At 44.4% G+C, this 72,089-nt stretch overlaps 1 protein-coding gene and 1 non-coding gene across 2 annotated transcripts; one reads left to right on the top strand and one right to left on the bottom strand.

Moving 5' to 3' along the window:
• Window positions 1-33,085: 33,085 nt before the first annotated feature.
• On the top strand, window positions 33,086-60,284 carry RND3 (Rho family GTPase 3). Its single transcript, XM_060256887.1, has 5 exons — window positions 33,086-33,550; window positions 34,374-34,461; window positions 47,927-48,036; window positions 52,509-52,643; window positions 58,374-60,284. The coding sequence occupies exons 1-5, from the start codon at window positions 33,401-33,403 to the stop codon at window positions 58,623-58,625; spliced, it is 735 nt and encodes a 244-aa protein (XP_060112870.1). The 5' UTR covers window positions 33,086-33,400; the 3' UTR covers window positions 58,626-60,284.
• On the bottom strand, window positions 41,686-41,757 carry TRNAL-GAG (transfer RNA leucine (anticodon GAG)). The gene has a single exon. It is a non-coding gene; the product is annotated as a tRNA-Leu (tRNA).
• Window positions 60,285-72,089: the final 11,805 nt, after the last annotated feature.

The raw sequence follows: 72,089 nt of genomic DNA, 5'->3' as shown, positions 1-72,089 counted from the left end.
TTAGTTATGTTTTGCTTGTTGTATGTGTTTGCACAAAAAAAATTAATAAATTTAATTTTTAAAAAAGGAAATAATGGAAGCAGAACAAACTACTAGAGGCACCTACAGAGGAAAAACCCTTTAAAGCACATTCTTGTTGTTTTGGGATGGTGTCAAAGATCCCAGATGGGTCCCTCTGCTTGCAACCCCTGAACAACTCCTGGACCTTCTGAAAGTTGGATGCATACATGAAAACCGGACCTTGTAAAAATGTATAAAGGTTTATTACATTAATAAAAGACTTGACTACGCAGTATAGTCTATTTAGCTCAGCTATAAGAAAACAAAGAAGCTAACTTTTCTATGTAATACACTGAATACCTTGGTATTAGATGGCAACTCTCTTGCAGCATAAAATTCAAACAGAAGCATCAAACTCATTCTAGATGTTGCAGTCTGTCTAGCGCAACATATTTAAGCACACTAGCATGGCATTAGCATAACTCTCTCTGGCCCTATACCCTTATTATAACTTTCTGTTTTATGGCATCAGGTGGTCTCTCAGGTCCTATCAAGGATCTCCTCAGGAACTTTCCAGAGAACAGATACAGATGGTGTTGCAGGAACATTTAAATCACAAATACCTGCGAGCAAAACTAGACCTTCTATTATTCATGTTAACCCTTGAGGGGAAATTAGGGTGCTGAGCCTCACACATGAGTACACAACAAACCTTATGCAACATTCCACCATGGGCAGGCACTGAAGTCTTATCTTCTGAATTTGTAAACATGTTGACAGAAAGTTGTTGTGTTGTGTGTCATGTTCACACAAAAATTCAAATCATCCCTTAGAAGAAAATCCAGGTTTACACTTCCTCACAGTTATTTACATGGGGCTTATGGTCCCCATGGTTACCTAAAGGAAGACACACAATCTTCTTCGCTTGTTGAACGGAGATAAAAGCACACTTGAAACTAAATCTTAAAATCTCTACCAGTTCTATGGTATGTCAGTTTGTTATTTGACGCATCACAAAACAGCAGATAAACATAGAAAGGGTTTTTTTTTTAAAAAAAAAAAATTCTTGTGTCATTAGCCTTGTGCTTGAAAGGATTACAAAACCAGGTTAAAGTTTTGAAAATTACTGATGATCTATAATCACCACAGAGATCACTAAAATTACTTTTCAAAATATAACTATACAAGACAGGGAAACAGCTCTGGCAAAGTTATATATCGGGTTCGTTACAAAGTGCTGGTTATTACCTTTAAAGCCCTATATGGCCGAGGACCTGTCTACCTAAGGGACCGTCTCTCCCCATATGAACCCCAGAGAGCACTGAGGTCAGCGGGGAAGAACCAGCTGACTATCCCCGGGCCAAAGGAGGCAAGACTTCAAAACACTCACACACGGGCCTTTTCTATTGCAGCGCCACACCTTTGGAACCAGCTCCCGGAAGAAGTGTGGGCCCTGCGGAGCCTTGAACAGTTCCGCAGGGCCTGCAAGACCATCCTTTTTAAGATGGCCTTTGCCAACTGAATGATCGAAGGATTTGCTTAAAATCACTTGCCCTCATATTCGCTGATAGAATAGCACCAGAAATGTTGATTTTAACTTATAATTAGAATGTTTTTAAGATTAATGTTGTTTTAATATCCATTGTATAATTTATTGTATGAAATGCTGTTATCCGCCCTGAGCCTGCTTCGGCGGGGAGGGCGGGATATAAATAAAATATTATTATTATTATTATTATTATTATTATTATTATTATATAAAATAATCAAAATACACCTTTCAAGGTACAACAACAACAGATGTTCATATTGTAAAGCAGCTTATGAAGTCTGGGGTCTCCCCCCCCACACACACACACACCAGCAAAGGTCATTAATTATTTGTAGAGAAAGTATATTCGGTAGTGCTTCTAGCAGTGGGTTTTTTGGTTTTTTGCATGTACATGTTTTTCCCCTCCAAGTAAAATTTGATTCTGACAAAGTTTTGTTCCACTGCATCTGTGAAGAAAGAGCAGAGCTGCAGGCCCTGGAGGGCTAAAATTGCCAATATTTGGTGAAGTGGCAAGGGAGGTTGCAGCTTCTCCAAAACAAGGCTCCTGATTATATTAAACACATCAGCTCCCGATTATACTAAAAGCTCCCATGACTCAGTAGGAAACCAGAGTGGGAAGAAGGGATGGATGGAGACAGTGAACAGTCCTCGTCCCCCCAAGTCCAACTCGACAAATATATGGGAACTTTGGGAGTGGAGCCAGGAAACTTTGGGGGTGGAGCCAGGAGCAAGGGTGTGGCAAGCACAATTGAACTCCAAAGGGTGTTCTGGCCATCACATTAAAAAGGACCACACCGTGCTCTTTTTAAATGCCTTTCCTCCATTTGGAATAATGAAGGACGGGGCACCTTTTGGGGCGCTTAGAATCGGACCTCTTGGTCCAGCCTTTTTGAAACTTGGAGGGTGTTTTGAGGCGAGGCATCGGATGCTATGCTGAGAATTTGGTAATTCTAACTCAAAAAACAGGCCCCCAGAGCCCCAGATACCCACAGATCAATTCTTCATTATACCTTATGGGAATCAATGTCCATAGGGAATAATGGAATGCCCAGAAGACATTTCCCTCCCCCCCCCCTGCTTTCTGGTGACCCTGAAGTGGGGGGAGGGCCTCCAAACTGGGGGATCCCCTGCCCCCACCCGGGGATTGGCAACCCTACCACAGACTCTGCTGGAACAAGCAGCCTCTGATTGGGTGGTGAGAGTGATGTAATCACAAGGCAGGCGATGCCAGAGCAGCAGAGGGCCGACAGGACAGGATGAAGGGGAAGACTGTCTCCAAAGGAACCATCTTGTGAAGAAACATGGGAGAACTGGGACACGTGTCACCCCCCACTCACCCTGCATAGGTGATAGGGTTGCCAAGTCTTTCTGGCCACTGGTAGTTTTGCCGGCTCCAAGTTGAGAAACTTCTGGAGATTTGGGAGTGGAGCTTGAGGAGGAGAGGGACCTCTGTGGGGTCAGCACCAGCCCATGGGCACATGGCGCCCTAGGCAGACTGATGACCTGCCGCCTCCCTACACAGCGCCCTCTGCCTCCTCCCCGCACCTCCCCCCTGCTGCGCCACACCCTCCCCCCGCGCCTCCTCCCCCTCTCTTTCCCACCCCAGGTCTATTTCAATGTCTGGAACAGCGACTGAGCGCTGCTCCGGGCTGTGTAAAGGTGCCCCCCGCTGATCAGCCAACCAGGAAATGGGGAGGAGGGAGCAGCGGCAGTGCCCTTTCGCAGTGTGGTTTGTTCCTGCTGTTGCTGGCTTGCCCAGGCACTGAGTGAGCCCACCGCACGGTTTTACCCGCTGATCAGCGTTTGCCTAGGGGGGAGGGAGGAAGGTTGAATTTGGCACCCCTACCATGCCAGTGCCCTACACAACCACCCTGGGCAAATGTCATAATGGGTGGGGTAAAATGTCATAGTGTCTGCCCTCCAAAGCATTTGTTTTTTTCTAGGGGCACAGGTCTCTTTAGTCTGCAGATTGCTGTCATTCTGGAGCATCCTTGAGTCCCACCTGGAGGCAGGCATCCCTAATAGATAAGGACATACAAAGGCTTTCTGTGCCTATTGATGGGAATCAATTTGATAACAGTCATTACAGGAGCTGGTTGCTCTTATTGATAAAAGTGGGAAAATTGGGTTTCCCTGTTTTTTTTTTTTTTAAGTAGTCTTTTGTATTGATTTTTAAATGTTCAGATAGGGACAGATAAATAAAACAGCTGAGAAAGTTAAGTGCACCTCAAACACGCTTAAATCTATGGAATTTGAACATATCAAACCTTACGTCAAGTCAGAATGCCGGCCTGTCAAACTCAGTATCATCTCCTCTGATGAGGGTCCCTGGAGGTTTTGGGGAGCAAAGCATGGGGATGGGGGAGTCCTAGATGCTGTGACATCATTTCAGGATGATTTGGAAGTGACTTGCAGCCCCTTCCTCCGTGACGTTCCAGGAATTCCTGCAACAGATGCTATAATGTTACTTCTGGATGATCGCTGCTCCATTGATCTGGTGATTGAATATATCCTCACTCCAGGCATGATCCAGGAATACAGCGTCCTTCAAAGGGTTCCTGCTTCAGGTCAAGGAAGGCACCAAGGCACCAGGCTTCAGGTCTGAAGATTACCTCTTCACCCTCCCCAATGGCTCCTCATGATGCTCACCTAAGCTGTCCTGTGTGCCACCAAAAGCAGTGCTTCCCATGCTGCTGCCACCGTATTGGGATGCATCTATCTTGGCATCGGAACATGCTGCCTAGACCACTTTAACAGCAGGGCAGACAGAAAATAAAACCAAGTTGGTGTCCATCATGTTTTTTCACCTTAGGCGGGCAAGGCAGTTGGCCCCCTTCCTGGAGCGCGACGACCTAGCAACAGTGATCCATGCTACGGTCACCTCGAGGTTGGACTACTGTAACGCCCTCTACATGGGGCTGCCCCTGTCCCGAACTCGGAAATTACAGCTGGTGCAGAATGCCGCGGCCCGGCTGTTACTGGGTCTCCCAAAGTGGGGACACATTCAGCCAGGCCTTCGGACCCTGCACTGGCTTCTAGTGATGTACCGGTACAAGGTGCTGGTTATCACCTTTAAAGCCCTATATGGCTTGGGACCTGTCTACCTGAAGGACCGTCTTTCCCCGCATGTTCCCCAGAGAGTACTGAGGTCGGGAACACAAAATCTCCTTACTGTCCCTGGGCCGAAAGAAGCCCGCTTGAAATCCACCAGAGAAAGGGCTTTCTCTGTTATGGCCCCTACATGGTGGAATCAGCTGCCGGAAGAGGTGAGGGCCCTGCGGGACCTTGTCCAGTTCCGCAGGGCCTGTAAGACGACCCTCTTCCGGCTAGCCTATACCTAGCTTGAGAACTTAACGTACTTGCCAGATCTCTTTTATATACACATGGATTATTTATTAATTTTAAGGTTTTATCTGTTTTAAATGTTTAACCCTTTACATGCCTAAATATTGTTTAATTTTTATGTTGGATTCATTATTGGAAGCCGCCCTGAGCCATTCGTGGGAAGGGCGGGATATAAATTCTAAATAAATAAATAAAATGTGGAGAGGCAAAAAATTCCTCTGTGGGTGTCCAGCTTTCACCTAATCTGAAAAGGCAGGTTAGGAAGGTAGTACCTTTCTCTGCTTGCTGGGTCAAGTTGTTGGTGGAGCAGAGACTGGACCCTATCTGCCCTTCCTCCACACTACCCTAATGCTGTGCATAAGACAAATTGTGTTCGCTCAACTGGCTCTCTCTTCCCACCAGCTACACTCAAATCTCCTCCCCCCTCAACTTGGCTGGGGGGTAGGATTGTCAGGTCCTTCTTCTTCTCCAGTGGGGGACTATGGGGGTATTCCTGGAGGCGGCAGGACATCTCCAATGTGATGGCGTCACACAGAAGTAATGCCATCATGTGGGAGACTGGCATCCCACGTGCCTGAACTCCAAACTTGACACCCCCTCCCCACTTTTTGATAACAGCATTTGAAGGGGCCCTTTAAATGCTATTTACAAAGAGCAGGGGCCGGGCATACCTGAACGCCAAATGGCAAATTCACCACTGGAGTTCAGGTACAACTCTTTTTGCAAACAGTATTTAAAGGATCCCTTTAAATGATGTCTACGAGAAGCGGGGGCCACATGTGCCTGAGCTGCAGGGGCAAATTTGCTACCAGCGGCCACTCCTCTCCCTGACCTCCTGAAAGATTGAAAGAGCCTTCTGCCTGATCTACAAGAGTGCATGAATCAGCTGGAGGGGCCCTTTAAATCTTGTAGAAGGAAGGGAGAGGGGTGGCCACCCGCCACATGCCTGAACTCCAAGCAATGAATTCACCGCTGGAGTTCAGGTGCCCCCCCCCCCACTTCTTGCAAACAGCATGCATGCTTCTTGCAAAAGGGGGAGGGGAGGCATGCATGAATTCCAGCAGCTCCTGTGGATCAGCTAGAAGGCCCTTTCAATCATGCAAGAGCGGAGGGAGAGGGGTGGATACTGGGGGGGTGCTCATGGGGATGGGGCTATCCCATCAGCCAGCTGGCATCCCTAGCTGGTGAGGGGAGGATGCCAGAATGGCCTGGTGTTGTGTCTCCCACTTCATTCTGCCCTATAACTATACCAACACAATTCCCTGAAAAAGGGGGATTTTGCTACCACGGTTAAAAATCAGCCCAAATGTGGGAGTCACTTGACACAATTTTATCTTTACATAACTGCACAACCAGCACCCATATTGTCAGAGGAATATACTGTATGAAACAGGCTGAGCAGCACAATCCAATGGGCTAGACTAGAGTGTCTTTGCTTTAAAACAGGGTATAGCTGCATAGGTAAGATGTTTTCCCATCCAGGCAGTATAACTGTATGCTGTCAGTGACTGACTTGCAAACACTACAATTTGAAAAGGACATTTTTAACCTCCAAAAGTATTCCTTTTCACTGAGACCCACACGTAGTTTTTGCGCTATCTCAAGCCAGATATGAATTCATTTTATACGCCAGTGCATTTATGAATGTGTACTAAATCTGAAAGGAGGGAAAGTGAGCCTTGAAAATGGTTTTGACACACTTTCACTTGCAATCAGCTCCAAATTATATGTAGAATATACTTTCCTTGGACCAAGAGAGAAAGACACATAATTGAAGATATGAGTATATGGCCAGGGCAGAAGGTATTTGAAAAGGAAGCCTCTGCATTTTAAACTTGCCTTGAGTCACTGAGATTTCTTATAAAACCATTTTTAATTGGTCATATTTTCAGTATTTATTGTACTACCTGGAGCTAATGTGCAATATGTATGTTTGACCAGTGACCACTGAGGAAAGCTGAATTGGCTGAAATATGCATAGTCTTGGTCACATATGTTTTCTCTTGATACCTATAAGAACATAAGAGAAGCCATGTTAGATCAGGCCAATGGCCCATCCAGTCCAACACTCTGTGTCACACAGTGGCAAAAATTTTATATATATATATATATATATATATATATATATATATATATATATATATATATATATATATATATATATATATATATATATAAAATACACACACACACACACACTGTGGCTAATAGCCACTGATGGACCTCTGCTCCATATTTTTATCTAAACCCCGCTTGAAGGTGGCTATGCTTGTGGCCGCCACCACCTCCTGTGGCAGTGAATTCCACATGTTAATCACCCTTTGGGTGAAGAAGTACTTCCTTTTATCCGTTTTAACCTGTCTGCTCAGCAATTTCATTGAATGCCCACGAGTTCTTGTATTGTGAGAAAGGGAGAAAAGTACTTCTTTCTCTACTTTCTCCACCCCATGCATTATCTTGCAAACCTCTATCATGTCACCCCGCAGTCGACGTTTCTCCAAGCTAAAGAGTCCCAAGCGTTTCAACCTTTCTTCATAGGGAAGGTGTTCCAGCCCTTTAATCATTCTAGTTGCCCTTTTCTGGACTTTCTCCAATGCTATAATATCCTTTTTGAGGTGCGGTGACCAGAACTGCACACAGTACTCCAAATGAGACCGCACCATCGATTTATACAGGGGCATTATGTATGCTTTTGAGGCTACTATTGGGTCCCTATCTGTTTTTACCTAATTTGTAATAAATCCATGTCTTTTGGTATACTTGATAAATATGTATGTTGTACGTTTTTAATTGATATTATTTGTGGTAATGAAACTTTTGATTTCTTAATTCAACTCGTTTGGGTTAAGTCTTTCTTCCCCTCTTGGTTCCCACCTGAAGATACAGTGAACAGGAAGTTTTGGATTCAAATAGATTTTTCACCTGTGAAAAAGGGAGGAAGGGGTCCTCATTATGAGACCTGCATGGAGAAAAGTCTCTTGGATTAGGCCTTGCAATAAGAAAGGGCATGAGTAAGACAGAGTGAAAAAGAAAAAAAAATGCCTGAATCCAACCCAGTCAGTTTAATGGCTTTATTAGCTGGGAGGGGAGTGTGTGTGTATGTGTGTTTAACAAATGGTCATATCCTAGTCAAGGTGGGGATGAAGGGCAAGACTAACCAGAACAAAAAAGAGTTGCAAAACAACTATGTTAACAATAAGGGACATTTTGGGAAGATCAGTATCAGTTTTATGAGACATAAATAGATAAGCTTCAAAGGCTTTGGTAAAACAACAGTTAGATCATGGGGAGTATTATGTACAGACCATACAAATACTTTGGCCAGTGTTACACTTGACCTTTGTTAAAGCAGACTTTTCCCAGGTGTAGCTCTGCAGAAATGGCTATTTTGTGCAGTGTTTTCAGTCCTTTGGATCTGCTTGGCAGATAACTCAAAAAAGAATATTGGGGGGGGGGGGGAAATATCATGGTGAGGTTGTAATCGCTTAGGGAACAATCTCTACTACTCTGCCACTGATGGGCGTTGATACAGATATGATTAATTACAAGGTCATGCCAGGAATTCTGACAGACAAGTCTGACAAAGGGAGAAAGTTGTGATGAGGTCTAGGATAGAAAAGAAGAATGAATGTGGGAGGAAGTCACATTCTTTCCCACTTCTCTGGGTGGCATATCATGTTACCTCGTCTTTTGTTCATAGCCTGTATGGATAAAAGAGTTCCTTTGCTTTGCAGAAACATGTTTGGATTCATTTCAGTCAATTCCCAAATTCCAGGTCAATGTTTAATAGGAGTGAGGGTTTACAAAATGTTAGCAGGGTTTTAATTTGCTGGGTTTTTTTTCAGAAATAGCTTCATTTTTCTTGATGTTTACAGTGAGCCACCGTTTCCTAATCACAGTAACGCTTTGATTTCAAACAGAATTTACTTCTAAGAACATAGGAGCAGCCATGCAACATCGGAGCAATAGTCTCTCTAGCCTGGAATTCTGTTTTGCACCTTATTCATCCAAATAGCTCTAGAAAGCCTACAAGCAAGGGCTGTAAACCAGAGTTTCCCAAAACCATTAGATCCCTCTGCCACTACTGGTATTCAGTGGGTTACTGCCTCTGAAGACAGGTGTTCCATTTAAGCCATGAACAGTGATTTTGAGATCTATCCCTCATGAATTTATGTTCCTGTACTTAGGATTGCAGCCAAAGTCATATTTCATATCTACAATCAAATGAAAAGGAAAGGCATGACTGTGTTCTCTACACATACTCTGGTTCCCAAATGCCTTATTCCTTTGAATAATATCATCCCAAAATACTTTCACCAAGCATCTAGATTAACCTGGAGGCTGGGGGGGGGGGGGGGGAAATCTCTGTGCTATTTCAAGTTTCAAAATCTCCAAACAATTTTACATAAAAGGGTTTCGTGGAAAATGAACACGATGTCCAAGTACTGAACAGTATGGTTTGATATAAACTAACCAAACCTCTAATTTAGAATTTTTGTAACATTTGTAAGTTGATCATACAAAATCCACTGTGCTCTTGTGCGTATACAGAGACACCAAAACATGGTACTATAATATATATCAAGCCAACGTTAAAACAAAATAAGACAATCTGATCCATCTTTAGGAACAGTTCACAAAAGCTCTGGTAATCAAGTGCTTTTTTGGGAGGGGAAGGGGGTGTACATTATATGGTTGTTCACATGGCAATTATAATTAGATGGCAAAGTCATAATAAGATTTTACACATGGCGATGTGTCTTCTGCGAATGTTTCAGTAAGCAACTAAGCAGAGACAGATGGAACCAGTCGGTTGCACTTTTAGCTAAACTAGGTTATTTGCCCAATTTTGCTGGCATTTGTAGTGTGGACTGTGGAATCCATAACAGATATTGCAGGGATTATGCTGACTTTTAAACTAAGCCCGGAACGGCTGATGTTCACAACCCAAATGGAAGGCTCCACGGATTTACAACAAGGATAACTTACTCTGGCAATTTATTCAAACAGTCCCACCTACTTTTGATTCCTGCAAGCCAAGGGGACCCAGTGGTATTGGGGAGGGACGGTGGCTCAGTGGTAGAGCATCTGCTTGGGAAGCAGAAGGTCCCAGGTTCAATCCCTGGCATCTCCAAAAAAAACGGTCCAGGCAAATAGGCGTGAAAAACCTCAGCTTGAGTCCCTGGAGAAAGAGCCGCTGCCAATCTGAGAAGATAATACTGACTTTGATGGACCAAAGGTCTGATTCAGTATAAGGCAGCTTCATATCTTCACCTTTCCTGCCACTCACCCAAGTGTTTTTAGAAAATGGGCAGGGCCATGTGGGGCTTTTACCTAGCAAGGCTTCTGATTAGCCATTGGAGAGTTGATTGGCTGGCAGATCTTTTAAGGTAAGTGGAAGGTAAGGTGACTGAAGATAAGCTGTGCAGGGCTGGCCCTGCCACGGGGCAAACTAGGTGACTGCCTAGGGCACCAGCCTTTGGGGGCTGACTAATTGGGTGCCCCCATGTGACTCAGTGATGTTATCAGTGCAGGGAGGGGGGCACCAGAAATTATTCTTGCCTAGAGTGCCAGGCAATCTAGGGCTGGCCCTGAAGCTGTGGCAGCTTTTTTCGTGGCTGTCTCTGCCTCTTGTAGCAGAAATGTTGTGGCTTTGTACACCATGCCCAAAGATGTTCACAGGCTCAGAAAGGTTGAGAACTCAAGATCATGTCCAGCGTGCAGATCGAATTAGAAAATCGCAAAGAGAAAACCAATGCACATTTGCAAGGAATGGCAGGAAATTAGAGTTACTATGCAGCTGCGCTAGGGCACTGGCAAAAATACCTCTCCCCCCATTTTTTTTTTTTATAAAAATGAAGCGGCACAAAACTAAAAAAGGCTCTCCATCCAGAGCTTCTTCTACCATACCATAGACCTTTATTGGCATTGATATAAGAATACAGTATACTTTAAAACCAACAGTGACACTATAGAATATAATAAAACCTTTAAAAAAAACAGCAAAAGTTAAATGACGTAAAATAGCTGTGGGCTATGCATGAGTAAAAGCCTCTCTGATTTGGATCGCAACCTGTAAAAAGCAAGCAACGTGAGTAGTGACAGAGTTGTGTTTCTCGTGGAGTAAAAAGCGAACCTTGGCATTGTCAGAAAGGCCTTGATGGTCAGAGAGCAGAGCATCTAGGTATCTTGCTCGTGGACTGCTATAGAAAGGGCAGTCCAGAAGAACATGAGGGACCGTTTCAATGACTCCTTGGCTACAAGGGCATCGTCTAAGATTGCGGGGGATTCTGTGGTATCTTCCGGAGAGGATGGCCGATGGTAATGCATTAAATCTAGCCAGCATAAGTGCTCTTCTTTGGTGAGGATCAGTTAAAAAGAGGAAATAGGGAGCTAAAAGCCCAGGAATCTGGGATAAGCCCAGATAGGTTGGGGAGCAAGTTTTCCGAGCTGCCTCAGTTAGACGTTGCTTCTTCTAGAGGACTCCTCTCCCTTACAGATGGCAGCCTTGTGCAAACATGGTGGAGTTGCGACCAACTTTCCACAGGTGCTCTCTCACAGAGACACACATACACACGTCGCCAACAATCATAGCTTGCAATGTCAGTGTTACCGGGTTCTACTGTGCATTCTGTACACTCAACATGTCCCCCCATATTATATGATTGTGTGACTCTTTCCATTTTTCACAGTGGCTGATAACACAGCAGAGAATCCCTTAGTGCTCTGCACAGTATAGAAAACTGGGCTTTGCAGCTGCTTGTCACTTAAAAAAAAAAAGTCTTTTAAATTTCAGCATTGGGTCCCCCCCCCCCCCCCTTTGGCTGTGCTCCTTTCTGTTCCCTTTCAGTCAATGAACTAATGCTAAAATACACACAGGAATCTTGGACCACAAGGGGGGCGAGATTGAAGGCTACCAGAGAACGAGCCTTCTCTATTGCGGCCCCCCACTGGTGGAACCAACTCCCAGAGGAGGCTAGAGCCTTGCGGGATCTTGCCCAATTCCACAAGGCCTGCAAAACAACGTTATTCCGAATGGCCTTCAACCAAAGTACATAGATGCTCATCTTGGCGTGGAACTTAGCGCCAAAACTGCTGTTTTAAATGGTATTAATCATTTTAGATTGCAAATTGTTTAATTTTAACTGATATGGTTGTAATTGTTTTTATTGTTCTATGGTTGATTGCCTCATTGTTCATATTTAATGTTGTGAGCCGCCCTGAGCCTGCTTCGGCGGGGAGGGCAGGATAGAAATACGAAAAATAAATAAACAAACAAACAAACAAACAAATAAATAAACGGAAGGCCCTTGCTGCATGCAACTGCACAGCTGTGATAGGACAATCGTGTAAATTTAAAAATAATACTTTGGACACACACACACCCTATACACATCACAAGTTACATTCTACCACCATTTAGAAAAGTGTATTTTAAAAATTGTAGCTGCAGAATAAATTCACTGGAGAAAAAGACTGGTGCATAAAGCGGACGCAGAATCCCAAGTCAAGATTAAAGGCTTGCTGCTCTGAAAAACTGCAATAAAATGTGCGTGTGTAATGGGCCTTAAGCCAATGAATTCAGGCGCTTTTTTATCTTTTAAGGAAATCCCAGGTGTAAAACTGTATCCTGTCTGCTGAAGCCTACATACATAATTAGCCCTCCACCAGGAGATTCACGTTGTGTGTAATCTACAACTGTTCACACTTTCCCCTCACTTATCTAATCTTGAAACTGATGATATGGGACAGAAGCCAGACTAGGAAATGTCATCTCCTTTCTCCTAGTTCCATTTGAAAAGATGGATTGCTATGACAACCATGGTACATGAAGTCTGAAGGCTTTATGACATAAATACATTTATGCTGAAGTGTTTCCTGAGAGGAAGCTTAGGATAATACATGATTTATTTTATTATGTAACATCCTTGCTCAAGGTCTTGATTTCAATCAGAAAGATGTTCTCAAAGAATCCCAGTGAGTATAAAGTATGATTCAGCAGCAGGGTCAGGAGAACAAGGGACCGTCCAAGAGCCAGCTTGGAGTAGTGTTAAGAGCAATGGGCTCTAATCTGGGGAACCAGGTGTATTGCTGGAACTCTCTGTCTGGGGCAGTGATGCTCTGTATTCTTGGTGCTTGGGGGGGTGGTACAAAGTGGAAGAGCTTCTAGCTTCACTTGTGAACCTCCTGGTGGCACTTGGGGTTTTTTGTTTGTTTGTTTTTGGCCACGTTTGGGGAGGGACGGTGGCTCAGTGGTAGAGCATCTGCTTGGGAAGCAGAAGGTCCCAGGTTCAATCCCCGGCATCTCCAAAAAAGGGTCCAGGTAAATAGGTGTGGAAAACCTCAGCTTGAGACCCTGGAGAGCCATGAATGGGGCTGTGGCTCAGTGGTAGAGCATCTGCTTGGGAAGCAGAAGGCCCCAGGTTCAATCCCTGGCATCTCCCCAAAAGGGTCCAGGCAAATAGGTGTGAAAAACCTCAGTTGAGACCCTGGAGAGCCATGAATGGGGCTGTGGCTCAGTGGTAGAGCATCTGCTTGGGAAGCAGAAGGCCCCAGGTTCAATCCCTGGCATCTCCCAAAAAGGGTCCAGGCAAATAGGTGTGAAAAACCTCAGCTTGAGACCCTGGAGAGCCATGAATGGGGCTGTGGCTCAGTGGTAGAGCATCTGCTTGGGAAGCAGAAGGCCCCAGGTTCAATCCCTGGCATCTCCCAAAAAGGGTCCAGGCAAATAGGTGTGGAAAACCTCAGCTTGAGACCCTGGAGAGCCATGAATGGGGCTGTGGCTCAGTGGTAGAGCATCTGCTTGGGAAGCAGAAGGCCCCAGGTTCAATCCCTGGCATCTCCCAAAAAGGGTCCAGGCAAATAGGTGTGAAAAACCTCAGCTTGAGACCCTGGAGAGCCGCTGCCAGTCTGAGAAGACAATACTGACTTTGATGGACCAAAGGTCTGATTCAGTATAAGGCAGCTTCATATGGTCATATGGTTACTGTGTAACACAGAGTGTTGGACTGGATGGGCCATTGGCCTGATCCAACATGGCTTCTCTTATGTTCTTATTCCACACTCCTCCACATGTAGCCAGCTGAGTGACCCTGGGTCAGTCACAGTTCTTTCAATGCTGTTCTCTCAAGAACAATTCTCCCAGAGTTCTCTCAACTCCACCTACCTCACAGGGTGTCTGTTGCGGGGAGAGGAAGGAAAGGAGTTTGTCAACCACTCCTAGTGAAGGGCAGGGCATAAATCCAATCTCTTCTCTTGTTCTTAAAAGTGAAAATTCACATGAAAAACTCACATCTAAAGAGCTGCATGTCTGTGGAATCTCCCGAATGTTTCATTTAGAGCATCAGATCCATCCAATACTAAGTTTCAAGAACATTTCTCAGTTGCATAGTAAGAAGTAAGAAGGAGGTGACAGGATAGGTAATATGGAGAACCACTTATGAACTATCTTGTGCCTGAAACAGCAGATGGGTACTGTTCCTGACCCAGAGCTTTATATACAAACTAAAACAAATTATTTATGTTTTCAGATGAAGTAGGGTTAGGGTTCAAATCAATTAGTTGCTTCTCAAAGATTTCAGGTTTTCATGGCTGGTAACATCATTAGGGTTTGTAGAATCTTCTGGGATCAAGTGCCGTGTTCTACTGGAGAAAGTTTTCCTTCCAGACGTTTCGTTCTCAGCTGCGGAGGACATCCTCAGTGGCGTTGCAGCTGAGAACGAAACGTCTGGAAGGAAAACTTTCTCCAGTAGAACACGGCACTTGATCCCGAAAGATTCTACAAACCCTAATTAGTTGCTTCCATTGATAGGAAATGTGAAAAGAGTCATTCTAAGATTCTGTTTAGGTTTGCATTCTGAGGGAACGTTCGTTCATTTCTGTCTCAGGCTCAATCGAAGGCACCGGAATACCCCTTTCACCATAAAATATTGTTATTATTCCTTTAGTAAATGTTAGAGAGTGTAATTCCATGTACCATTGAGTTGGGGCTGTGTTACAGAAGCAACTGCTGGGATCGGTCATATCTTTAGTTTATCTGAGTGCCATACATACACTTTGGCTATTACTTCCACTGTCATAATTCTTAGGGACACATATGAGGGGGGAAAGGTATGCTTTCTGATTCATGTCTGTGGATATCAGACCCCGCTCTTATTATCCTGATCTTATCATTTAAATATATTGCTCTCTACATAGATCACATACGCAAAAAACAAACAAACAATTGCATCATCCATTTTTATTAAACCAAGCAGCATATTATATACTTTAGAAATCTCAGAGGGTATTTTTAGAAATTATTTCAAATATATTGGGTAAAAATTGCTATCAAAGAGTGAGATCTCTTGTGAGATATAATCCTGGGATGCAAGGCAAAGCATACATGCGTTCACCAGTTTCAGCATTTTAAACATCATCTTGCCACTGAGGCACATTTCCTTCTGAATTAGAAAGTCAGGAGCTGCGGCCAAATATTCGGGACAGCCTGGAGATGTGATTTTACGGAATGCTATGAATATATGATTTATTCTTCCCATCCGCAGTGATGGAGCCTTTGTAACATAAAAGCAAACAGCAGCAACATATTCCTGTAAGAGGGTTTAATTCTATTTCTCTTTGGGAATAGCTTAGTTTTAGATAGCTGCATCCTGGCGTTTCACTACTATCCTGCCTCATCTCTTAGGTGTCTGAAGCGTGGGATCTTATGCAATTCCGCAGGGCCCGTAAGTAGGGTTGCCAATCCCCAGGTGGGGGCAGGGGATCCCTTGGTTTGGAGGCCCTCCCCCCGCTTCAGGGTCGTCAGAAAGCGGGAGGGAGGGGAGGGAAATGTCTGCTGGGAACTCTATTATTCCCTATGGAGATTTATTCCCATAGAAAATCATGGAGAATTGATCCGCGGGTAACTGGGGCTCTGAGGGGGGGCTGTTTTTTTGGGGTAGAGGCACCAAATTTTCAGTATAACATCTAGTGTCTCTCCCCAAAATACCCCCCAAGTTTCAAAAAGATTGGACCAGGAAGTCCAATTCTATGAGCCCCAAAAGAAGGTGCCCCTATCCTTCATTATTTCCTATGGAAGGAAGGAGTTGAAAAGGTGTGCCATCCCTTTAAATGTGATGGCCAGAACTCCCTGTGGAGTGCAATTATGCTTGTCACAGCCTTGATCTTGGCTCCACCCCAATGTCTCCTGGCTCCATCCCCAAAGTCTCCTGGATCCACCCCCAAAGTCCCCAGATATTTCTTGAATTGGACTTGGCAACCCTACCCGTAAGGCAGAGATATCCCATCAAGCTTTCGACTAAGGACAGTGACGGGTTGCCAAGTTGGCATCTCATTCTCCCACCCCTCTGAACTCCCCCTCTCCCTTGATATGACACCTGGCAGTCTGGAACCAAAGGAAATTAGTAGGGTGCCGTTGGGGTTTGTACAATGCTTTTAGCCTAAATTGTTTTATCGACTTTACATTTATGTATTTATTATATTACTGATGTACGTTGCCCAGAACTCGGAGCTAGCTGGGATGGGGTGATTCCAAGTGTTTCAACCTTTCTTCATAGGGAAAGTGTTCCAGCCCTTTAATCATTCTAGTTGCCCTTTTCTGGACTTTCTCTAGAAAAGGGCAACTAGAATGATTAAAGGGCTGGAACACTTTCCCTATGAAGAAAGGTTGAAACGCTTAGGACTCTTTAGCTTGGAGAAACGTCGACTGCGGGGTGACATGAGAGAGGTTTACAAGATAATGCATGGGATGGAGAAAGTAGAGAAAGAGGTACTTTTCTCCCTTTCTCACAATACAAGAACTCGTGGGCATTCGATGAAATTGCTGAGCAGACGGGTTAAAACGGATAAAAGGAAGTACTTCTTCACCCAAAGGGTGATTAACATGTGGAATTCACTGCCACAGGAGGTGGTGGCGGCCACAAGCATGGCCACCTTCAAGAGGGGTTTAGATAAAAATATGGAGCAGAGGTCCATCAGTGGCTATTAGCCACAGTGTGGGTGTGTATATATATATAAATTTTTTGGCCACTGTGTGACACAGAGTGTTGGACTGGATGGGCCATTGGCCTGATCCAACATGGCTTCTCTTATGTTCTTATTAAGTGGTGGTGGTGGTTGTAGCAGCAGCAGCAGCAGTAGAGGTAGCAGTAACTGTTTTAATACATACTTTTAACTGTTTCCATACATACTTAATTAATGATGTGGTTTTTATGTTGTAATCCACCCTGAGCCCATTCACGGGGAGGGCAGAACATAAACCAGCTAAATAAAAATAAATAGATGACAATGATGATGACAACAACAGTGGTGGTGGTGGCATTATAGACTCCCACCATGTCTCTTGAGCCATTGTATATGACCGTATGTGTTCCTATTGTCCCAGCCTATTGGGGCCCAGAGATAAACCCATTGGCAGCTTCCCTTCCACCATCTGAGTCATTCTATTTTATTTCACGGTTGCCTAGGTTCACCTATAAATTCTCCTCTTTAATTGTATATTTGTATGCATGTGTGTGAGATAAGAAAGGACCCTTTCAGGATCTTTCTGGTAGCGTGAGCTTAAAATAGCTAGCTCATGGGGGAGGAAATAACCAGGGAAATCATTCCCCGTCACTCTCTTCTCAGCAAACCCCTGAACTTGGCAAATGCAACATCGGTGTAGTGGTTAAGAGTACCCCGTGTAGCTTCCAGAATTGGATGATATCGGGCTCGCCAGGTAAGGGCAACATCTTTGTTAACATCCATGAAATAGAGTAAGATTGTCATCACAACTGGCCACAAATAACATTTGCTTTGCACAAATCTGAGAGAATTCTTAGGTTGTAATGCCCTGCCAGCTTCAAGTTAAGGTAGGGACTGAGAATGCTTGTACAGAGGTCCCCAAAATCTGGAGTTTTAGAGAAATGAAAGCTTTCAGATTTTATTGACGACGTTAAAAAAAACAGGAAGTGTAACTCACTCATTTGCCACAGAGTTTCAAGTCTACATTTTATTTATTTATTTCAATTTGTAACTCGCTTTCCCCAAGACCGGTTCAGAGTGGGTATCAACAATTTTTAAAACACGCTCTAAAACCATTCTGAATATTACCAAAAAACCCACAATCAATCTCAATAAATACAACAAAATCGGTAAAAACAAGTACTGTGCAATCTAGGATTAAAACTCATATGGAGGAGCAATATATAGGTGTCTGATAAGAAGGGAAAAGGGGGCAGGGGAGCCAGGGGGGAGAGAGGAGGGGGAGGAGGGGGGGAGCCAAAGCTGGATGACACCTATAAACAAGGAGGTTGTCAGTGCCCTCAATGATAGGCCTGGTGGAACAACTCTGTTTTGCAGGCCCCTGAGGAATTATACCAGATCCCACACCAGCACCAGGCTGGAACTAGGGCTGAGAAAGCTCTGGCTATGGTTGAGCACAACTGGTTACTCTTTGGGCCAGGGACCATCAGCAGCTTTTGCTCGCTCAAGTGTCACGCTCTATGGGGGCATACCAGGAAAGGCAGTCCTAAAGGTATGCTGGTCTCTGATTGTTTAGGGCTTTGGAGGTCAGCACCAGAACCTAGAACTTGATCCAGTCCTCAAAATGGAGCCAGTGCAGCTGATAGAGCACTGATTGAATATGCACTCTGAAGGGCATTCCTGTCAGAACCCTCACAACTGCATTCTGGACCAGTTGCGTTTTCCAGATCAAAAGAAGCCCTGCATGGAATAAATTACAGTAATCCAGTCTGGAGGCGACCATGCAGTAGTCCAATACTACTTCCTGTCCATGTCAACATCTAACAACCTGCCATTCCTTTCTTCCCTAGTCTCATTTGTTCTTTATTCTACTGTTTCTCTACTTCTTTTATATGTCTAACTTAGGGTTGCCAATCCCCAGGTGGGGGAAGGGGATCCCCTGGTTTGGAGGCCCTCCCCCCGCTTCAGGGTCATCAGAAAACGGGGGGAGGGGAGGGAAATGTCTGCTGGGAACTCTGTTATTTCCTATGGAGATTTATTCCCATAGAAAATCATGGAGAATTGATCCGCGGGTATCTGGGGAGGTTGTTTTTTGGGGTAGAAGCACCAAATTTTCAGTACAGTATCTAGTGCCTCTCCTCCAAGTTTCAAAACGATTGGACCAGGGGGTCCAATTCTATGAGCCCCAAAAGAAGGTGCCCCTATCCATTATTTCCTATGGAAGGAAGGCATTGAAAAGGTGTGCAGTCCCTTTAAATGTGATGGCCAGAACTCCCTTTGGAGTTCAATGATGCTTGTCACAGCCTTGATCTTGGCTTCACCCCTAATGTCTCCTGGCTCCACCCCCAAAGTCTCCTGGCTCCACCCCCAAAGTCCCCAGATATTTCTTAAATTGGAGTTGGCAACCCTACTTTAACTTCACCTTCTACATGCATATCCAGTGGAACCTGCCATACCCTGCATAGCTACAGGGCTATGCAATTTTTTTAACCAGTATTTTTTTGGTCCAGGTCTATTGGACCTGAACATTTTTGAGGATTTCTGGAAAAAAAAAATACCAATACTATATTCTGATCTGTGTTTTTTCCAGAAATCCTGAGTAGCTGCAAAGCCACACACAAAAAAACAGCTAAGTGGAGCAGATTGCTTCCCTTCATCTGTTTTCCTGGCTTTCTGCTGCATTCCCTTTTAACAGTGGGTGCTTAAAGGGACTATAGAAGACAGCCCAACCAAGAGTTGTCCCATGGGGAGCAATCTCCCCAAGCACTCAGCTAATCCTCAGGCTGGCTTCTCCTGCATAAAAAAGGCAGCCCAAAGCTGACATGGTGGTCTGCTGCCCTCGGCTCAGCTGATCTTAGGGCTGGCTTCCACTGCAGCCTCATTTAAAAGCTGACTCGGCAGGAAGTGCTCTGCTGCCCACTGGTTGAGCTGATCTTTGGGCTGGCTTCTGCAGTCCCTTTAACAACCTGCCATTCCTTTCTTCCCGTTAAAGGGACTGCAGTAGAAAGCCCAACAAACAGCTGAGAGGCAGGAGCAATCAACCTATTCCAAATATATCATGAGGAGTTTCGGGAATTTTTTGTTTTGCTTTCCCCAAAAACTCCTGGAAATCTTTGGGAAGCCAAAATGCATTGAAAAATACCAATGAGGGTTTCTGGGGTTTAATTTTTTTTTGGGGGGGAGGAGGGGGTTTGGCTTAGATAGATTTAAGTGCGCTTCCCTAGATACAAACCCTACTGAAAAATCCATGAACAGCCTGAAGGAACCATTTCAGTATGCTGCAATCCCATATGGAAGGAACATATGTGATTAAAGGAGGCCCGTCTGAAAACAACTAGGGACAGGGCCTTTTCGATTGCAGCTCCCTGTTGGTGGAACCAGCTTCCGGAGGAGGTGAGGGCCCTGCGGAATCTTGGACAGTTCCGCAGGGCCTGTAAAACAACCCTCTTCCAGCTGGCATATAACTGACCGATACCTGATTATCTGAATTCATGAACATCAGCATATTTGAACATTGGAATACTTGAAGAACTGACTTAGGGAAGATGTAGCATGGTATATTGATAAATGTGTTTTTATGTATTTTATTGTATTAACTATTAATGTATTTTAAGCTGATTTATTGTTAGAGTTTTATGTTGTAAGCCGCCCTGAGCCCGCTTCGGTGGGGTAGGGCGGGATATAAATCGAATGAAATAAATAAAAATAAATAAATAAATTAACACAGCCATGTGGCAAGGAAAACTTTATGGATCTTTCCACAGAAAAATGCTACTTAGGTTGATTCCAAGTGGCAGGGGGTGGGGGGGAGAAACCCACTGGGTTTACACTTCCATTCCTTCTGGAATAGGGGCATACATTTGGGTCTACCTGAACAGAAAATATACCCATATTTGGTGTTTTTCAGGTATATTTCAGCATCTCAAATGTATTTGGGATTTCTTAAAGGATAACTGGGGAAAAAATTCCCAAAAAAATCACTCCCCCGATATTCAGAAATCCCCAGCTTTCCTGAACAACAGCTGAAGGGTAGAAACAGATTGTTCCCACCACTGTTGTTTGTCAGGCTTTCTACTGCAGTCTCTTTAAATGAGGGGTGTTTAAAGGGACTGCAGAAGACAGCCTGCAAAACAGCCAAGGTGGAGTACTCTCCCTGACAGCTCAGCTGGGGCTTTTGGGGGCTGTTTGACCAGGCTGCCCAGAAGACCCTGTGGGAGAATTCTCCCTGTAGGATCAGCTGCTTGGTGGACTCTGTTGGGCAATCCAGTTTAAAGGGACCGCTCCAAAAAACCCAAGCTGAGCCACCTGTCAGCTGTTTTTTTTTTTACACTTTGTCACTCTTTTTTCTCCTTCTGTATTTTTCAGTTTGGGTCTACTGGACCTGTAAAAATTGATATTTCTGAAAAATCCTGGATCCTACTTTACCGGTATTGGGATCCAGGTTTTTTTTAGGAAGCCCAGAATTTTGGGGGCCTAACAGACCCAAACCAAAAAATACCAAGAAAAAAATTGCACACCCCTACTCTGCAATCATATTCTCAAAGGTTCCTCTGTGGTATGGGATTGTAATACACTGAAGCATTTCCACACTGCCATGCATCAGATTTCTCTTAGCTGCCAGACCTGAAGGGGAAATTCCAACTTGTCAGATCAGCTCATCATAGCACGGCAGGCTGTTTACTGTGAATAGCTTATTGTGTACAAGCCAAGAGGTTAACTTCCTCCTCGGTTTCAAAGACATTTTCTTGAACTTAGTGGGACTATACCAATGGTTGTTTCCAATATACTGTTCTCTAGGTTTCATCGTTCTTTTAATTACGTGGCTGGAACAGATGATCTAGGGACTACATCTGAAAAACCATTTTGAACAGGATATGTCTATCAGGACTACATTCAACATGTAATAGTTCTATTATCAAAGATTTCAGGTTTTCACGGCTGGTAACATCATTAGGGTTTGTAGAATCTTTCGGGCTCAAGTGCTGTGTTCTACTCGAGAAAGTTTTCCTTCTAGACGTTTCGTTCTCAGCTGCGGAGAACATCCTCAGTGGCGTTGCAGCTGAAGCAGGCGCTCTGACCTTCTTGGCTGCTGTGCATTGAGTGGGGCCAGGGCTGCTGGAGAGCTGCTATTTCTAGGCTGGAGGGGGTGTGATGAAAGGGCAATTGGTTTGTGGATGTGCCCATTGTTTGGTGGGGCTTCCTGGAAGGGTAGTGATAAGGAAACTGGCTGTTGAACAATGGTCACATTCAACAGCCAGTTTCCTTATCACTACCCTTCCAGGAAGCCCCACCAAACAATGGGCACATCCACAAACCAATTGCCCTTTCATCACACCCCCTCCAGCCTAGAAATAGCAGCTCTCCAGCAGCCCTGGCCCCACTCAATGCACAGCAGCCAAGAAGGTCAGAGCGCCTGCTCCGGCTGCAACGCCACTGAGGATGTTCTCCGCAGCCGAGAACGAAACGTCTGGAAGGAAAACTTTCTCCAGTAGAACACGGCACTTGAGCCCGAAAGATTCTACAAACCCTAATGGTTCTATTGCTTGTGCTAACATTTTGAAACTAGTGATTTCTTATCCATCAGGATCGCCTCCTTTAGCAGTGTCTTTCCCAAGGAAATAGTTTAATTAATAGTTCAACTATGCTTCCTCAGAAAGTCTGGGTAGATTGTGCTCATTATCTTTGTAAATACCTTTATCTGAGAAAGCAGAAGACGGATACTCCTTTGGCTGCAGATTTCATGAGTGTTAAGACTGGCTTGATGATGACAACCCCAGGAGCACTATTTTTTTTTTTTAAGATCATAGCCCCTTCCTTATTAAACTTCGACAATACAGAGGAACATTAAATGCAATAATGAACAAGTTCAGTGGCTTTCTTAAAAAATACTTTCCATCTGAATGATTTTGTGACTGGCAATGGGTGGATACAGTCAGGACTAATTATGCTCATTTGAGATGCAAATCAAAAGCCAGCCAGTCTCATACCACAGTGTATTAGACAAAAAATCTTTACATAAATTACTGGAGGGGCGGCTCAGAGGGAGAGGGGTCTTATTATTACACAAATGGGCCGACACCTATGCAGATTTATTTGCCACAAAACTAATGTTTGTGTAAAAGGAGATTAAGAATAAAGGGGAAATCCATTAACAAAAATTAAACTGGAAATGAAGACCATTTCTCCAAGTCCCGGTGAACCTGTGTATTCTTTGTGGCTCGACAGCCGCATTATGCCTCAGCACCTTCTGTGCGCAGAAACATACACTACCCATGCAGCACAGGGGGGACAAATTGTTCCACTAAAGAAGTGGGGAGGGAATCATGTAAGCCTTCTATCCAGGCTAATTGTGGGAACATCTTGCCTCATTAATAAGGTATGCAAAAACAATTTCACAAAATGGTATCTTGAGGAGTGGTCATAACTCAGTGGTAGAGCATCAGCTTGGTATACAGAAGCTCCCAGGTTCAATCCCAGGTACCGGCAGTAAAGGATTGGGTTGTAGGTGATGTGAAAGACCTCCACCTGAGAACCTGGAGAGCCACTGAATAGACAATAGTGACTTTGATGGACCAGTTCATAAGAACTGAGAACCTGGAGAGCCAGTTTGGTGTAGTGGTTAAGTATGCGGACTCTTATCTGGGAGAACCAGGTTTGATTCCCCACTCCTCCACTTGCACCTGCTAGCATGGCCTTGGGTCAGCCATAACTCTGGCAGAGGTTGTCCTTGAAAGGGCAGCTGCTGTCAGAGCCCTCTCCAGCCCCACCCACCTCACAGGGGGTCTGTTGTGGGGGAGGAAGGTAAAGGAGATTGTGAGCCACTCTGAGACTCTTCGGAGTGGAGGGTGGGATATAAATCCAAAATCTTCTTCTTCTTCAATGGTCTGATTTAGTAGCTTTGTTCATATTACAGTGTATAGCAACCCAAAGGTCAAATTTTCTGTTCTGCAGAAATTTTGAGCTATATGCCATGATGAAGGATTTGAATTGTTTGAAGCATGTAAAAGCCTCGGTGAAACAGGGCAATTTGTGCATCCTTGTTGTGGATTTGCGCGTTGCTGCTAGTCGTCTCGACATCGGCTATTATTGAAAGAAGCTTGGGAGCGCTGGACTCTTACTTCACGGCTCGTCTATTACCCCAGACCTCCACTTTAAAGCATAAGTATTTCGACTTACAAGAAAGGACTTTGTATCGAGTGTGATTGATGCACTTTTGTCTAAATTATTTATTTGTGATAAACCTTTGAATATTTTTAATATTTGAGGCTGGTTTTTCGTGGATGCTGTGTGCTTTATACCTGCTTCATATTACAGTGTCTGTATCATGTACACCCTGTCTGTTTGTGCATGTATCTATTTGTAAGAAAGAGCCAACGTTTGCTCACTTTACAAATGAAACCAGGGACTGGGATCTGGATAAATGTGAGGTTTCAATCACACACTTAGCTCAACATGCATGGACTGTCATGTGAATTAATCAACATACAGGCAAAGAACAGATTGTACCTGTGTTCACTGCATGTGTTCAGTGCTATGTACTTTCCAACTGTATTTTTCTTGCATGAATTTTTACAGCAAATTGCATGGGAAAAGTGCTTGACTTGAAGGATCCTCATAAAACATAAAGATCCTCATATAGACCCCCCATATCCCTGGTTCAGGCAAATATCCTCATGTTCTGTAACCTAGGATCACTGACAAATTCCTCTGCAGGATACTTGCTGAGACAATATCTGATAAACAGCAAGCGTAAGCAGAACTCACATAGGATGAATATATGTGGGAGAAGAGGCCTAAATCTGTGCAAAAAAAAAAAAGACCAAGATTTAATCATGGTAAAGTATGAAGAACAATATATGCGCTTGTGCGTAGGGGGGACCTTTCCCAAACTTGTAAAAATGAAAGACATAACATGCTGGAGAGCCATGTTATGCTTGTTTCCTACCAAGTTCTCCACTGGCAAGAGAGTAAACCGCTTTTGACCAGCAAATAGTTTGACGAGGGATTGTATAGGCCTTATGTGGACAAAAAGGTGGTGCCATATCAGTCATACAAACCTAATGGGATCCTACCCAATGTCCTTTTCTGATGTTATGAGGTGCAAACCTAAACAATAATCCAAAACTAACAATACCCATGGGGACAGAGGAACAGCGTGAGTACTGTCTTTTAAAAATCTTCTTCTCTGGTGAAGGCAGTTCGGAAGAGAAGAAGGAAGCTCTGAAGAGAAAAAAGAACCAGGGACTCCACCCTAAACAGCAGTAAATCCTTGAAGTCCTATAAAATTTTATATCACTTAACAAAAATGTCCAGGCAGAGGAATGCTTTGATAATGGCATGTTCTTTCCCATGTCCTTGTTATTGCCATTCTGAAGTTAGCCAATCCCAGAGCACATGTTTGTATGCTAAACACACATATACCCTCCACTTAACTTTCCCTCTCATACTTTACATTTTTTCTGTGAATATTTTTATCACGCTGCTAGCTTTCTGCCTTTTGTAATGCTTAAGACAATTCATAATTCATTTCACACACACACACGTCTAAATAAAAGATCAAATTTATGGAAAAAAAAACCAAAGTCTATCTATGCACACACTAAGTGCATTTCAAAACACCATAAAAGTACAATTATAAGCATTGCCAAGCGGTGTCAGAACTAGGAGATAAAATCTGAAATTATGTTAAAGTAGCCCCACTTCTCAATATTTCACTATCTTATACATTTTTTTTACATTTAAATACAACCGGGGGTGGGGAGAAACCAACCATACTTGTGCCGTACTTGCATCTCACACAAGTTGCATATATGATCTTGCAAATATGAGAGCTTGCCACATTCCTCACACTAATCCAGTGCCAATTTTTCCCCATGTAATTTACATAACTTACAAAATCACTAGACAGATCTGGTAATGTAATACCTGAACATTCTTTCCCTCTCAAGTCACATTTGCCCAGTCTCTGTTCATTGTAGGATGGAAAAACTGAGCGGATTCCAAGGCATGGACCAATGCCAAATTAAACATTTGAGTACATATCCTTCCTCTACCTGTGTGAGCATCCTGATGCCCTGAAAGAAGAACACATTCTATGCTTGTGAGATGCCAAAAACTTTCTTGGGAGTTCTGAAGTCCAGTTTTAAATGACATTTGTTAGAGAAAAGGAGGTTCTCTGTTCTTTTGTTCTGGAGCGGAATACTTGTTTAAAAGAATTTTTTTTCAGTATAATTGGCGCTGTGACTTTTTTTTTTTAAAAAAATGAAGGATTCTTGAAATGTGAGCTGGATTTTCCTGTGGGGACATAGTCAGTTGCCAGGGTCTTAACTATACATAGTTTGGACTATTGTGCTTCTTTTCGTGGTCAGCCTTCCTTGATAGCAGGTAATGGCTAGCATTTATACAGACCATTCAAAGCATGTGCATACTTTACCTCAGTAATTCCTACTACTACCCTGTAAAACTGTGTTTTGATATGGAAGATGAGAATGAGAGAACTAAAGCCACAAGTAAGGTCATTTCTGATGGAAGATTCGAACCAAGAACTTATTTGTTCCCTGTTCACACCCTAACATTGAATTCCTTCTTCTTACTGCCATTTTTAGATCTTACCATGTACACATAAAATCTTTATATACCTTTGAGGTAATTTTTAAAAAGTCCATGCATAAAATTAATATTAAAAAATAACAGAACCTTTAAATACTTGTTACATTTTGAGGAGTTCATCAAATGTTCTGAAGCATTGCAGTGACCCCTTATTCTTTGGTCATTTTGAAACCAATTAAGCTGTTTTGGCACTTTTGGACTAAATGCCATTTCTAAAAGCAATATACTCAGAGGATATGCAGTTTTATTTGCATGATTAACACACTGCCTCTTAATGACCATGCAGTCCTTGATGCGGTGACCAAGAATAAAAATAGCAATAAATAACTTTTTTATCTGTTAACAAAATACAAACAATAGCAATGAAAACACTAACATCATAAGAACACCTTGCCCTTCACTTGGAGTCTAAGAGTAGCTTGCAATCTCCTTTCCCTTCCTCTCTCCACAACAGACACCCTATGAGGTAGGTTGGGCTGAGAGAGCTCTTTCCAGAACAGCTCTTGAGAGGACAGCTTTGAGAAAACTGTGACTGACCCAAGGTCACTCAGTGGGTGCAGGTGAAGAAGTGAGGAATCAAACCCAGCTCTCCCAGATTAGAGTCCGCACTAGCAGTGAGAGTCAAATAGGCTTCCCAACCCTCCCACCCTAGCGGGGGACCCCCGAATTTTCAGCCTCCTCCCCCGCTCTTAAAAAATCTGGGGGCGGGGGGAGAGAGAACATACCTGTAGGTATCATGTTGTTTTACAGCTTGGGATCCGTTTTTAAAATGTGTCCCTTTAAGGCTGCACAGGAAACAGGAACGGCTCCTCCCTTTCTTTTCCTGTGCAGCTTGCTTTCGTTTTCACAGCGAGCAAATTCTGCTGGGAGAAGACCAAGTACGGTAAGTATTTGTGTGTGTGTGTGAGAGAGAGAGAGAGGGAGGGGGCAGGGAGGGGGGATTCCCTGGTATGGAGACCCCCCCCCCTTTAGAAAGCATGGGTGGGGGAGGGAAATGTCTACTAGGCACTCTATTATTCCCTATGGAGAACGATTCCCATAGAGAATAATAGGGAATTGATCCATGGGTATTGGGGGCTCTGGGGGGGGGTTATTTTTTGAGGTAGAGGCACCATATATTTAGTATAGCAGCTAGTGCCTCTCCCCAAAATACCCCTCAAGTTTCAAAAAGATTGGACCAGAGGGTCCAATTCTATGAGCCCCAAAAGATGGTGCCCCTATCCTTAATTATTTCCTATGGAAGAAAGGCATTTAAAAAGGCGTGCTGTCCCTTTAAATGTGATGGCCAGAACTCCCTTGGAGTTCAATTATGCTTGTCACATTCTTGTTCCTGGCTCCACCCCAAAAGTCTCCTGGCTCCGCCCCCAAAGTCCCCAGATTTTTCTTTAATTGGACTTGGCAACCCTAGAGTCAAAGCCCTTCAAATTAGCAGCAAGATAAAGAAGCATAAAATTAATGTAGCTGCAATAACAAATAAGTAGTAATATCTACAAAATACATGTTAAGATTAACCACTAAAACCCCGGGGGAATAAATACATAAGAAAGAAAGCTATAAATCTAAAGTATCATAAAAGGTGTTCCATCTGTGAAGAACCATCACCAAAAAGGCCCTTTCCTTCATGGCAAGCCATCTTACTTCTAAGCATCATTGTGCTACAAAAAAATTACGTGAAACTGTTATTTTACTATTCCTTACTTGAAATATTTCAGTCTTCCTGCCAAAATCAATAAAATACAATTTGGGTAATTACCAACTGCACATTACAACATGAACAGCAAAATAAAAGGTCTTAAAGAAAAAAAAAATCTATAGTAAATGATTACTAGTAATAAGCAACATGCATATTTAACTATGTGTACGTGATTTGTTAACAGAAAAATAAATCAAGATTCAGTTAATTTTTAGTAATGTACTGTTTAATCAATATTATAATACAGAACCAAATACAGGAAGATACATGCTAAAAAACCAAAACAGATTTTCTACTATGCATAAACAGATTTTCTAACTATATATAGAATTGGTGTCTTTGCAACCCAATTCTGTGATGTTAATGAAAACGGTTAACGGAGATTTATCACAACATTTTCACAATTACCGTCTATGAAGTGTGTGGAATCCTGCTCTCTGCAAAAGAAGACTTGGTTTGTCAACTTAATCATTTATAAAAAGATCTATGAACGCAAGCTGACATTGTGTAGCACATCACGCACCTAGTGAACAGAAAGCACATTAAACAGAGTGGGAACCATAGTACCATTATAGTCTACGCTTTGCAAGAACCCCAGCTATACAGCCAAGAGTGTACATTGGATGTAACAATCAAATGACTAAACATAACGTATGGTAGAACAAGAGGTCCCACTGTCCCAGAAAAATGTATTGAACTAAAGGCAGGTAGCTATCAGGTGCATCTCTGAGACTTGTAAAATTGTGTTTGTCTTGCAACCCAACCTACATCACATGGAAGTGCTTATGCTATAAACTGGAACTTCCATACAATTGGTGGCATACATAATCCTGGCTGAGGACAAAATTTACTGAAATTTATGTACTGCCATGAACACTCCTCAGAAGGTAGGGTTGCCAATCCCCAGGTGGGGGCAGGGGATCCCCCGGTTTGGAGGCCCTCCCCCCCCGCTTCAGGGTCATCAGAAAGCGGGAGGGAGGGGAGGTAAATGTCTGCTGGGAACTCTATTATTCCCTATGGAGATTTATTCCCATAGAAAATCATGGAGAATTGATCCGCGGGTAACTGGGGCTCTGAGGGGGAGCTGTTTTTTGGGGTAGAGGCACCAAATTTTCAGTATAGCATCTAGCGTCTCTCCCCAAAATACCCCCCAAGTTTCAAAAAGATTGGACCAGGAAGTCCAATGCTATGAGCCCCAAAAGAAGGTGCCCCTATCCTTCATTATTTCCTATGGAAGGAAGGAATTGAAAAGGTGTGCCATCCCTTTAAATGTGACGGCCAGAACTCCCTGTGGAGTGCAACTATGCTTGTCACAGCCTTGATATTGGCTCCACCCCTAATGTATCCTGGCTCCACCCCCAAAGTCTCCTGGCTCCACCCCCAAAGTCCCCAGATATTTCTTGAATTAGACTTGGCAGAGTCATGTGGGGACTGATGTCCATGAATGGGTTCTAAGGCAAATCGGCTACATTTGGAATTAGCAGATATACTAGCAGTGGATAAAGTGGGAAATGCAAAACTCACCCAGTGTGTCAACGGAATGATTGACTTTTGGCTTCAACTCACACAACCATCCGGATTAGTAAACGGCCACCTGAACTGCTGTGCGCATTGGTTGCTTTCCCACAGTAAACTCCTTGTGTCAGCTCCTCCTCACCAATAAAGGATTATAATTCTAGCACACTGCCTTCCATCACAACTCAAATTTTGTTGCGTTCATGGTAGTGTCCAACGAGTTTGATTTGTTAACCACACGCGGGAACAGAATGCATGCTCCAATTCAAAGCACATTTTATTTTTCGGATAAGCAAAGGCTTGATAAAACAGCCGCAGCGGCTTAGACATGAAAATACTGCAAAGTGACCTTTTCAGGTTATCAGAGATCATACACGGTTTCCCAGGAATACAAATTAAGAGAAAATGATGAATGAGTGAGAGAGATGCCTGAGTTTGCATCCTTCCTGCCACTACATCTGGAATAGCGGTGACAGCAAAAACAGAAGAGGCATTTCCTGGATGGGGTGTGACCAACACAGCCAGTTTTCTTTATTTGAGATCTCATTCACTTCAGCTACACTTGTGTGTGTTTGCGTTGCGGTTATCATGCCAACATCATCTTTACGATGTAGGAATTCACCCTTTCCTTCACTTTCAGGAAACAGCAAAACAGGCTATCTGACTCACACTTTAAACAGAATCATACTGTGTTGCTGTTTCATCCAAACCGGTTTGGGTTCAATTCAAGATTAAATTCAGTGCAGCAAGCATCAGGTGCCTGCCTCACATAGCGTCTCGTTTTACACCCCGAACAGTAAAACAGAAATAACCCTCCATTCCTTATCCCCAACGACATCTTCACCAGTTCATCGTCATCCTCCTGAAGAAAGCAATTCCAATGTCTACAGCCCCTTTCCTAACTTAGATAAACATCTTCCTCAATAAAATGGGGTTGGCATTTTGGTATTGTGGTTAAAGTTGGATTGGCGGGGGCGGGGGGGTGGGGAGAGAACTTTGGTTCAAATCCCCACTCTGCTATGAAGCTCTCCGTCTCAACCAGCCTACCTAGTTGGGCTGTTGTGAGCATCCAATGGAAGGCAGAACCAGGCAGGTTGCCCTGAATGGCAGACAAGCGAGATAAAAAAAAAAAATGTTTGCCAAGAACATTCCTCTCCTGGTGTCCATTTCTGGGGCCCTGCGGCCACACTCTCCTCCCAGACACTCAGCACGCAGCCAGCGTGGCTCAGTTGGAGGAGGGATGCCACAATTCAGCCCATAGCTCAGTTCAGTTCTCACAGCAGCCACTTCTCCTACCCAGCCTTCCCGTCCAGCTGCCTTAGAGCAGGCGCTGCAGGCTTTCCTTTATGTCAGTTGGTTCTCCCCCTCCTCCCCTGCGAAGAGTCTCCAGGCCGACCGTTCCCCTTTGACAGTCCCAACTTCTTCCTAGCCTGTTTTCTGAACATCCCCCACTCGCCCGCGGCAGGGTTCCTATTGCTCTTCACTGCAGGCAACAATTCGACAACTGCTCGGGCTGCATGGCTACACAGGGTTGAGAGAAAGAGGAGATCTCAACCTAGTCAATGTCACCAACCGCAGGAACCCTACATTCCCTTCCAAAATCCATCAGCCGGCTTTTCTGTGCCGTCTCACATGGTTGTGGCTTGTATGCAGGCGGCCATGGAGACAACCAAAACAGCCCCCCCCCACACACACACACACCCCTCCGCTTCCAGATCTAGCGAAGATAGAGAAGCCCCGGTTTACTGACTCTTGCTACCTCTGCCGGGGGGAGAACAGAAGACCAAAAGACCCCGGGCGAGTTCCGCTAGCCAGGGAACTTGGAAGCTCGAGACCAAAATCTGTAGCCGCTCTGCGGTCTGGGAAGGAAAAGGCTGGCACTCTGCGCGCCAGCCCAAGTTCAAATCCTGCTACTGGAAAGTATTCCGCCCAGGGGGGCTTCGTGGAGGTACTTGGAAGGAAGTCCAGTTGAAACCAACCGCACTCCCTCCCGAGGAAACACGGGGAGAAGAAGATGATATTGGATTTCTATCCTGCCCTCCACTCCGAAGAGCCTCAGAGCGGCTCCCAATCTCCTTTACCTTCCTCCCCCACAACAGACACCCTGGGAGGTGGGTGGGGCTGAGAGGGCTCTCCCAGCAGCAGCCCTTTCAAGGACAGAGAGGCAGAGCGGCTTACAATCTCCTATATCTTCTCCCCCCACAACAGACACCCTGTGAGGTGGGTGGGGCTGAGAGGGCTCTCCCAGCAGCAGCCCTTTCAAGGACAGAGACTCAGAGCGGCTTACAATCTCCTATATCTTCTCCCCACACAACAGACAGCATGTGAGGTGGGTGGGGCTGAGAGGGCTCTCCCAGCAGCTGCCCTTTCAAGGACAGAGCCTCAGAGTGGCTTACAATCGCCTATATCTTGTCCCCCCACAACAGACACCCTGTGAGGTGGGTGGGGCTGGAGAGGGCTCTCCCAGCAGCTGCCCTTTCAAGGACAGAGACTCAGAGTGCTTACAATCGCCTATATCTTCTCCCCCCACAACAGACACCCCATGAGGTGGGTGGGGCTGAGAGGGCTCTCCCAGCAGCTGCCCTTTCAAGGACAGAGACTCAGAGCGGCTTACAATCGCCTATATCTTCTCCCCACACAACAGACAGCCTGTGAGGTGGGTGGGGCTGAGAGGGCTCTCCCAGCAGCTGCCCTTTCAAGGACAGAGCCTCAGAGTGGCTTACAATCGCCTATATCTTGTCCCCCTACAACAGACACCCTGTGAGGTGGGTGGGGCTGGAGAGGGCTCTCCCAGCAGCTGCCCTTTCAAGGACAGAGACTCAGAGCGGCTTACGATCGCCTATATCTTCTCCCCCCACAACAGACACCCCGTGAGGTGGGTGGGGCTGAGAGGGCTCTCCCAGCAGCTGCCCTTTCAAGGACAGAGACTCAGAGCGGCTTACGATCGCCTATATCTTGTCCCCCCACAACAGACACCCTGTGAGGTGGGTGGGGCTGGAGAGGGCTCTCCCAGCAGCAGCCCTTTCAAGGACAGAGACTCAGAGCTGCTTACGATCTCCTATATCTTCTCCCCCCACAACCGACACCCTGTGAGGTGGGTGGGCTCTCCCAGCAGCTGCCCTTTCTGCCAGAGCCATGGCTGACCCAAGGCCATGCCAGCAGGTGCAAGCGGAGGAGTGGGGAATCCAACCGGGTTCTCCCAGAGCAGAGTCCGCGCACTTCACCACTCCACCAAACTGGTTCTCCTACACCGGACGAGCGAAGCGCGTCGCGCCGGGCGGCTTGCACTCCGCCCCCCTTCTTGCGGCTGTGCTCAGCCTCCGCTGCCGCCCGCCTCCTCCGCCTGTGGGCCGACGGCGCGGTGCGCTCCGTCCGGCTCCCTCGTCCCCTAGAGGGCGCGTCGCGGCCGGCCGCAGCCGCCTCTCGGGCCGCGCTTTGCAGGCTCCATAAAAGGGCAAGAGGCGGAGCGCTCGGCGGCGCTCCCGGAGCAGCGGATTGGGAGACGGCGGCGCATATAAATCTAGGCAGGGCGGAGGGAAACAAAGCAGTCTGCCCGGAATCGCGCCGCCTGGGAAGGAGCTCCGCTAGCGCAACTTGGCGGGGAGAGAAAGGGACGCAGCTCGCTCGCTCTCTTGCTGGGGCTCGGGGCTTTCTCGATCCGCTCCGCGGCCAAGGCGTCGTTTTGGGTTTCTCGGCGAGGAAGGCAAAGGGCTCAGGGCAGCTCAATGAAGGAAAGAAGAGCGAGCCAGAAATTATCCAGCAAGTCGATCATGGATCCGAACCAGAACGTCAAGTGCAAGATCGTCGTCGTGGGGGACACCCAGTGCGGGAAAACGGCTCTGCTCCACGTCTTCGCCAAGGACTGCTTCCCCGAGGTAAGGCTTGGCGCTCGTTGGGGTGGAAAACGCTGCAGGGGGAAACGCGATGGAACTTCGGACGCAGGCGAGGCGAACGCGGTGGAACTTCCTGCGCGATGAGTTTAGGTGTTTAAGGCGGGTTTTGGGGGAGAGTCGGATGGAAGAAAGCCACCCGCTGTACCCCCCCCCCCCATCCCACCCCCGTGTTCACACGAGACGCTCTAAAAAGCACTTCCGAGTTCTGCTTGTGCCGCATGAGTCGCGCGTGGATGCTTTGAATGTGGAGTAGAGTGCAAAAGAGACGGAGTTTCTAGTTTTGCATTTAAAAAGAAGCCCGATTGGCGCGTTGGAAAGGCCTTCGGAAGAGTTTAGTCGAACTTCGACATTAACAAACTTTTTTTGGTTTGGGTATAAGTCAAGTTTTTTTAACGCTCCGAAGCATTTCACTTCACCGACGTCACGGTTTTTTTTTTAATTCCAAGTCTGTGGAAAGTGCTCCGAGAACACGTCTTTGTATGTCGTGCGAATGTTGTAAATATGGAACAGAAGGCAGAAAAGACCCAATTTTAAATGGGATTTGTATATGTAACGAAAGGCATCGTATTTGAGTTTTGAGGATTTTTTTTTTTAAATCACTCCTGGAAATTCAGTTGGAAAGGAAATTATTTAAATGTCTGGAAAGGTGAAAGGAAATACCAGGGGGAAAATACTTCTGCTTCCCCCCCTCCCCTTTAGTTAACTCTTCATCCACCTTTCTTAAATCTACGTGATGGATATTAACATGTGATGTGGTGTGTAACGCTGTTTTTCTTTTCTCTTTTTTTTTCTTTTCGTTACCTAGAACTATGTCCCCACTGTGTTTGAGAATTACACTGCCAGTTTTGAAATTGACACACAAAGGATAGAACTCAGCCTCTGGGACACTTCTGGTAAGGGACTTGTGGCGTCGACGGAATGCCTGTTCTGTTTCCATGTTATTCGGGTGACTCATCTTGATTTGCACGTAAATTATAGGTCATTGCTAAAACCTCAATTGTTAACACCCTCTGGATGAATAGCTGTTTGCCTTCTGTGAGGTTTTTGTGGACTCCCAGTTTTTAAAAAAAAAAACACACACACAAACAAGTATTTCTACAATGCGATCATCTCACTTATGCTACCTGCCTTCTGCATCCCCGTCCTTTCTAAAGGCTCTTGTGCTAATCAGCAGAACAGATGGGAGAGGCTTATTATGGCCTGCCGTGAGCCGTTCATTTTAATATTTGTCACTACTGCTGCGAAACCCAGCATGTGTTCTCCTTTGATTGTACGATGCTTGTACAGAAACAAGATGATGAGTCGCTAAACAAATATCTGAGTATGTTAGGTTCTTTCTTGCTTGCTAGAAAGAACCACCATTACAAGCCTAATTTGCTGTTTTCCTGAGACTCAAACCCCATTAATAGGAAGGGCTAGGTGGAAAATAGTAAATTTTAGTCTGGGTCTCAGCACACATTGTTAGGATTTGGCTCAGAAATCAGCAGAGGGTGGGAAAGCTTTCAGAACAGACCATAAGAGGGTGGGGGGAGGGAGAAGGATGCAACTAGAGATGGGAGAGACCTGGACCAATTTCTCACTAGCAGTTGCTCCGCCCCCGGGCTTCTGCTTTTCCTGGCTCAAGCGATTGATTACCCACCAGTTGCTGTGTGAGTGCATTTTGACCCATGGCTCCCTCCAGTTTCCCACATGGCTTCCTGGTCTTGTTTTTTTAGAGATCAGGAAACCATAAGGGAAATTGGAGGGAGCCTCAGGTCAAAATGCACCCACACCGTGACTGTTGGGGAAATTGATAGTTTGAGCTGGGCAAAGTAGAAGCTCGGGGTGGAGCAACTGCTAGTGCAGAATCAGTCCTAATCTTCCCCTTTTATTGTGTTGCCTCTTGCACAGTCTCCTCCAATACTTCTCTGTCCTGAATCCTTCTCAGTTGATTGACTGTTCCATATCCTGCCTTTGGAGCTTCTTAATGTTGCTTCCTCCAGTAGGAGGTTCTATGATTTTTTTACTATTCCACTCCTTTTGGAAATCTGTGTAGCAGCGATAAGATGGAAGGAGAAGTCAAATAGGGAGACTCTTTTGTCTAGGCAAAGGAAGACCGACATAGTTTTCTGTTGTTGTTTGTTTTTAATGACCATCCCTGCCTTCGCAGAGGACTTGAAGCATGTGATATCATGAGCCGCTTTGATCTTCATGTTGTGGCTTAAAGACCATTAATTGTCTCCATCATGAAGTTAATTATGTGAGCTAGCAGGATAGGGTTCACAGTTAATAGAGGCCATGTGACAGAGTAAACCTCTGCATACATTCTGTATAGGAAATACAAAGGAGAGTGATGCTAAATTGGAACCTGTTGTTGGAACAGTTTGTTTTTAGGTTTTTGCGGGGGGGGGGGGGTTGAGCAGGAGCACACAGGAACTCAGTTCTGGCTGGACTGGTGTCGGGGATGTGGCCTAATATGCAAATGAGTTCCTGCTGAGCTTTTTCTATTAAAAAAGCCCTTTGCAAAACAATGCTGACATCAGGGGTGTGGCCTAATATGCACATGAGTTCCTACTGGGCTTTTTCTGCAAAAAAAGCCCTGGGTTTTTGTTTAGGGGCATCAGAGGCCTAATAAAATACCGTCAGGGCCTACATCTGGCCTGCTAGTTGTCCATTCCTGTTCCAAAGGATGGCCATTCTGGTTGTTCTTGGACTTGGTTGGATGTTAGAGAAGGAAAAGGGACATGAGTTTTGTGTACATGGGGTGAGGAAAGAGGTCAGATAAAGGATGAATTTGCTAAATAATGTAGCTGAAGAAACAAGGAGCCACAGAGTGTCCTATAGTGCCGTCTTCCAAGGAGACCTGTCTTGAGGATATAAAGAATCTAGCTTCCCATCCCTGCGCCAGTTGATGGATATGAAGATAGGATGTCATGGAGTTAAGGACCATAAGATTCTATGCTTGTTAATGGAGAATTCAAATGTTCTGCTCCCACTGGGTTAAAGGGAGATTAAAGAGCTGCGTAGAAGAGTGCAAGAGTGTTCTTGAGAGAGGGAGAGACAAAGGAATGTGCAGGAATGTGGTGAGAACAGCTCACAAGAGAATGGGAAGGCTGGCTAGTTTCTCCTAAAGACTGAAAATGCAGTCAGGGAGTAGACCACCCACCATGGTAGCAAGCCATCTAGGGAGAGAGAAGCAAAATATGGTCCTCTGGGTTTTTTCTTTTTGGGAGGTGGGGGGGGGTTAAAGAGAGGATTAATTGTACAGGTATCGTGGAGTGTTTCTGCATGACATCAGTGAATGCCCAAGCATGCAATCTGCTTGTGGCGCAAAGGGAAGTTTTAACAGCGATAAATACAGAAGTGGCAAGACTCGGCTTGCCTTGTAAATCCGGCAACACTTGTACAGCTCTTTTGAAGAAACCACAATTAAGTTCTTTCCGCCTTAACAGACCTCAGAAGACTTTGCTGTTGTTGGCATCATTGGAATGTTTGCCTCCAGATGTGGGTGACAGCTGTGAGGCCGGCAGTGCTGCTTCTTTTTCTGTTTTTTTTTTAAATTCCCTGCCACAGAGGAATGTTTGCTGCCTTTTCTCTCTCGTCGGTAGGATGAAAGTCCTGTGGAGTTCCTCTCTTTTCTCTCCCCCCTCCCCACTGCCTCCTCCCATGACTCTGGGAAGAGAATTACCAAGAAATAAGAGAGCTCCAGGAAATGAATTAAAAGGAAAGACCTTGTAGCACTACAAAGAGCACTGAGCGAACTGTAGGCTGTGTATAAAGCTCATCTTTTCCTAATAAACAACCACGGACTAAAGTAGCTCCAACTCTGAAATTAATAGGAGAGCCTCTCTCTAAAAGGCTAGGTTGGCTAAGGTCATTCTCCAAAACTTTAGCATTTCCTACTGGTGATGCAATCCTTTGCTTGGTGTTGATACACAGGTGTTGATACCACAGCCCTACGTGAAACTAGTAGAATTGAATTAGGTGGGATCTGTTCTGAGTAAACACGTTGAGCCTAGGCTGGAATTGGTATAGATGCTGCTCTTGCATGCGGGTGTTAGAAATCCTTCTTGAGTAGGTTACTGTATGTTTCCGATGGAATAAGACTGTTCCTTCCTAGTCTTGAGACGGAATAAGGAACTGTCTCCGTTCCAGGCAGCTTATGAGCGGTGACCTCAAACGGGCCTTCAGAAGATGTGGTGTTATATTTGTACTCGAAAGAAAGTTCCAAAGGAAGTGACTTCATATTATTTGTGCAAACGCAGAATTTGAAACCTCTTGCTTGTTGGGGTGGTGGACTTGGTGATCTCTGCCCCTTCCAGTTCGTAGAAAGGAGGTGCAGCCACTTCTGTACATGGACTCAGGCTCTCTGCGGCTATGAGTGAAGTGGCTAGACCTCACGTTGGCACAATAGTTTCTGAAGACTGTCTCTGTTGGTTTCCTGAGTCAAGATCTGGGCTGGCCCTTCATGCACACCTCTCGCTCTGTCATTTTGATGTCACTATGTAGGTCACAGGTGCGGCGACTGAGTGGGCTGGGAAGATCCCGGATAGTCCTAGGCATACAGCGTTGGCGCTTGCCAGACTATCTGCAGATAAGACCAACCTTATGAAACCAGGATTGAGATAATGAAACTATTCCATTGCTTTTAACGAGTACTAGAAATTCTCGTACGGTACATATGGGTCAGATGTTTGAAACTGTAGAAGGTGACGTTAATATGCATTGGTTTGGGTTGAGATATGGGGAAATAAGCTTTTAAAAGAAACAGTATCTTGGTATTTTTTTTACATCAAGACACGTCCACTGTGCATTGTACTAGAAAAGGCGATGATGGCTTCATTTAACGATGCCACTTGGGAGGTGCTACCATTTAAGTTGCAGTTTAGTTGTCTTTGATAGCAGTATTCCCAAGACATTTCAGTATGCCTGTATTAGTCTCTGGCATAATTTTTTTTTAATCGTATTAAACAACTGTGTCCTCTTTAAATCATAATGTATGGAGATTCTTGGATGACTGGCACCCTCAGTTAACTGAAGTTAATTTAATTTGATTTGAAGTCTCTTGATTTTGGGGAAGGCAAGGTGTCTTTTCTGCTCTGGCTAAAGAAAGTCAGCATCTTAAGTCATGTGATGTATGCGCAACTGTGGCTCAATTGCGGGGTATGGTTCATAAGCCAGACTTATTTTAGTTGCTTCCCAGAAGGCTTTGCAGTCATTCTAGGTTTGGGCCAATAAAGCAGATTAGCGCTACTAAAACTAAAAGAGACCTTTACAAAAAAACCAAATTTGTCACAAAGTAACGCTTTGAAATGATCTAATTTCCTATCAATCCCATTTTCACTGGCTTGGCCTACATGCAACAGACTGAGGTGTCCAGATGCTGAGGTAGTGGACTTTACCACCTGAGGTTGCCCTGGTAGGATTGCCAGCCTTCAGGTGGGACCTGGATATCGCCTGCTTTTACAACTGATCTCCAGCTGGCAGAAATCAGCTCCCCTAAAGAAAGGGTGGACTCTATGGCATTGTACCATGTTGAGACTCCTCCATGTTGAGACTCCTCCACCCTCACCTGGCTCCACCCCCAAAGTCTCCTAGGTTGCAGGCATCTCGGAGGTAGGCTGTCTTTTTATGCTTTTTTAATGCACGAGGAAACTTTTCAGAAAGTGCCACCCTCCCCTCATCAGCAACCTGACTTTGTAGAGTCTGCTCATCCACCTCCTTCTGCCGCTGCATTTGTAGGTAAAGGCTCAAGCTCTGTTCTTGGAAAGGAAGCAGAAATGCAGCATGGGATAAGCGAGCAGGAGCGCTGGCTTGTTTGTGTGTCATAGGTACTAGACTCAGACTTCAGATTCATCAGGAATTCCCAGGGGCACAGCTCCTGCACCTTTCTGATGCTTCCCCCTCCTCATCCCCACCTACCTTGTTCATTGAATAGTAGTTGCAGCTGCATAGCAATCCCTGGTTTAGGAGAGCGGGCAGCCAGCCAGCCCCCAGGGGCTTTGCCACGCCCCCAGCAGCCCTCATTAACCCCTGGAGAAGCCCACGCCACCCTTTCTCCACTTCTTATGTGATTTTGTGTGGCAGGTTGCTTGCTGGCCTTTTGACTGGGGGTGGTGGCGCCCAGGAGAGCCCCAGGCGAGTGAGGCCTGCTTGGGCTGGCTGGATCTCTAGCCAGCTCAAGCAGGCCTCACTCGCCCAGGGCTCTCCTTTCTTGCCTTGTGTTGCTTTTGGCTGGGGGGGTGGGAGGTGGTGGCATATGCTAATGAGCTTCACCACCTATTTTTCTACAAAACAAACCCTGACTAGACTTGCAGGCTCAGCTGTTTTGTGCAACTTAGGATCCCAGCTTGGCCACCTGTGGGGTAAATCAACAGAATGGAGAGGCTCAGCCTTTCCAGGAAGGGAATTGCATCCAGAGCCCCTCTGTGTGGACTTGAGTTGTGCATTATAAACATGTCTGATTGAATAAAAGATGGTTTAAGTTTCCTTTCCAAATAAATTACTGCCAGATTTAGCAATGCTCGCCTGTTACCAGTACTCTGCTCCCTTCATAGTATATGTAGCATAATGTACAATAAGTGATATATGATAATCCTGTTGCAATAAGTGATTTCTTTTAGGTCAGTGAATTCCAGGTAGTATGTTCTTCTGGTAGTTTAAAGCTGTGTATCATGGGGACCATAAAAACTATTTATCTGTGTTTGGTGTCTATTAAGTATATCCAATCAAACCCGAGGCATAATTTTTTTTAGCGTTGCCCCTTTAAAATCTTTCTAAAACTTCATGGTTCAGTGAACCATCTGTGGTCCTGATCATAATCTAACTAAGCTTATTACGCTGTCCTAACCATAATAATCGAGGAAGCTTGGACAGTATTGACTTGAGCTGAAGGGTATCAACAGGAGCCCAAGTGCTGTCTTGGCTTCAATTAGTGTGTAATTAAAGCTAGCAGAGCTTCAAAACACATGGGCTTGACTCTTATTGCCAATTGTAATGTATAGTTTAATATGGTCAAAGACCAATCAGATAGAATAAGCATTCTAAATAAAAAGCATACATTCAGAGTATATACATTGTGTTCCAGCTTTTTAAGTCTTAGGGCTAATAAACCAGTTAAGTATTTCCACCAGCGATTTGCTTCAAGGCTTATCACTTACATAGCAAAATTTGCCCCATTTAGGGTAATTTTTTGGTCCCTATCAGCAGCAGACTCTTCTTTCTGATGCTCCCTTTAGAATGGTTCCTAGGGCAGGTACTTTGTCCCTGAAGGATTCCATAAACATCACAATATTTTTGGCATATTTTTTGTCATTGGACAGCTGCTCGGATTTCACTCTAGCAAAATACATTCTACTCTTGGAGGCTTAATCGACCGAGAGGAAAATTACAGGATTTTAGTCTGTGTGGCATTAGAAAGGAGTCCTGTAAGTGAATGTGAGAAACCTAATTTTCTTTAACACTTATTTCTTGAAGAAAGATGTATAAAGATCTAAACCAGGGTTCCTTGCAATATTAATTAGTTGAACTCTTGTGGTACTTGCTCCCTCTTTAAACATTGTAAATGTCACTTGAATCTGGTACTTGATCGATACAATTGACTTTGTGCCTGTCCCAAATAGTTGACTTTTTTTTTAAAAAAAAAGCAAGCCACCACAGCTTAATTGGATTTATACACTTGGTTTTAATGAGAAAAATGTAAGGAATGAACATGTAAGCAGATAACAGGTCAACTGGTAATACAGCAGCGGGTGATAGCGATAACGAGGCACCCTTTCACTTGTCCATCACCAGCAAATACTTGACCTACAACCTAAACAGTAACCACAAATCATTACCATCTGTCACTATGGTAGACACAAATGGAAGCTGGGGCATTTTATACTGCCGTGATAAATAATGCATGGCTGTTACATGTCAGTCTCCATGGCAAGGCCAAAGCCCATAGTGGAGAACAATTAAGTCTTCACTACTCTAGCAGGAAAACTCAAGCGGGGATGGAGGTTTGAACATATGAAGCTGCCTTATACTGAATCAGACACTCGGTCCATCAAAGTCAGTATTGTCTTCTCAGACTGGCAGCGGCTCTCCAGGGTCTCAAGCTGAGGTTTTTCACACCTATTTTCACATCTCTCTTTTGGAGATGCCAGGGATTGAACCTGGGACCTTCTGCTTCTCAAGCAGATGCTCTACCACTGAGCCACAGCCCCATTCATGGCTCTCCAGGGTCTCGAGCTGAGTTTTTTCACACCTATTTGCCTGGACCCTCTTTTGGAGATGCCAGGGATTGAACCTGAGACCTTCTGCTTCCCAAGCAGATGCTCTACCACTGAGCCACCGTCCCTCCCATATCTGGTACAGTATGTGTGATGGTTTGCCAGGGTACCATGATGTCGAAAACACTTGCTTAGAACCCTGGCTTATTTAGTGGAGGGGATGGGGATAGATGGTCATGCGTTACAGCTTCAAAAGCCATCCCCACTGGGACATCTGCACGACAAAGGAATATTGACTTTGAAGCAATGTAATAACTTTTCGCAAAGAATCTTGGGCAGTGTAGTTTGAGAATGCTGAGAGCCTTTTGAGATACTTATCTGCACCTACAGGTTCATGGGAAGGGATAGGATGGGCTATACTTATTTCAGGGCATGCTGAGAGACAGCAGAGCCTTTTTATGGCCCTCTGCTTGGAATCTTAGTTTTGGTAATTCAAGTGTGAAGCATATAGTATACTATTCTGTGTTCTATGCATAATCTTTGGTGTTGCAAACAATGCCTTTGGATGTTCAGCTATTTTTTTTAATGGCCAGACAGAATTAAGCTAATAAAGAATGTGAGCCAAGATTACAGTGGAAACTGCCTTAGAAGCAGATGCTTCGCCCTACCCCATGGCTGTATTGGCATTGAAAGCGTATTCCCCTTCTTGTGAAGGTTTGTTAGGGTTGCATTGATTATATCTTCCTTCAGCCTGTGCATTTTCTGTGCTTGGGCATGGTTTCAAGTTTTCTTAAACCAGCTTTGGGGGGGGGGGGAGCGATGGAACAGAGTGCTATTGAGCTGTGCTGAAAAGGGTCTGTTTAGACTTGGTGCACATTCCCAAGATTCTTCAGGCGCTGAGGATTTTGTTCTGGTAAGGAGATTGGAATGATGAAATACCCTATTGAATTCAGACTCCCAGCTTTGTTCCTCCGTTGCTGTCTTATTTGTGCAGTGATAAAGGATTCCACTATTGCTGATGAAAGAAACCAGAAAATACATTTCTTGTAAGGCAAGCTGTTACTATGTGGTCTTAAAGGATTCTCATTAAAGCCTCTCATTCATTCCCTGGCATACTCTCCCAGAGAGAATAAAAATGGCCAAATGCTATTGTTTCGATCCTGCTTGGTTTGAGACTTGCATATAACTTGTTCTAGCATGCAGCAGTCTAACTGGAAACTTCATCATTTGGTAATTGCTAAAGGTAATGCAGACCTGATTCTATATCATTGCGTTGTGTATATGCATGTACATATATGGTATGCAACATCGCCTGAAGAGTGGTGACTGAGCACTTAGGTATGTGTCTAAGGAATTAATTTTTTTTCTGGGTGAGGCTCCTCACTCTACTCTTGAGCAAGTGATGCCTCTGTCCAAATTGTAATGATCCTTAAAAGAAAAAGGTTGATCCTGCCCATACCTGTCTCTTGATGAGAAGGGAATGTGGCACCCATGCCCAAAGCTTAGTGATTGCTGTGGGTGGAAATTGCCTCCTTGATTCTCTGAAATGCTATTGTAGTTCCAGTCTTTAACAAATAAAACTGTACTCACTGTGAAGTTCCCTTTTGGACCAAATTGGAAGGTCCATCTAGCTTAGGAGTCTCTTTTTCAACTGTGTCAGCTTTTGAAGGGAGATCTTGCTGACCAAACAGGACATCCTTCATTACCTGTTTGTACCTAGTATCTTGAGCACATGGTCATTCATGAAGGCTAAATCCCACTCCCTAAATCTCAGACTCAGCTTCTTTCAAGGTAGTTCTTGTGGGATTTAATCTATAAAACACTCTGAACATAGAATACAAATAATATAGCACTAATGACAACTAACTTTTGAAGAATGGCGACTACTGTCAGTGGCAGCAACAGGTTCACAGGGATGAAGGGAGAGAACCTCAATATCCTTCACACCATCTTAACATTTATCTAAAATCGGTACCTCAGTTTATTTTTAATTAAAACATTTTACGTTTAATTAAATTTAACAGTTACAAGTCCTTGCAGTGAATTGTCAAGAAGGACATCACAAGCCATTGTAAGAACTCTTCTTATGGATATCGCCCGCTATTTTCTTCCCTCAAGCACTGTATAATAGCAGCAGGCTACTTAACTCAGTGAGCTCTGACTTGTGGAGTTTAATAGTCATGAGGTACGATAATGACCACTGTGGCTGTTGGTCAGACAAATTTATGGAGGAGATAGGTCTTTTGCTAATTATTAACCGTTGGGACATGTGGGCTCAGAGGCAGAACGCCTCGGCCAGATGTTGGCTGGCTTTCCTTTGGCATCACTCTGGCCACTGTGGATGCAGGATTTAGATGGATTGTGCTGAACAAGTATGGCTATTAAGTTCTTACTCTTCTGATTGCCTTTGGAAAAGTGGCGTTTCCTCCAGATGGCTTCACAGGGAAGACCTTTCCTTTTAGGCTTCAAATGACGAACATTAATGTGGTCAACCAGGCGAAGCTACTAACTTGGTTGGACTTGTTGTCAAGGCTTCCCTACCAACAGCCGCAATGCTGTCGTCTCTCAGCAGAAGACCAAGAAGCAGTTTTATCATCCCAATCCCATTTGATCTCTTGGGAAGCAGGATTTTACCAGTATGTTTCCATATTGTCCAGAACATCTGGAAGAAACGCCAGCCTTGGTTTTTCAAAGTCTACTGCCTCACAGACCCAGCTCCAAGATCCACTTCCACCTTGCAGAACTGGCGTTGTACCTAAACTCAACTCTTGTTCTGTTACCCATGTGTGTTCTAATCAGGACTAAGAAAACAAGAATATTTGGCGAGGAAAGAAATCATCATTTCCCTGCTGAGGATTAAATAGCCTGTTCAGCTTTTAAATAGTGCACTGCCAGATAAACTTTAAGTGTGCTTATGTACAGCAGCGACCTTTTCAAAAACCATTTCGGAGGAATATGTTAGGCCTTGAAAATCTTGGAGGAAAATCTCAGACTGAGCAGACTACCTTCTGCTGGCCAATACTTCATTCCATGTGTTCCTGTTTCCTTCAAAACTGGCATTCCTCAAATTCCTTCCTTGTGGTCTTTGGCTGGACTGTTCTAGAGAGAAGAGTACTTTGGCTGTTTACCCTGTTACACCCTGAAACATCAGGGTATGTTTTGTGAGGAAGAAGCTATGCTGCAGACAGGTTTCTAATCCTTTTAATTTGTCATTTCTGTGCAGCCCCTGTCTGTTAAATTGAAAGCATTTTGAGTGCAACTGGCTCTGTGATTGGTTCTGGTGTTCTGTAAATGTTTTTACTGCCTCTTAGAACACCAACATGTTGTGAGTAGTAAATACATAATAAATAGCAAAGGTGCTAAGGTTGCATTCAGTTTTCTCTGGTTCATTTAAAAAGATACCTTAGCCATAGGTAGGTGTCCTGATTCAGCAAGCTTGTTAGCTTCCTTGGAGCCAGTAAAAAGGGATCCTAGGGGAAATGCTTCATCAGAAGATGGGTAGCTGCAATGAACTATTAGAGATTCTAGCAGTTCGTTAAACCTTTGGAACTTCAAAGGTTTTTAAATTGACGTCTGGGGTAAAGATGCTACTGATACGATAATAGGGGTATATTAGTTATCATATGAAGGGTCAGGCCCTAAAACGGATAAAAGGAAGTACTTCTTCACCCAAAGGGTGATTAACATGTGGAATTCACTGCCACAGGAGGTGGTGGCGGCCACAAGTATAGCCACCTTCAAGAGAGGTTTAGATAAAAATATGGAGCACAGGTCCATCAGTGGCTATTAGCCACAGTGTGTGTGTATATATAAAAAATTTTGCCACTGTGTGACACAGAGTGTTGGACTGGATGGGCCATTGGCCTGATCCAACATGGCTTCTCTTATGTTCTTATGTGATTGGCTCTGTAGCTACACAGTTCTAACCTATTTATTCCAGGCCTCCTCAACTTCTCCATTACAGTCCCACTAAGCATGTATGAAGACCTGCTGACTGCTAGTCAAGCTGCTCTAATTTTTTGCTGTTTCCCTGGAAATGCAAAAGCAAGAGGCTTATTGAGCTGTGAGGGCTACCATACACAAGACAAACAAGTCTGACTATATCCCACCTTCCCTATGATTCAAGTTGAGATATTCCATTGCCATTTGGGAGGGGGGAGAGCCAGTTTGGTGTAGTGGTTAAGTGTGTGGACTCTTATCTGGGAGAACCGGGTTTGATTCCCCACTCCTCCACTAGCACCTGCTGGAATGGCCTTGGGTTAGCCATAGCTCTGGCAGAGGTTGTCCTTGAAAGGGCAGCTGCTGTGAGAGCCCTCTCCAGCCCCACCCACCTCACAGGGTGTCTGTTGTGGGGGAGGAAGGTAAAGGAGATTGTGAGCCGCTCTGAGACTCTTCGGAGTGAAGGGCGGGATATAAATCCAATATCTTCATCTACCTCACAGGGTGTCTGTTGTGGGGGAGGAAGGGAAAGGAGATTGTGAGCCGCTCTGAGACTCTTCGGAGTGAAGGGCGGGATATAAATCCAATATCTTCATCTACCTCACAGGGTGTCTGTTGTGGGGGGAGGAAGGGAAAGGAGATTGTGAGCCGCTCTGAGACTCTTCGGAGTGGAGGGCGGGATATAAATCCAATATCTTCATCTACCTCACAGGGTGTCTGTTGTGGGGGAGGAAGGTAAAGGAGATTGTGAGCCGCTCTGAGACTCTTCGGAGTGAAGGGCGGGATATAAATCCAATATCTTCTTCTTCTTCTAGATGGTCATCCGTGTTAACTCGCATCTTTGTTGCCTTTTTGGTAATTCTTTTACTTATCTCTTTTTAGCAAAAATGGAGCTAAAACGGCATTACTGGGGGAAATACTGGTGGGAAAGAGAAGCAAATGTGAAAGTAGACTCATGAAAGCAGAAGTTCATTTCTTCACAAGAGCAGAGCATATTGGAATTGGGGATATTTGGCTCTGCCTGAGCAGCTTTTTAAAAAAAAACTCAGTGCCACCTGTAAACTCAAGATAGTATATAGGGGATTTCTAGGACCTCTTTCATCTCTGCTCTGACAGAATCCAGGGCCACTTAACTTCATTGTGGTTGCCGTGTTGTGTGTCCTCATCCACTTAAACATTCATATCCCTTCACAAACAGTCAAGAATAGGGGTAATCATGAGCTGAAAGACTGATCTGGAAGTATGTTGACTTGCAGTGTGTGGGTTGGCTAAAGATGCTGGTAGGCTAGTTGCATCGACAACAAGTAAATAATTAACTCTTGGCAGGGTCAGACAATATTTATGTATGCAGGCTAGGCTCAAAACACAGCCAATATGACTGTTTTCTTTGTATACAATCTCTTCTTCCGGATGGTTCCAAGTACCGGCCTTGCTACATCTAGTAACATTGTGCAGCTAGGACATCTTTTCTGATTTGGAATGCACTTAGCAAAATGCAGAGATCCAAAAGTCATACGGATTATAAAAGGTAGGCTGTGGTAAGCTGAGTTTTTATTTCAGAATTAGCATCCTAGGCAGAGTTAAACCCCTCTAAGTCAGTTGCAGTCAATGAGCTTAGTAGGGTGTAACTCTGCTTAGAATGGCAGCACTAAAGATCTTCTGGCGTTTGGGGTTTTACTTTTGGACCAGTGCAGCTGCTATCAGCCTCTTTCTACAGTCACTGTTATCATAGTCCTTCTAAATGAAAGCTGTGGTTCTGTCTCTTTCTCTCTTTAAAGGAGATATACTGGGTTGACTTAAACTTGAGACATTTCAGAAACAGTGATCATAAAGCTGCCGCCAAACCTGACTTTAATTCCATGAACCAATCAGAAGGGTTTCAAATTTTGGCCTTCCAATGAAGACTTGATTGTTACAGGAGGCTTGTTTCACTGGGAATGGCATCTGTGGAACTGTCCATAATATGCGACGCTTCACCAAATGGATCAGCTGCTACTCCCTTCACATCAAACTCCACAAACTTGGCAGTACTGTGGAGAATGCCTGCATGGCCATAGTTAATGTGTGTTGTGACCCTGTACAAAAATGGCTACCCATCTTGACAAAAATAAAAAAAGAGAGTATCACAGTCAATCGTAGATTACAGTGTTTTGGCCTCTCTTTTGGCTAAGTTGTGTTTCTTTGGCATCCATGTAATCATATCCAACTTCTCTTATTTTAACAGGGTCTCCTTACTACGATAATGTCCGCCCGCTTTCCTACCCAGATTCTGATGCTGTCTTAATTTGTTTTGATGTCAGCCGTCCAGAAACACTTGACAGTGTACTGAAAAAGGTAGATATCTGTGTATCTGTACATCAAGCTATGAAATGTTACTGCTTCCGTCTGTGCATATAATCTCAGAACAAAAATCTGTGTGGTAACGGTTGTTACAGTGGGAAACTTAAAACAATAATGGTGAACTTGACATAATTAGTGGGAGGGTTTTTGTCCCCTAGCTCAGAATGGCCCAGGCTTGTCTGATCTCAGAAACTTAAGTAAGGTTGACTCTGGGCAGTATTAAACTTAAAGAGCACCAAGGAGGTCTAGGTTTGCTGTGCAGAAGTAGGCAGACTACCTCTGAATATCTTTTGCCTTGAAAACTCTGTAGGGCCTCTGTAAGTCAGCTGTGACTTTGATGGCACTTTACACCATCATACCTGGGTCTCCTGGCCTAGGAGAGCACAGCTGAAGGTTCTAAGCATGGGGTTTCATTTGTACCCCTTCAGTAGGGTTGGTAGTTCGATTCCTGTGTGCCTGCTGCGCTAGCCACTGGCTCAGACAGATATTCTTTGCATGTTCATTCCTCAGCAACTTTTGTTAAAAGACCCCAAAAAGCAAGCCAAGAGAGAGAAAAAAAACTTTAAAACAAAACATTTACACTGCCTTTCTGCATAACAAGTGTGAACTTTAAGTCCACAAAATCGCTAACTTCATTTTGTGACAAGTTGGAGCCAGGGTCTCTGTGATTATTGACTGCCAACCAGAATCCAATCGTGATGCTTTAAGTCAGATTCAAAGCCATTGGGCACTCTATGGCTGTGGCCAGACTGGAAGGTTGGCACAGTTTAGGTATGCCATTGATTACTCTGTTGCGTTTTGTGACGGAGATTTTCAATCAGACTTCTACCCTGATCCGGCCTCGCCGCATGTTTCTTCCATGGCTGACTGTTCAGACTAATGCTGCATGTCAACCATAGAGCACGTAGTCTGCTCTTTGCCTTTGACATTTTGTTTGAAAATATTTCATATGCACTACCAGTTTTAAAAAAAACAAAGCGGCAAAACCTGAATGAAAGGTTCGCACTTTTGAAGCAGTTTGAGCACACACTGGGGGAGCTCAGACATTCAGAAATGCAGAACGAAAGCACAGACATCCACAAGCTAGGGTTGCCAAGTCCAATTTAAGAAATATCTGGGGACTTTGGGGGTGGAGCCTAAATCAAGGCTGAGACAAGCATAATTGAACTCCAAAGGGAGTTCTGGCCATCACATTTAAAGGGACGGCACACCTTTTCAATGCCTTCCTTCCATAGGCAATAATGAAGGATTGGGGCACCTTCTTTTGGGGCTCATAGAATTGGACCCCCTGGTTCAATCGTTTTGAAACTTGGGGGATATTTTGGGGAGAGGCACTAGATGCTGTACGGAAAATTTGCTGCCTCTACCTCAAACAACAGCCCCCCCAGAGCCCCAGATACCCGCAGATCAATTCTCCATGATTTTCTATGGGAATAAATCTCCATAGGGAATAACAGAGTTCCCAGCAGACATTTCCTTCCCCTCCCCCCGCTTTCTGACGAACCTGGGGGAGGGCCTCCAAACCGGGGGATCCCCTGCCCCCACCTGGGGATTGGCAACCCTACCACAAGCACTGGACTTGTGGCTGTTTGCTCCACATTCTGGTGTCTGGTGGCTGTTTGCTGCACATTCAACTTCTCATACAACAGTGTGAGTATGACTGGGGAATGGCCACCAGGTGTGGCTGTATGAATGAGTCCATTTAATCCATAAGCGAACAGCAATTCTAGCAGGCCAAACTTTCTGTCTGACCACAACTTATGACATGCTAGACCAGGGGTGGGGAACCTCTGTCCCAAGGGCCGTACATGGCCCTCAAGGTCACTTGGTGTGGCCCTCCCTGGGGAGGATCGTGGGACCCAGCTGCACTGTGCAGCAGCCTCCCCAGGGCCAGGCAGGGATCACAGGGCCTGGATGTACTGTGCAGCAGCCTCCCTGGGGCCTGGCTGGCTGGCCAGAATTGCTGCAGGGCCTGAAGAAGTTACTGTCATGGTTCAGTTTGCACTTGATTATCCCAGATGGTGTGGCCTAATATGCTAATGAGTGTGTGGCCTAATATGCTAATATTAGGGGATGTGGTCTAATATGCTACTGAGTTCCTGCTGGGCTTTTTCTACAAAGAAGCCCTGGACCTGTGCATTTGCCTAGGGCTGAAGGCACTCAACACATAACCAAAAAAAAAAAAATCCAATTTTCCCTACCACTTTTGTATTGCTCAGAGGAGACAGAAGTGATAGTATGTAGATTGTGTCAGGAATGTTAGTTCTGAAGGTTCCCAGGAATGTCACTCTTGAGGGTTCCCATAGAATATAGCATCTCTGGATGCTGCTGCAAAGCTCAGGAGCCCTAAATTCTGAGGATTGTCTGAAGTCTCGAGCATGGCAACTATTGGGAACAAAGCTTCCCATCGTTCCTGGTGGTCCTGAATATTACCCGAACTTTACCACTGATACTTTATTTCTTCTGTCTTGTTTTGGCAAATTTTTTGGGGGAAGGGTGGTAAGGAGAGCTTCAAAGAACAGGTGTGGATCACTGGCATATCAGCATAGGCTCCAGTGAGAGCCATAGTTCAGTAAAGATACAGGGAAGCAGGTGAAGGAAATCTAGAATCTGGCCTCCTTGAAATTTCCAATGCAGTCATCGTTGTTCAATATCTTCTTGCCTCAAGAAAACCACTGAATAGGTCATTAGTGCTCCCCTTTCCATCTTTACTTCCGTGATTTGAGCCACAGAAACTGAAATAAACGTTTGATGTCTATAAACCTTTGACGACCGCTGTCATTGCTGCCAATTTTAACGAAACTGTAGAAGACCCAATACATTATCCAGTGGAGTAGAAAGAGGAGAGATGTTCAGATCCTATATAAATAGCAGCTTGGACAAATACCTATCTTGGCTTTGGTTTTTACCTACAGAGCATATAATGATAATTTGTTTTCAGGGGATGCAGTTAACAGTTAATGATTACATTGATGAAGCCCTCTAGATCTAAGGCAGACCTCTGTTGATACTTCCAATTGCCTGTATCTTTATATCTTGTTCTTTAAAAGAATGTTGTATGAGATCATAACACAGGTGTGGATTGCAACCTGTCAGTTGAATGCAGCAATCTATACCAAGGATGCAATCCATTGGATTCTATGTAGAACACTGCACTGTATACACCTTAATTTTATTGTAATTTTGCTGGACCACATCCAACGTATCCAGTGTTACATGCTAGAACAGCTGATGACCTGATACTTGACTAAATGTGGTGGTTTCTCTAAAGCAACGCCTCTGCAACCAGAGATAATAACACTTGGCATTTGTGTTCAAGCTTTAACCTTTGCATTTTAAATGCAAGTTATTTTCACACTGTTCAGACTAGACTGTGGATGTGAGATGTAGCTGAAGACTATAATTTTATCTAAATATACAGTTGTTTGTAGAAGACCTGCTTGTAACTTGACATCTGAGAAGCTGTTTAAACTTGCTTCCAGCAAAACACCCGTGATTATATCTGTTCATTCATTTGGATGAGTGAGTCATGAGGAAGAGAGTAACGTATGTGGTGGCAGCCTGCCTGTCTAGAAGACAGGCTACATTTCATGGCATGGCTTCCTCCCCTCCTCCCCCCCCCCAGGGAAATAGGAAGGGCTTAATATTATGAGGCTTTGGGCCAAAGTAGTGGCAGCAAAGAAATGTAAGACCTGTTGCAACAAGAAAAAGGCTTCCTCTACCTCAAAGAAGCTAGAAGATACTCAGGACCACAACTTGCTAGTCGGAAGCTCCTTTCATTTTCAGGCCCCCAACTTTCTTTCTTAGAGGGAAAGAATGGCTGCAAGTGGTTCGTTCTGCATCGAGAGAACTTTAATCAGGTAAAACTTAAGCTCAGAGACTAATGAGAACTTTCTCCATTTTTAAAGAGGTGGCAGGTGTGCCGAAGTTCATCTTCTCTTCCCTCCCCTGTCTTGTGAGACTTTGGAGAAGGTGCTCAACTTAAATGACAGTTGAGGACACCAGTCAGCAAAAGCAGGCTCTGCAAATATTCAATGCACAGGATTGCCAGATCCCCTTACCTTGCCAGCAAGGGCCTTTGGGGAGCATTCCAGCAGTAGGCAGGGGCATCCCACTCCCAAAGGACATTTTGGCCACTTCTGGTAAAACATTAAGCCTAAATTTGCTGCAGACCTTCTCAGCGATCACTCAAATGGCTGCTTTGGGGGCATCGCTTCCATCATTTTGGGGTAGGTTTTCTCCCCTGCTGGTCAGCTGGCCGGTGGCTGGGAAGCCCTCCCTAAATTGAGGGATTCCCTGTCAATACATCCCTCGAGCGTTCATCAGTGTAATGTGAATAGACCAGCGGGTCAGAATTCTGACCCCACAGCAGAGCCCAGAAACTGCAGTTTTTAAAATAGAATGTAGACACTCCGCTGTGTGTTATTACGGCACCAATACACTAACCGAGTTGCATTTTTTTACAGTGGAAAGGTGAAATCCAGGAATTCTGTCCAAACACCAAAATGCTCCTGGTTGGCTGCAAGTCTGATTTGCGCACAGATGTTAGTACATTAGTAGAGCTGTCCAATCACAGGCAAACACCAGTGTCATATGATCAGGTAAGTGCTGTACTCAAAGAATGATATAGCTACATGGGTACAATGTGTATTGGCATTTTTACATTTACATCACCAGTATTTATCGGGTTGGATGCCACTGGCTTCATCTCCCCCAATGCTCATTACAGTCCCCATACTACATAGCTGTTGTCTGTGATGGTCTTATGATCCTCACAGAGCCTTTTTGGTAGTCCATTGGGACACTTTCTTCCCCTTTTCAACAGTGGAAAAACTAGCTGGGTCCAACCCATTAGTTCTAGCTACAGTCTGGACCTTTTAGGTTGGCAAAGTGGCTTCCAAATTATGCCATTTAGCCACAGCAAGAAAACCGGAGACCGTGAGAAGATGCAAGTACCTTGCTTGCTAGAAGAGCAGCTCATGTGCCTATTCTGAACTGCTACGCAGAGCATAGTCTTTGAGGGAAGAATCCTATAAACAGGGCCTCTGATAGGATATATTCGTATTGGATGCCTGACTAAGGGAGAGATGGCATTTGTGTGGTGAAAAAGAACACCCAAGCTCGTTCTTCACAGTTGCAGGCCAAAATTTTTCAGGCATTTGATAACCCAACCAATTCTGTAACTCCTGTTCCATCCACATCTGCCGGTTTTATACTTATTTTCTTCGCCTCTTGTCCAAGCTGTGTAACAAAACTGGGCATAGATCCATCTGGCTTTGCAGTGTTCTTCCTTCCTGCAACGAGAGAGAAGACAGCCCAGTCTTTTTTTTTTTGGTCCTTTGTTATGCTAAGCAATAAAACAGAGTGCTGCTGTGCCGCTTAAAACCATGTGAGTTTATGTGTATAGACAATGCCCTTTCTCAAACTGGGAAGTGGAAATATATGTGAAACTAATTACAGCCCCTCTTCTCTCCATGGGATTGCAACATAAAACCCTTTATGGTATATATATATATATTTTTAATGTAAAGCTCCTTAAACTAAAGTCCATGTTAGAGAAATAGGCAAATTGCCTCCTTCTAAGACTGTTATGCAGAAGAAATGTTTCCTTTAAAAACAGGGAGGCCTGCTTCCAAGTACATCTGGAACGCTTGTAGTCCAAGGTTTCTTGTGCTTCAGTACTTCAGCACATGCGTGCAGTTTAATTGCCTGGCTTTATTACATTAAGCTCCTTGCATATCGTGGGGGTAAGACATCTGCCTCTTGGAACTTGACAAGGAATTTGGTCTCTGAAAAGAGGGGAGCTGAGTGAAGTGCAAAGTTGCTCCTTTCTTACTACTCTAGGAGCAAGCCTAGACAAACTAATGTCCTTTATTTCTTATACAACTAATAATCTTCCTTGAATTGCTCACACGCAAAGAATTGTGAGCTCCCTCCAGACTTCAGAGGTTCCTCTGTGCACCTGCTCTGTCAGCTGAGCCCTGGGTTTCCAGCACCAGTGGAAATGCAGACAGTAAGCCCCATTAAGCTTGTCTCAGTTTGCGCTGGGGCCTTAACAATTAGGACATGGAGTTGTTTCTCTTTTGTCCTTGATGCGTCTTGTAAGGAACCCGGTAGGAAGGGTTCGTCAAGCTTCATATCCTGGAGCAGCAAACAATGAACCAATTCTAGACCTATTCCCCTCACATGAAAGCCAGAAGGTGGTGGTCAGGCAGGCCCCGTTGATGGTGGAGAATAAAGGCAGAGTGAAACTTGAGAATGGAAGGTCATATTCCGAACAAAACAATGCTATAAAAGCTATAGGACTGTTGACAGAGCCCAATGTTTTGACTGTCACATGTCACAATGATAGGTTAATTTGTCCACTGCCTATTTCCATTTCATTTCTTGTGTTTACAATTCCTCCCCACCCAACTTTCCTTTGTATCGTTTCCTGGTATGCAATGCCGGAGGTATTCCCCAGCCTCATTTCATTAGAGGCTGAACCCCAAGTTCATGCACAATCATTTCAGGGAAATATTTAGCCTGGGGAGGGTTAGAAAGGCCTGAAAGGTACACAGTGACTTTTGTCCTACAAATTGCCAGCAGGATTCTGATCTCCCCCTTCCTGTTCTTCTCCCCCCTTGCAGTTCATTTTGATACCAGAAAAGGTTGTGCCTGGGGTAGTAGAGCACATGTGGATAGATAGCCATGCGGGCTGCTGCAGTGAGGTAGGGCAAGGTGGAGAGAAATTGCTCTTTGTCCCACCATAACTGCACAGAATACGCATTTATGTTTCCAGGACTAGTAGAAAGCCCGTAGAGTAGTTCCTTTCTTGATGGAGGCTCCTAGGCCTGGTCTGGATTCAAGAATTTGGGATGTGTCCTGTGGCTACAGCCAGAATCCTCAAAGGGCTACATTTTGTGGACTGAAACAGTCAGGGGTCGTTTTGTAGAAAAATAGGTGGTGGAGCTCATCTAGGGTTGCCAAGTCCAATTCAAGAAATATCTGGGGACTTTGGGGGTGGAGCCAGGAGACATTGGGGTGGAGCCAAGAGCAAGGGTGTGACAAGCATAACTGAACTCCAAGGGAGTTCTGGCCATCACATTTAAAGGGACAGCACATCTTTTTAAATGCCTTCCTTCCATAGGAGATAATGAAGGATAGGGGCACCTTCTTTTGGGGCTCATAGAATTGGACCCCCTGGTCCAATCTTTTTGAAACTTGGGAGGTATTTTGGGGAGAGACACTAGATACTATACTGAAAATTTGGTGCATCTATCTCAAAAAACAGCCCCCCTATGGGAATCGGTCATGGAGGTGCATGATGGCTGCGGGGGCAGGGCTTCCCCCGCCGGCCAGCTGGCTGGGGGAGGGGGGAAGCCTGTAAAACGGAGGGATCCCCCTCTAGGACTTGGGGATTGGGAAGCCTAAGCTCATCTAGGGATTGTTATGCAGCTGCACATACTATTCAATGGAGGAGGAGGAGGAGGAGGAGGTGGAACTCTCGGGAAGGTTCAGGAGCTGTGCTCCTGTGAGCTCCCACTGAATCCGAGGCCTGGAAACTGTGTACCCCAAATACTCTCACAGGGTTGTTGTGATGACAAAATGGAGTAGCATAGAATGATATAAGCCACTTTGGGTCCCCGCTGGGGGGAAAGGTGACGTATAAATGAGTTAAACAAATAAAAATGTTGATTGAGGCCTTTTCTGAATACAAGGTGAGCACCAAATTCATTGTCTCAGTAGCAGCCCTGAAGGCAGGATAATTTTCATGGGGTGCACCAGGCGGGGGCGCTAATTAATTAATGCACCCACGATGCATGTCCCTCCCCATGCCACTCATGCAGCAGCAGCTCCTTGCCTCCTTTCTTCCTTCTTCTGAACCTTCAAGACTCCACTTCTCTTCAGGCTCACCAGTCTTCCTCCCTCTTTGGAGAATTCTGCTCCACTCCCACTTTCTCCTTCAAGGCAGGAAGAGGGTCCAATGAGGAAGAGCCCTGGGAGAAGCCATTTGCCCTGAGAAGCAGGTATCTCTTGGCCTGGCCATTACCTTAGCCCTTTAAAAACTCAATCAGCACTTAGTAGCTTTTAGTGCTGTACCTCCCACTCACCCAACTCTTTCCCCATATCAGGCAGCTCCAAAAAAGCGGTACAAGCAGGACTTGGCATGCAGCGCACCGCAGCTAAATTTTAAATTTAACTTTAGCTGTATCTCTCCCACATCTTGCCTTGGGTGGGTGGGGGCCAGGGGTGGGGTCTGGGGTCAGGGTGTAGCAGATTTGAGAGGGGGCATTGCCCCTCTTGCCCTGCCTAGGTATGGGCCTGCTCAGTAGTGGTGAACCAACTCAGAATTCCATCTCTGTTCATCTGAACACCAAGTAGCCTGCAGTTTCTGGATGTCTTCCACTTCCAGAGCGTTCTGATTAGATAGAATGCTCTACCGTGCTGAAGCACATGAGGTATTTTGTGATGCTAGCGGCAGACCTTTGTACAACTTGGAATCTGGAGAATCCTTTAAGTCTGAGGCAGGCACTGTGGGCATCTCTTAGCTTTCCTTTGAAAGCCCTTGGTTATTTTTAAGCAGCAGTAAGTGGTTTAGTAGAAATAATTAGGAATTTAGGCTTTCAGATGGTGTTTAAGGTTAATCCTGATGATTTAATGAGAGAATTAAAAGTTTGGTTTAGAAATAACATACGCCATACAGCTGAAACTAAACCTGTTCCTCTGCAAATCCCACAGTTTGCCAAGCTACCAGCTGAATAGGATTTATGTTTCTTTGCTGCCAATTCCGTTGTAGTCCTAGAACAGTCCTAGTCTGAAGCCCCTTAGCTAGCAGAGATTTGCTTGCATAGTGAAAGCTGCTGGCTTTTCAGTAGTTCCAGTCAGGAGTTTTAAGAAACATTTTAAAGAGGCGGGGTCGTTCCACTTGAGAAATATGGCTGGATTTCTTTTTCAAAGCTCTTGGAGTTGGCGTGAGTTTGTTTCTGTGTTTGATAAATTTAAGCTATTCAACCAAATCTATGTCTGCTTTAGTTTGTTAGTTTAGTTAAACATTTGATCAGGGGGTGTTTTTTGTGGAAAAAGCCCAGCAGGAATGCATTTGCATATTGGCCCATACCCCTGCCACCAAGCCAGCCGGAACTGCGTTCCTGTGCATTCCTGCTCAGAAAATCCCTGCATTTGATAGTGCCACAATGGAAGCCATATGCGGCACTGGACAAGCGACGTACATTTCTGCAGCCACACGGACCAAGAGTCACTGCCCTAGGGTTGTATAAATGGGCTTCACCAGATCCTTATCCCTTTGTAGCTTTCACAGTTGGAGCTGTGCGTAATTGCCTTTTCTAGTAGGCAGGGCTTTTTTTTTTTTGCAGGAACTCACAGGAGCAGAGCTCCACCTGGGCTGGCAGGGCTCCGGCTGGCCCAATCCAGGCCAGGTGGTGTGGCCTGATATGCAGATGAGCTCCTGCTGCTTTTTTTTTCTGTTAAAAAAAAAAGGGGGACTGCTAATAGGGCATGCTACACGGACATCACTGCAAGAGTGTTAATTGCTACTGTGGAACCTGCCGGTTCTTGAGACGATTGAACTGAACTTGCGAGCTTCTAATGACGGGAACATGCTTGTAAGCACAGATGCGGTTCTTCACGAATGCTCTTGCTGCAGTCCAGAAACACCCATTGAAAAGGAGGGTTTTAGTTACAGCTAATTTTGAACTCCTCAGTTCCCCCTTAGTATAAATAGACGGATGTTAAGCATATTTAGCTTTAGGAGGTAAGTGTTCAAACGTGATGTCAAAAAGCTGTAGTGGGAACGATAAAGCTAAGTTGTGGATACCATTCGACATTTTTTGAGGGACAAAACTCATTTTTATTAGGGTTTGTAGAATCTTTCGGGATCAAGTGCCGTGTTCTACTGGAGAAAGTTTTCCTTCCAGACGTTTCGTTCTCAGCTGCGGAGAACATCCTCAGTGGCGTTGCAGCCGGAGCAGGCGCTCTGACCTTCTTGGCTGCAATGCACAGCAGCCAAGAAGGTCAGAGCGCCTGCTCCAGCTGCAACGCCACTGAGGATGTTCTCCGCAGCTGAGAACGAAACGTCTGGAAGGAAACCTTTCTCCAGTAGAACACGGCACTTGATCCCGAAAGATTCTACAAACCCTAATGATGTTGCCAGCCGTGAAAACCTGAAATCTTTGAAAACTAATTTTATTTATTTAGCCTTTTTATATTGCTTTCACCTCATTCGTCATTGTATACAAGCTGCAATCAAAACTTAATTGTGTGATTTGATTCGTGCGGTGCTTTTTTTTTTTTTTAACCCTCTTCTGTGTACTTCTCTCCCCACCCAACAGGGTGCCAACATGGCCAAGCAGATTGGGGCAGCCACTTACATTGAATGCTCAGCCTTGCAGTCAGAAAACAGCGTAAGAGACATTTTTCACGTTGCTACCTTAGCGTGCGTGAACAAAACAAATAAAAATGTTAAGCGGAACAAGTCGCAGAGGGCTACAAAACGAATTTCGCACATGCCTGGCAGGCCGGAACTTTCTACAGTCACTACAGATCTGCGAAAGGACAAAGCGAAGAGCTGTACGGTGATGTGAAGGGGCTGATTTTGTGACGGCGATGCAAAGGACACTGGCATTTGGTGAGATGGTAAAGACTTGGCGAGAAGTGCCCAGTGGGAATGGTCTGTTGTTTGGGTACGAATTGGTGCTTAAAGGCTGTGGTTCACTTTTTGTATGCAAGAAAAACTTGGGAGTTGGTATTTAGAGGACGCCTTGGAAAGAGATGGATGCCGAAGAGATGTCATTGTTGCTTGGTTGAAATACCAAATACAGAGGAAACTATTTGAATGTGCAAAAGCAATGAAGAGAATGGCAGCACTGAAGAAAAATGATGTTCTGGCGTATGCTTAATTTTTAAATCTGTTTTGAATACCTACTTTTGATTTTGATTACATGTTAATATGTTCCTTTCAGAAAAAAGAAATGAAAATATTCCTGCTTTCTTCACTGTGGAGCTTGCCCATGTCGTTATTTGGTTCCCCCCCCCCCAAAAAAAGTTGCTTATTTCCTTCTAGTTCATCCTTTAAAAAATAGGAAATGTATTTTGAGTCATCAAGAGGAAACCCCAGCTTTAAAACACTCATTTTCTCCAACGAGCAGGGAAAGAAAGACGGTTATGAAAATCATCTTCAGAAGGAATGAAGATCAATTATCTGTTCTCAAATACAGAATTCTCTTCAGTGAAATAACGAATGCAAAATTCTGGCGGTTTCACAGCTACATTTTGATGCCTTTGATAAGGACATTTTTAATACTGCATGGATGCCATGGGTTGAGTTACAAAGCCTATTGAATGGTGCTAAGAGTTAGTTATGAAAGGCCCTTAATTAGAAAGGAGTTTTAGTCTTATCGCCCTTGGAATAGGCTCCTTTAGTATGAAGGAGGCGAACGTCAGCACTGCGTAAGGGAATAAGTGCTGTTCTGCTAATATGACTTTCCTGCGATTCTGTTCTGGGGGGTGGGGGGCGGGGATGGGGCGTTGATTTGTTTTAAAGCAAGCACATGAGCCAATGTACCCAATTACCTCCCATTATGATGTTTTTTTTGAAAACAGCTGCAATATGGATGACCATCTCTTATTACACCTTTCTGTTTACATGTAATGAGCACTCTGGAAAATATGGAAAGGAGAGGGTCTGAAAAACAAGGGGAAGCCTTTAAGGGGCCCCGAGTGGAAACTGGATATGGCTTTAATCCGGAAAGTCTAATGCAGGAATATTCAGTGATCATTAAACATTTCTTGTGTGACCCAGATTCTGTCAGATTCCTTTTCACTGACTGATGACTATTGTTACATTCACGAAGCCAATCCAGGAAAATCGTTTGCAGATGTTTTGCTTTAGAGGACACGGCAGCTCCCTACAGCTCGTTGAAATGCAAGCATTTTCCTTTTTTGCCAAAGCTTCAGTTTTGTTTTTGTTTTCCGAAGTGCTATTTCCACAATTTCCAGCTAATGTTGCCATCATAATATGCTTTTGACTGATGCAATGGTATGCTTAAGGCAGTATTAAAAAAAACAACAACAGGTGAGTGCTTTCTGTATTTAAATATTGTAAAAAGGAAAAAAAAAAGTTACTGTTTCAACAGAACAACAATCACTTTTTAACAAACGTCGGTCACTTTGTATGTTTGGGTATTGTTTCTGCAGTATTTATTTTTTCTTTTAAATAAAAAAAAGTTTAGTCGTTGGCTAAATCTCTCTCTTGTGTTATTGTGCAGTCTCCGTTTGTCTGAGATGGCAACTCCCAGTGCATATTGACTTAGAACCAAGTCTCGCTGCGTCAGTATTCACGCACATTTCTTCAAATACATCGAAGTGGGAATAGTCAGGTGTGTAGCCATGTTGGTCTGAAGCAGCAGAAAAGAGTCCCGTGGCACTTTCTTCAGGTACATTGAAGTGGAAGTTGCCAGTCCATACGTATGGGTAGAAGGTGAACAGCAAATTAGCATACAGCTTAATAAAATTGTCTGACAGGTACAAGGACCAGACTGGAATAAGCAAGCTTAGTTTATATGGTCCCCATTTGTTTGGTTTAATTCGGGGTGGGGGGAATAGTGAAGCAAACAAATATACTAAAATCAGAGATTGATGAGATGTGCCTTCTTCATTATGGAATGCTGAGAGTAATTAACTGAGACCCTGTTGTTCCAACCTCACAGCATTGTCTTCTAGGAGGTGGAGTGATTGGCTGTGCAGTGTGTTTGTCACCAGATCAGAGAAATACATTCCAACCTACCATTCCAAATTATACTACATTCTGCTATTCATTACATTATCATCTACTATACTAATCTACTATTCCAAATAAGAAATAAAACCTCTTCCGGGAGACTAGGTGGGAAGACGGATGTAAGGACTAAATGAGGTGTGCATGTGTAGTGAGATAAGAAACCAATATCCCTGTTAAGCCCTGGGGGTGCCATTGTTCTGAGTGTTGTAATAACTTGTAACACAACAATTTCCCTTTCTAGTCTGTTCTTGGAGTTCCTTTGAAATAAAACAGCTACTTTGAGATCACCCATTGAATGTCCAGGAAAACTGAAGTGTCCAGTTTGGTCCTTGCATCTATTAAACATCCTTATTATGCTGTATGTTAATTTGCTGTTCGCCCTCTACCTTTATGTCTGGACTGGTAACTTCCATTTCAATGTATTTGAAGAAGTGTGTATGCGCATGAACATTTATACCTTGAATAAAACTTAGTTTTAAAGATGCCACTGGACTCAAACATTGTTCTGCTGCTTCAGATCAATATGACTACCCATCTGAAGAGAGAGCCAGTTTGGTGTAGTGGTTAAGTGTGCGGACTCTTATCTGGGAGAACCGGGTTTGATTCCGCACTCCTCCACTTGCATCTGCTGGAATGGCCTTGGGTCAGCCAGAGCTCTGGCAGAGGTTGTCCTTGAAAGGGCAGCTGCTGGGAGAGCCCTCTCCAGCCGCACCCACCTCACAGGGTGTCTGTTGTGGGGGAGGAAGGTAAAGGAGATTGTGAGCCGCTCTGAGACTCTTTGGAGTGGAGGGCGGGATATAAATCCAATATCATCATCATCTTCTGAATCTGTGTCAGCGGGGTTTGATTCCTAAGTATGTGGAAGGATGGCAGAAACCCAGCTCAGACTTTACTTCCTCCAACTTGACAAAGACTAGCCTTTTAATTAATAAAACTACATTTGCCCTCAGATGATTGATCTGCTTTAGCCACAGCTTCCAGTTTCTTTCCCTTACCTCGAAACTTGGTAATTTTGAGACAGTACGGAGGTTTGGAGGAGGAAAAAAACCTATTCGATAAGAGGACTTGACCAATTCACTATCAACTAAAGTAACATCCCAAAATAATAGCTAATTCTGAAATGGTTGGGTCACCCAGCTCTTCTCATTCTCCTTCCCTTGTGGAATTGTTTCTCAGTCTCCCACAGTAATCTAACTTCTTGTGATTCAATTTTTATTGAATGAAAGAAGCTGGTCACACGTTGCTATATAAAATAGTTTTGTGAAGAGACTACAAAGCCATAAAGAGATTAGTTGCAGGCTGAAATGCTGCGTGAGAATAAAAACACACTAGAGGCTGATGTTCCGGCCTTGAGGGGCAACGAAAACCATCATGCGAGCCTTTCAGTCCTGCATAACACACTAGACAAGTCCGCTTCCCGGGATGCGAAACAAACCATCCTTTAAGACGAAGCTTATTTTTTAACTAGTAAGAACATGACGTTGGTGATTATTGTATGAATACGTTGTGAATTGCCCAGAGCCTGGCATGAGCTGGGAAGGGCGATTAATTCAATTTAATAAGTAATAATAATAAAAAATTTAAAAAGTAGCAATCTGTCAACCGTATCTTCAGATTGAAATTGAAAAGGAATTGGGAGAACAGAATGATCTGCATATGCACCACACATACATTCAAGGAAACTTGGGGGCCGAGCATCCGTTGCATATTTTTTGCACTGTACTTTCCCATGATGGATGGATAGCTGATTCAGCTGAAGCTTCTTTCTGCCCTCCCCCCCCCCTTATTTATTTTCTGCCACAGGGCGCTGGAATCAGCCATCGCCAATTACTTCTCTTAAATGGCACACATTCTGGCTTGTCTTGCTGTAGCAGCATATTTATAACTGCTGTTAAGAAACAGCTGAGTCTTCCGGTTGCAATGATCTGAATCAGAGGATTGAACCAACTGCGACTTTTGTACAGTGAATCGAAGCTGAACTTTCAATCGCTCCGTTTGGTTCTTTGAGGAAGATGGAGCGGGAGAGAAGGTTTCGGGACTGGTCGGACAAACCAGTGCTGTCGGAGAAGGGCAGAGATAGAATGGATGCAAAATCTTGCATTCCAAATGCCAAGTATGGGTCCATTTGTGGGATATTTGTATCTGTGAACTGGGCCGCGGGGACACAAAACAGTTTGCAGAAAAATCTGAAAACTAAAAAAAAAAAAAAATGGTGAGTGTTACAAACCAACAACAAAAGAACAGTTGATTGCAGAAGTGCAGAGAACTGTTTTGGGCAGACAGGCAAGCAGAAGGCCCAGGAGGAAGGTGGGAGGGGAAGAGATTGGATGGAGGGGGGGGGCACTTACTGCTGACATAGTAAAGCTGTGGAAGAGTTGCTGATGCTTCTGTAGCTCCAAAGCTGCAGGACAACTGCGACCCCACCACCACCACCAGTGTAGTGGCAAAACTGCAGAAAAGCCAGCCAAGAGAGTAGGCTTCCCAATCCCCAGGTCCCAGCGGGGGATCCCCTGGTTTTACAGGCTTCCCCCCTCTCCCAGCCAGCTGGCTGGCGGGGGAAGCTCCACCCCCACAGCCATTATGCACCTCCAGGAACGATTCCCATTGGGAATGATGGGGAATTGATCCGCAGGTGTCAGGGGCTCTGGGGGGGCTGTTTTTTGAGGTAGAGGTGCCAAATTTTCCGTATAGCATCTAGTGCCTCTCCCCAAAATACCTCCCAAGTTTCAAAAGGATTGAACCAGGGGGTCCAATTCTATGAGCCCCCCAAAAAGGTGCCCCTATCCTTCATTATTTTCTATGGAAGGAAGGCATTCTAAAAGGTGTGCTGTCCCTTTAAATGTGATGGCCAGAACTCCCGGTGGAGTTCAATTATGCTTGTCACACCCTTGCTCCTGGCTCCGCCCCCAATGTCTCCTGGCTCCACCCCCAAAGTCCCCAGATATTTCTTGAATTGGACTTGGCAACCCTACAAGAGAGTTACCACTGCCACCACCATAAACTGGGGAGCTGGGAGACTCACTGCCACCAGTAGTGGGACAGGCAGCTGGGACAGTCACTGCTACCAGGCACTGCAGCTTCCAGATTCCTTGCTGTGGCTTCCTGCTCCTCTGCTGATGGGGAGAAGTGGATAAGCAGGGAGCTCCCTGACCCCCAACATCACTTCTGGGCTCCCTACCCCCTCCACTTCATTTCCTCCTCCCTCCAGCTTGGCACAGTCATCCCCTTGCCCCCCCCCCATTGCTGGGTACTTAGAATCCACAACTCTCGCACTGGGTCAACCGGTGTCCTCTCTGAGGGCTGACTGGGCTATAGGCCCTTTGTAACGGATTTAAAGAACACCTTTTACTTTATTTAGGAAGGCATATAAAACAGTCTTATTCCAGTAATTTTTTTTTGAATGAATCATTCCATTCGTTCATTCATCCTGTACATTTTAATTTTGTTTAGATCTTTAGTGCTTTTTTAAATGATTTGTGTCTTGTGTTTCAATTTCGTTAACTGGATTGTTATACGTTGTTACAACTTGATTGCTGTGTTGTATGCCATCTTGAGTGTGAGAGATATGGCACAATAGAAGTATTTAAAAGAATGAACAACTCTCACAGCCTATATGGTCAAGGCACCAAAAAGCATTATAAAATATGAATAACTTTGATGAGGCATACTTTAAATCAAAACCTGTATCTTGAATTGCCGTCAGGAAAAAATACAATGGAAGTTTTTCCTCACGTGCTCTGGTGTTGGTTTTAGAACCAAAGTTGACATTGACTACAATTCCCAATAAACTAATTTAACTCCCTCTTTTTTTGTTAGAGACAAAAGAGAGACATTAAGAAGTCTTTACTAGTATAATTCAAGGACTTGTATTCCATCTGTATTCCTACAGTTCATATTCTCAAATGCTAAGGAAATCAGTGTTTTGTGAGGCTGTAAAGCCAATATAGAACTGTTTGTTGATACTTCCACAACAGTAACTTACTCCACGCTGCTGGCTAGTAATCATTCCAAATTTAGAAATAAAATAGGATTTAAAATATATATAGACCGGTAATAATTTGTAAAAAAAAACGAACGAACCCTTAATGTGGCCTGGCTTAAGACCTAAGTTCAAATTAGTCAAGCATTAAAACTATTAAACTGTTATATTATTAATTAATGGGATTGTACATGACAGAATTTCCTTTACATTAGTCATGAGACGTGTTGAGCTAAGTTGACAGAGGACATCTGGTTGTTTTGGTATGCATTCGATCCAAATGTGGAGAACGTTTTTGCAAATGTTCCTCTCAAATTCCATTTGGGCCTTTTGCTATCAAATGTGGACACTTTCCATTTGTTAGAATACTTCTGTCTAAACAAACTGCTCTACATCTTATTGCACCATGGAATTCCTCAGTCACTTGAAATGCTGCCATTAAGGCACAGACAAAGTGCAGGTTAGATATATGTGCAGCTGGGGAAGGGACACTGAAGAGGGAAGGGCTGCTGGAAATGAATTGATTCTTCCACCAAGGAACAGGGGCAAAAATGTGGGGACATGACCTGTAAACAACAGCATCCTAACGACTTTCCCTTGACAAGAATTGTTTTCTTTTCAAGTAAAGAGCCACTTTGTTAATCATTGAAACAAGGAATTAGCCAAATGGTGAAGGAGGAGATGATAGATAGGCTGAGGTGATGATTTTCTTCCTGATAGAAAAGGAGATTTGAAAACAGGGCACATGTGAAAGCTATCAAGAAGATAGAGAAGGCATGGAGGCTGGGTGGGAATCAGCGGGAGAGGACCAGAAGGCAATTTGTTTTTCTTGGCTCACAGCGCACAGAAGAATTTGGTACGGAAGCATTAAAGCTGCAGGGTTTATGTCTACTTTATTAGGAGCAGAAGTTTTTTTTTGTAGAAGCCCAGCAGGAACTCATTCGCATATTAGGCCACACCCCCTGACATCACCATTGTTTCACACATGGCTTTTCTTGTAGAAAAAGCCCAGTGGGAATTCATTTGCAAATTAGGCCACACCAAGCCAGCTCAGAGGTTGCACCCTGGGGCCAAGTGCGTGGGTTGCACCCTGGGGCCAAGTGCGCCGGAGGGAAGCGACCCGAAGAAAGAGCTCGGCCGAATGGCGCTCTTTAAACTCTGCTTGCCTTAAAAGTGAAATCCGGGCTGTTTGTACCTTCTGGGCTCTGATGTCACCGCCTCCCTCCTTCCCCTGCCACCTCTCCCCGCCTCTGCACATTTGCCCTGCTTCATAAGCCGGCCCTCGGCTGCCCGCCCCGCACTCCACCTCATGGGGAACCACATTCTCTCCGAGCGGCGGCCGCCACAGCACTGCCTCGCCTCAGGTGCCTCTCGGCGCGAGCCCCCCAAACCTGAGGAGGGCTCTTCTCAGAGACTTTCGCTTGCCTGCGGAGAGCTGCGCTTTCCTCTTCCCTCCCGGCCTTCTCTCGCTTCTCCCAACCTTGTCCGCGGTCGCCACTGCCTTGAAAGAGCCTCCCCGCGTCTCCCGCCAATAAAGACCGTTTCCCTCCGCTGTGATTGCTTGCCGCCTGCCGCCTTCAAAGAGCCCTAGGGGGGCCAATGAGAATGCTCTGGGGGAGGGCCAATGGCCCCCTTGGCCCCGCCCTAGTGACGCCGCTGAGCCAGCTGGAACTGCATTCCTGTGCATTCCTGCTCCCAAAAAAGCCCTGATTAGCAGTAAGTTCCATAGAATTCAGGCACAGTAAATTTGCATAGGACCGGCCTGTGAACTTTGTATAGTTATAATCTTTTTATCCAGCTACCTTCTTGGACCTATCATTTCTCTGCTTATATTCAAATAAACGACGCTCACAAACAGAAAAGGAGCACTATTTCGATAACAGCAACAACAGTACTGAACCAAATATTGGGAGATCCTGAGATGTGCAAAGTATTTTTGATGTTGGTGATTCATGCTAGTAGATCACAGAAGCCGCAATAACCAAAATGCTAGAATGTGCGTTGAGTGCGAGAATGTGCGTTGAAACACACAAACGTGTTAATTCGTCTAGAGAATGTACGAAAACCAGCACATTTCCATTTTATTGTAAGCCCCTTCCAGCTTGGTTTAACTGAGACATAAGCTATGATAGTAGACGTTCGTTGAACGCTGTGATGGTTTATTGTCTTTCCTTATCCCCCCCTACTGGCTGCCTGACTCATTTGTTGATAAAATTATTTTTAGAAAGGGAGAAAGTCTTGGCAGAACATCTTTATTTTGAAAGTGAGAACTGTTTCCAGGATTCTTGTGCAATCCTGGAAAGAAAAAAGATGCATTGGTCCTCTTTTTTTGTAAGGACATTGAAAATTGTTTGTTTTGGTACAATTCCCATTGCAGCCTTTAAGACACTGTAAAGATAATGTTTCTTTGTTTTGTTTTGTTTTTTGTTTTTAGTGCTGGAGAGGTCAACAGTGTCTAGAACATAATGTGTGTCTAGAGCACAGCTCCTGGATTTATTTGCAGTTTCTTCTGTGTGGCGTGGGGCTTACAAGGCAGAGAAAGAATCACCCCTAATACCCTCTCTTAAAGGCTGTCATTGCCATTCCCATGGATCCCCTGTGTGGATAAAGCTCTACTTCCTTGCTTTTGAGTAGACGAGATTACAGTAGCTTTCAGTGTGCATAAATCTGTTCAGATTTACTTGGGACTTAATCTGTGCCCAGCTCACCAGGGCTCAGACTTGACATCTGTGTTTTTTCAGTGCCTGGGCTTAACTTTGAATTGTGTGAAGAAAGGGCAGCTTAATATTCCCCAGAGTAGACCGACACTCAGGGCATTTTTTCTCACATGGAGCACAGCACAGAGAGTCTTCCTGTATTGGGGATTAGGAAGAAGCTCAATGTGGGGTTTCTAGACAAGTCTCTTTTTCTAGAAGTCAGGGCTGCCTTTGAAATTTTCTCTGTAGGAGGGAAAATTCATATGAACATATGAAGCTGCCTTATACTGAATCAGACCCTTGGTCCATCAAAGTCAGTATTGTCTTCTCAGACTGGCAGTTGCTCTCCAGGGTCTCAAGCTGAGGTTTTTTCACACCTATTTGCCTGGACCCTTTTTTGGAGATGCTGGGGATTGAACCTGGGACCTTCTGCTTCCCAAGCAGATGCTCTACCACTGAGCCACCGTCCCATCCCACTGAGCCTCCGTGCTACTAGCACCGTCCCTTCTATTTCTTTATCACTGTAGAAGTGGCCCTTTACATTTAGGATGCTTATCAGTATTGAGAGATTTTTTGTTGCCTTTTTGCTTACAGGAAACAATAGTACTTTAAGTGTTCAAATTACATCCCAATGATGCTATGTACAAAGTGACACACATTTATTTGGGGAAAATTCAACTCACTCTTGAGTAGTTGAACTCACTTAGAAGTCAAAAGTTTCTTCAATTCAGAGATGTGTATGAAAGGCAGAAGAGAGCACCCCATTTTATACTCAGTTGAATACATAACGCATTTCCAGGTTAATTCCCCCTTCCTCCAACCAATCAGGATGAAATTCTCAGGAATTGCACCCCTCTGCCAAATTGTTCGGTGGTTAGTTATTAGATTTCAGATGAAATTGTAATTTTTATTCTAGTTTTAATGTTTGGATGTGTTTTATCTGATATATCACTCAGAAAATATCTGTGGACCTTGGGGGTGGAGCCAGGAGACTTTCCCTTTCTGGTGCTTTCCAGACATACATCTCTATAATTCTGGCCATTCTGGGGGTGAATTGTATACTTTACTGGCACAAAAATGAGAGGGGGGATGGTCTAGTGAAAGAATCCTTGAGCTCACTACATTTCTGTGTGGTATTAGTTGCATACATGATCATGCACCCTTCATTTATCACCTAATTCAGCATCACATATTCACTGTCCTACATTAGTCACTCTTCCTAGCTATTTATAGTCAGTGGTTGACTGGAGAAAAGAAAATGGCCCTCAAATAGTTTATATGACATATTCCAAGGAGGAAATGATGTATGAGAGACGGCCTTCATTCTTGGCTCGGGACTTCACTGCCAGCAGACATACTGGACTATTTTACTCGCCCCTCATTTGCTGTGCAATGTGTCTAATTCTAGTCAGCAGCGGGAACACACATACATCCAGTGATATTTCTAAGAAGTAAGGGAAGCTGCTAAATACAAAAGATCCACTGCATCAAAACATCTAGACCACAGAGCACACCAATCAACTTCAAGTTTAATGTGGGCAAAATTGCATGAATTTGATTACTTTAGACAATGCTTCTCATTTTTATTGTGAGAAAGTGAGACCAATAAAGATAGCTGAGGAATAGCTCTTGTACTATGAAACTTTCGATAATGTTAAATATTCATATTTTCTTTCATATGTTCTTTGCTTACAAAGAGGATTTTTTTTTTCTGATAGAAGTATCGTGCTGGTTATTTAAAAGTAAACTTTTGAGTGAACCAGCTCTTCCATTAGAGAGAGAGCCGGTTTGGAATAGTGGTTAAGTGTGCAGACCCTTATCTGGGAGAACCAGGTTTGAGTCCCCACTCCTCCACATACAACTGCTGGAGTGACCTTGGGTCAGTTATAACTCTCTCAGAGCTGTTCTGCTCAAGAGCAGTTTCTGTCAAAGCTCTCTCAGCCCCACTTACCTCACAGCATTTTCTGTTGAGGGGAGGGGAAGAGAAAGGAGATTGTAAGCTACTCTGAGACTCCTTTGGGTAGTGAAGGGTGGCATAGAAATTCAATCTCCTCTTCTTCTATTATAAACCTTATGGCATATGTAGGCCAAGTAGAAAGCTCCTTGTTTAGATGCTTTCAAAGACCTGATAGGTAGGTACTTATGCTATAGTCTTCTCCGTGGTGGTGACAAGGCTATGGTCCTTTCAGCCCTATTTCACAAGATGACTGTTGTGGGGAGAGAACTGCTTGGAGACTCCTTATGGTAGAAATCAGCAGAGTGTAAAAGATTATTATTATTATTCCTCCCCAAAGATGTACATCCTTTAAGTTTTAGAAGTTGTGCTCTTCTTTCTTTTTGTTGGATGGTCTTTATCTAACTCCATAAATCCTAAATTTGCATGCTGTGTGTGGAATACAGTAGCCCTAAGTGATATTGGTTTTTATTGACAACGGTCTTATATTTAAATTTGCTTCATCAATTGTTCCGTCTGTGGCTATTTTTATGTTTTGCCACTCCCATGCAAGCAGAAGTGCCTGTCTCTCATGCAGAACCACCTTTGGATCTAACTCACAAAATGTACAGTATAATCAGTAGGAATGAAGTAGGATAGATAACAGCAGGCTAGTAGGGTTGCCAAATCTTACCTGGCTCCCGATGGGGGGAATCTTCTCATGTGTGCTGTACAATGACATCACTTAGAAGTGATGTCATCATACCGGCATGTCACACAGGGATAATCTAGTAATTTGAGTAAAAACTCTATGGTGCCATAGAGTTTTTACCCAAATTGCTAGAGTACCCACTGCACAATGATGTCACAGTGGGAGGCTGAGAAGCTTATTAGAAGTGAAGGTTCAGATCCTATTTCGGACTCAGAACTATCTTTAAAAAAAAAGCCTCCATAACATTTTCTCTCTTCCCTTTTTCTTGGCTGAGCAAACTTTTTCTTCTTCATTTTGTAGTCCGTCCCACCCGGTTATTTATATAGATATATGCTGATCCAGCTCAGGGTTCTAAGGAGCTGAAAAATCCTTTGTTTGACTATGTAAGACTATGGCACAAGACAGGCTGCTGTTAATTGGAAACAAACTGTTTTATTTTGCTTTTGTGGTGAAAGGGACAACTAAGACTGTCAGGAAGGTTTTACCTTATCTCTTTTTTTGAGGAAGTTACTACCTTGCTGGATCGTGGGAATGCTGTAAACATGGTTTCTCTTGATTACAATAATAAAGTCTCATTTAGGAATTGGAAGGAGGGCCATATAACCAAGGATAAATATAAACAAATAACCAGCGCTTGTAGAGAGAAAGTATGAGCTGAGGCTAGCAAGAGATGCTAAAAGCAAAAGAGGGTTATTTTCTAATGCTCAAAGTAAGAAAAAGAGCAAGGACATGGTAGGCCCTTTGTGGGGACAGGAAAGTGAAATTGTGACAGGTGATGAAGAAAGGGCAGAACTGCTCAATTCGTACTTTCCCTCAGTCCTCTCTTGTGAGGGAAAAGGTGCTCAACATATCAAAAACAGAACATAATGAGGGAAGGGAGATGCAGCCTAGGATCAGCATAGGGATAGTACACAAACCCCAAGTTCCTTTAAATGAAACAAAGTCCCCAGGGCCAAATGAACTGCATCCAAGGGTAGGCAAAGAATTTGTGGACATAATATCTGAACCTCTGGCTATTATTTTTGAGAATTCTAGGAGAACAGATGAGATGCTGGAAGTTTGCAGGTGAGCAAATGCTGTCCCCATCTTCAAGAAGGGGGAAAAACAGGATCTGGGTAACTACTGACCCATCAGCTTGATATCTATACCTGGAAAATCATCAGTCAGTCCTTGAATATTTAGAAAAGATGGCTGTGATTACTAAAAGCCAGCATGGGTTTATCAAGGACAAGTCATGTCAGACTAACTATATATAACAGTTGGTAAAATGTGGTTTGGATCCTATTACTATCAGGTGATCTGTAATTGGTTGACAAATAACACTGAAAGAGTGCTTGCTAATGACTCCTTGTCCTCTTGGGGAGGAGTTACAAGTGGGGTACCTCAGGGATCTGTCCTGTGAACTGTTTTGTTCAACATATTTATTAAAAGATTTGGATGAAGGCATAGAGGGAGTGCTTATTAAATTTGCAGATGTTACTAAGTTGGGAGGGGTAACAAATACAGTAAAAGACAGAATCAAGATACAGCATGATCTTGAGAAGTTGGCTAAAATAAAATCAGTTTCAACAGGGATAAATGTAAAGTTCTACATTTAGATAGGACAAATCAAATGTATAATTATAGGGGTCTCAGCATGATACAATGGCCTAGAGTCCCCCCTTCAAAGCAGCCATTTTCTCCAGGGGAGCTGATCTCTGCCAGCTGGAGACCAGTTGTAAAAGCGGGAGATCTCCAGGCCTCACCTGGAGGCTGGCAACCCTAAGTATAATCCAGGAAGTAGAGAGGAGTCAGCGGCAGCGGGGCTGCCCTTTCAGGACACTGGTCCTGACAGACAGTGAACTGGGCCATGAGGTACGGTTTTACCCGCCAATCAGCTGATCGGTGGAGGGGGCGCCTTTAGATAGCTGGGAACGCGGTGCTAGAGCCTGTTCCAGCATTGAAATAGA

The sequence above is a fragment of the Heteronotia binoei genome, chromosome 16 (assembly GCF_032191835.1).
Source record: "Heteronotia binoei isolate CCM8104 ecotype False Entrance Well chromosome 16, APGP_CSIRO_Hbin_v1, whole genome shotgun sequence".
In the NCBI taxonomy this organism is placed as follows: Eukaryota; Metazoa; Chordata; class Lepidosauria; order Squamata; family Gekkonidae; genus Heteronotia; species Heteronotia binoei.
This window is presented reverse-complemented; position numbering and strand designations above follow the sequence as displayed.

Excerpts from the sequence above, each read along its gene's own strand:
- RND3 (XM_060256887.1), top strand. The coding sequence starts at position 33,401 with ATGAAGGAAAGAAGAGCGAGCCAGAAATTATCCAGCAAGTCGATCATG. Across the intron at positions 33,551-34,373 it reads CCAAGGACTGCTTCCCCGAG|AACTATGTCCCCACTGTGTT; the intron begins GTAAGGCTTGGC and ends TTCGTTACCTAG. Across the intron at positions 52,644-58,373 it reads CACCAGTGTCATATGATCAG|GGTGCCAACATGGCCAAGCA; the intron begins GTAAGTGCTGTA and ends CCCACCCAACAG.